The sequence below is a fragment of the Nesoenas mayeri genome (genome assembly GCF_963082525.1).
Source record: "Nesoenas mayeri genome assembly, chromosome: 1".
Lineage (NCBI taxonomy): Eukaryota > Metazoa > Chordata > Aves > Columbiformes > Columbidae > Nesoenas > Nesoenas mayeri.
Genome location: NC_137541.1, coordinates 88,192,915 through 88,265,003, shown reverse-complemented (window position 1 = coordinate 88,265,003; position 72,089 = coordinate 88,192,915). Strand labels below are relative to the sequence as shown.

Sequence of the window (72,089 nt, the reverse complement as noted above, 5' to 3'; positions counted from 1 at the left end):
ATGTGTTTTGCATTACTGGAAATTCAATAGTAACTGTCCTCTTGATGTTAACATCTATGAATTTGCCAAATAATTGCATTCTAAGGTCATTCTTTTTTTTTTTTTTTTAATGTTTCAGATTATAACTTTTCAGGCCTAAATTTTGCATAGGATGGATTTTTTATGAAAGCAGCTTCCATTTTGTGGAGCAGGAAAGAGAGAAGGATCCAATTTTTCATAATTTCTTGCAAATTTTCATCACAGCCTAGTATTTACCTGGTCTTAGATAGCATGTGAGGAAAACAACTGACATAGCTTTCAGTGCTACAGTGAAATTCTATTTTGGCTGATCAACGGAAGCACGTTTGCTAGAAATTTGTCATAATGGCCATGCATCATATCCTGATGGCACATTATATATATATACGGCTTTTGCCCATAAGTGTTTAATTCCCAAACCCCTCCAAAGCCAGTGCAAATTGTTTTCTATATTTACTGATGAGCACTTAATCCTACAGGCTTCTTCCCTGCTGAATCCCCTCAGCTAATGGCATAGGGAAAGGCAGAGGGAAGCAAGAAGGCAGGACTCAGAGTTTGGTTCTTCCACTCATTTATAGAATCACAGAATCATAACTTGCAGCTCCTCACTCTAGCACCAAGCTGTGATGGTAGGGGAGTTACAAGCCACCTGTGTTGGACTGGCACTCCTACTGCCCCTAAAGCCCTGTGTAAATGGAGGAATCTGCTGCTATCACTGTTTTAAGCAGTATGTCAATTAGACCTGTTCCAAGCAAGGTTCAATGACGTGGTACATAAATTGGCAGTAGCAGCTGGTGACACATCTATCCCAGGTCTCCAGCTGAGCAGTGGAGCAGGACAGATGTTTGCAGAGGTACAGCAAGCAGTAGTCAAACCTAGTGTCCAGCACATTATTTCTCTCCCTGGTTCTCCTGCTGTCACATTGTCTTCAGAAAAAGACTCAAGGCAAGTGAATATAGTGCCAAACATGAGCAAGTGGTCCAGTTTGTAGGACATGTGAGGAAACGCCACCTTGAGTCCACACCCAGAAACGTGGAAGCTAAAGTATTCTGTCCAGACAGTCAATAATGAGCCATACTGTGCAGTCTGCGTGCTGCATATAAGGATTTAAATCAACAGCAGTCAGTAGAAGCGGATGTTGTGATATATCAAGTTGTCAAATCTGAGACAATACACCATGGGAGAGATGACTACACACAAAGTCTGCAGGCAATAGTTCCAAACCTGTGTTTGGCCTTCCCCTTGTGTGTGAAGAATGAAAGCTGTTGTCTGTACCCTATTCATAGGTTTTAATCTGAGTTTGCAGGACATAATTTGTTTGGGGCTTGAGCCTTTGTTCCTCCCTCAAAAGGGAATGTTCTCTTGAAGGACTTATACTCTTTTCTCAACGTAGAGCTAGGTGAGCATCCTTCCCTATTGGTCTCACAAAGTTTTACTCCTTCCAACCTCTTTCTGCTGACCCATCTGTCAGCTACTCCCGCTGTGCTGGTTGCCACCTCCCAATCGCTCTTGCTGTTCTTCAGGTCTTATCTTGGAGGAGAATCAGTGACATGAAGAGTCCTGATGGACCAGAGCCACAGGAAAGGTCATGCAAGAGGAGCTACCACAGGAGGGTATCTCCTGTGAGCTCTCTCTCTGCAGGAGTCCTCAAAGGCTAAACCCCACCACCTAGACTGTTTCCTTTCCTCTGCTCCTCAGTACTCACTTGGCTGCTCAGAGCTGCCAGCTCATTGATTAGCAGGAACAATGAATGGATGCAACAAGGTGGAAAGGATGCTGGCAAGTCTCATAATTTCTCACAGGAGGATGCTTAGTGGGATCAAGGAGGGGAAGCAAATAACTTTATTTTTACCACAACAGGGAGCTGCCTGGTAAGTTCTGGAAAAAAAGGACACTAAGGCACTTAAAAAATCATATACCTGATGCTCCCTCGTACTATCACGGCAGTCTTGCCTGTTCTGTCTTACTGTGTGCACACATTCAAAATCCTTATGTATCCCAAAGAAGCCTGAGTAAGTGCACACTGTCACTCCGGGGCTACCAGCTCCAGGACAGGCTGAATGCCTATGGAGCCTGTTGGTGGTATGGAGCTCTGACTGGTATTTGGAGTGTAGACTCCCATTGCATGGATATTTCCCATTTCAGCCAAAGTGAGAACAGCTTTAATGGACATTCTCTGACACCTGCTTTCTCCCATTTTTTCCTCTCTCTTGTCTTTGCTATAAATATGTGAATCCAAGTGAGACAGATTTCTCTATGACATCCTCAATTTATTTCATATGTTGCCAGAAATATGTTTCTTCCTATAACTGCAGAGTGATTGCAAGGCCAGTTGCTCTGCTGAAAGCTGTCTCTGTCCTCAACAGAGACACACTAGGCAGAATCAAGCCACTTTCCCCATGCTGCAGCACATCTGACACTTATGGAGCACATATCGCAGAAAAACATATTTCAGTGAGGGAACAGGAATACATAAGTGCTTCCTTCTTTGTCCTTCCTTTTGTCTAACCACCCCCCCAGATGTTTCATATTCTGTGGCTCACACATAGCCAAATAGTGCTCTTGTTTTTGCACAACAGGAAAGAAAGGGATTTTGAAAATGGATACGTAACAGTTCCTTAGGTCTGCTGCTTATCAAATATTTCCTGGCAACTCTCTCTAATCACTGATCCCCCTCTCAGATTTTGTCTCTGAAACAATTGAAGCCTGATGTTTTATACTTAGCTGTCCTTCCCGTTGCTAAAGCTCAGAAGACACTTTAGTGGAAATCATTTCACTTGGTAAAATCAGCTACGGCTGGGTATCCTGTAAATAACACCCAAACCTACTAATCAAGCACGTGATATAGATGAACCCTCTAGTTCACTCATTGTTAAATATCTTCTGCTCACCTCTGCAAGAACTGTTTTTTGCTAGACAATTTTACTCTTTTTTTTTTTTTTCCTCCAGTGGTGATTGTTAGTGTGTACTTGCTTTCTTTAATGAAAAAGTATTGGATGGAAGACAGTGTATAACTACATTCTTTATTTTTCAGATTACTACAGGATGAGATTTCTAAAGCCAGTTAGATGTCCAAATAGCATTGTATATGTAACCCGTAATCTTCTGACCCTACCTATGGTGATGAAAGATATTCTGGTTGTCTCTGCTTTTAGAATGGTTATTAAAAATCTCACCGAGCATATCTTACCTACTAGCTAGCTTAATTCCCTTTGGTTCACTTTCTTCAAATATGGCACCTTTGTACTGAGCTGAGAGCTTACCCTGATGAAATAAAGAAATTTGTGCCGGTAAGCTGCCAACTTTTCCTTGGTACCTTTTCTATTTTACAGATTGCATACCTTTTGAAATTTCCAAAATGTTTGGCAATACAACCATTAAACTACACTACATGTACTTGGTTTAAAAGCTTTAAAATATAGGAGATATGGCTCAGGGATTTTCTGTTTTCATTCTTGTCTTGCTTCCAGCCTGATAGCAAAGGTTACACTGATTTTCTCATTGGGGCATGCCTGACAAACACCATGAGTCCTTACCATCCCAGGCAAGCTTGAGACCACTGGCAGATGAGTGTGTTAGTTTTCTGCCCTAATCCAGCAATTCCAATGTCAGTTTTTGTCTTCTCAATGCATTTGACTGGCATTGCCTAAGCTTCTGGCATGTGTTTTGATTCTGAGTGATATTGTGCCAAGGTACTGCAATGTTCAGGTTTTATTCAACATGCTCACATAATGTTCAGTATTTTCATCTGGAATTAGACTGTAAATTCTTATATAAAGGGTCCCACTACAGAATTATTTATCGTCCCATCTTTTTTTTTTTTTCTTTTTTTTTGGCATGTTTATTTAGAATAAAATAAAAATCAAGGAGGATAATCTGTTTACATATTTAACATTGTGTAATATTCTCATAAATCTTATATTGGCTGACACACGGCATAATGTGGGCTTTTTAAAGGCAGCTCCTTGTAAAAATGCCTAGGCAAAGGCAAAAGCTTTCTTTTTGGTTGAGAGGGGTTGTTTTTTCACTTTTAAAATGTGTGGAATTTTGTCTATAGTTTGTGAGTGCTTTGATAAAGGTATAAATGTAATTCCTTCTTGTAGCTGAAGGGTACCACCTTGCCCTCAGATGTTGTCGTGGTGTGTGTGTTCGAACAACGTGTTTCCATCCAGCCAACCTGCCAGGCTAAATTCCTCTCACTTCTTGCTGACGAGTGCAATGGGCTTTTTTTTTTCTTCTACTCTTCTGTCTTAATTGTGTGTTTGAGGTGGGCAAGTTTCTCTGTGCTTCCAGGGGAAAAAAAAAAACCATATCCACTCTTACAACTATGAACAAAGTTTTCTCTGTATGACACCTGAGACTTTTTTCCCCAGGATGAGATTTCTCTGGGGAGAACAATTTAATCCGGTACACTTCTTGTTTGGATTATGATACCTCTGGAACACAAGTCAAAGCCTTTTTTTTTTTCCTTCCTATTACCATTTTCACTGTCTCTGGCTTTGCCCTAAGCACCAAAAATTTTCATTAGTGCCTTTCTGGGGCATTTATCTATCCTGGAATAATGTAGTGAATAATTTCTACAACTTTGAAAGAATTCTAGCAATTTTAACAGTGCCTCTGACTGGCTGTGTGATGGAGATGAGGTTTTCCTTTTCATGGATAATTGCCACAACTTTTCTGAAAGGAAACCAAAGTCTTATGTTTTTTGAGTATGCCATGCCTGCTGAAACGCTGCTTTGCTTAATCTGTGAATCTGTGATAGTCACTGTTGTAATGTCTGGCAGTCCATCTAGTTGCTAGAAGTCTATGTAGTGAAGAACAGTAGCAAAGCAGTTTGTATGGATTCCTGTAAAAAAAAAAAAAACCAATCCATTTCTGCTTTAGTGCAGTGCTCAGGACTATGTTACGTGTTTCCTTTTTTTTTCATTTTTTCTCTTTTGTTTGAACTCTTTTCTTACACCGTTTACAGCTCTTCAATGGGTCTCTGGTGCCTGTAGTTGTCTTTATCTCTACTCCTGAGTTGTGTGCTCCCAGACCTGTGTTTTCTCTGGTGTAACAGAGCACATTTCTCAGCAAAGTGGATGGGTCTACGTGGAGCACTGTACTAATGCAGAATGACCATCTCTGGAGCCCACCTTGCTGTCTCTCCATGGCCCCATCTGCTGTGCGTGTACCCTAAATTTTTATATGTTGCCATATTACAGTGACCTCTCCTGGAGATCCACTATCACTCTGCCATTTCTGCTTCACTTCTGTAAAGACTTTTCCAGCAGCAATGAAGACTGATCTTTCAGCCAGCAGAATTATAGTTCAGCACATGGAAATACTGAACTACATACAACTCTGGTTTTACCTAATCTCAGTAGATCTTAATTTAAAAAACCTAACATTAATGCTGTCTCGCTTTGTTTAGTTGCTGCAATCACTGATTTCTTGTGTAGGTAAATACCTTAATACTCTCATTTTCTTACTCTTAAGTGGATGGTAACTGTCATCAGTTGACATTCAGCAGCTATAAAGGCTACAGTTAAACCAATTGCCTCCTTAACTGTGTTTGGGGCACTTAATCTTCACCAGAGAATTTGGGGATTTTCTCAAGTTCTTCTAACACCTCTGTCTGTATATAAATGCCCATTACACACAGTCTGCTGCATCAGCCTCGTGTTGTCTCAGTTCCTTGCAAACTCCCTCCAGATGTCAGAGTAACCTCCTGCTTCATAAAACTAATCAGAATCCACAGTGCACCACATCCCCCCACCCCCGGCACATACTCCAACTGTTGCTTTTTGTGCTGGAACGCCTGATTCCCCGCCTCCCCTGCCTCTGGTGTGCTGCCTGGCACAGGTAACAAATGCTTCCTCACTGACCCGTGCGGGTGTGAAGGCCCCTGGGTTCCATTAAATGGAGCAAGAGGCAGTAAATAAACCGCATGGGCCAAGGTATTAAATCACTCAGTGCAGAGAAGAATCAGATGCCGAGGAGGTTTATTTTGGAGGTGGGCCGCCTGCACTTGCACCCACGCTGCAATTTAATACCCTTGCTGCAAGTTAATGACAATTGCAATGAAGCAGGGTGATGTCCCCTTTCTTCCTTCCACTCCTGTTTTTTTTACGTTCCCAGTGCTCTCCCCAATAAATTAAAGCCTTTCTCTCTCCTCCCCCCCGCCCCTTTTCCTATTTTGTTTTACTGCCTTCATGCTGTTCTCCTTTATTTCCAGTATTTCATTTCAAGGACTGGGTTTGAAGTGCTCTCAGCCCATCTGCTGGTTTGGTTTAGAACAAGGACTGGAATGAGACAAGGGGTTTTGGAAGTCATGAACTATTTATAGCATATTTGTTCTTTCACATTGGCACTAAACTTTGTTTATAGAATCACCTGCAGTAGAGCCTGAGCCAGGGGACCACAGCTCACTTGATCTAAAATTGGCTTGATTTCTTGAGTTTCTTAACAGAGACCACATGTGTGTGTCTGCTGCGGGCCAATGCGTGTTTAATGCTTGCACACATGTTGAAAGCACAAACACAAAATGCCCATGAGTGTGTGTGTGTGAAGTGCTCGGAGTGTGCCCTTATGAAATGTTCTTATAGATCATACATGTACATGGAATAAGAAGGGAGTTGTGTGTGTGCATTGCCACTATCTAGAAAGTAAAGGTTCCCAAGAGAAATCTTAAATTAAAATTCTTTATTACAATTTCTCCAGTTGGTTTTCATTTTCTCCAACCTGTATTTTTGTCTCGAGTTGACACAATGCTCATTTCTGTTTTTCTTCAGCATTAAGTATTTTTTCTTTTTTTTCAAAACAAAACAACAATTTGAATTGAAACTGAAGGAGATCTGTCATTTTAAATTGATATTTTGACATAAAAGCTTTTCAATTATTTTTCTAACCAAAAATTGACATTTTAATTTGATCTAAAACAAAATTTTTCATTTACTTTCAAAGTATCAAATACGAATGAAAATATTTTCATTACTTCTCCTCAGAAAGTCATACTATTCCATGCTTCCAAAATTGCAGGTATGTGGGTTTGCAGTATTTGTGTGTGCATAATTGTGGTGCCGTGACTGTATTGTGCAGGATGCGTGTTGAGTATTTGCAGGTGTTACACATATATATGTTTTGCAGAATGTACCCTCGTCCCTATAGTTTGTACATCCACATTTGCACAGTGGTGGTAAGATATGCACACTTGAGTTCATGCCAGTAATATCTACATGTATTTATGTTTTTAGGTTTTCCTTGCAAATGTGTTTTTAATGTGTATGGGCTTGTTGCAGTGTTGCCAACACTGTTAAAAGTAACGGAGCAAGACTGAGTAAGTCGTATGATCAGGGAAAATTACAGATTTTGGGTTTTTTTGTCCACTTTCTTTTTTTTTTTTTTTTTCTTCTTTCTTAGCTTGTCAGATTCATGTTCTCAGTCTGATCTTTACAGCTTTTATGACGGAAGAGCAACATTTTCAGATTTCCGATTCTGCAGTGACCATTCGACTGTAAGAGCTGAGGTTTAAGAAAAGGCATGAAGAAAGTAGCAGGACCTGCATTAAATTCTGGGAGCTGGTAAAAAGGGTTTCTGTTTCTGTTTGTGGGGTGGATATCTGGGTATGTGCTTGTATTAGCAGTCCTATATACTCATACTTTGTCCTTTCATACATCTGTGGGATAACTAAATCTTCGTGTGCTTTAACCACATGTTGGTGTGCATAATGTATCTTTTAGCCATATTAAAGTTTAGCTTCTAGTCTAAATCATCCACTTACACAGTTCGTAGTACGTAGAGAGAAACTTTCAAAGCAAGCAACTCATCCTGTCCTAAGATTCATCTCCTCTGATGGAGGGGGAACTTTGGACAAGACATCTTTTTAGACTAGCCATCTAATTTTTAGGTGTGCTGACTGTGTGTGTTCAGGATATGTGCGTTTGCTTGTGATCTATATATATGTGGGAGTCCATATGGCATTTCTGGTTTTATGTGCAATATGTAGGCAGACACTTGTGCAATGTCTGTGTACATACACATGCATGAAAAGCAGTCAGCAGTAGTTTTTGCAGAGCAAACTGTAAGTATGAAATATTCTAGTCTTTCTTCACTCAGATCAGACAATTCTGCTATGCTCCACTTACTTAAAATGTTTCAGAGCAGCTCGGTAAAGCCTTGGGCCAAATGATGTTATTTCAACTTAGCCTGTTAACCTTTCAACGGAGCTAAATGACCTGCAAGTCCCTGTTACCCGCAGTGCCAGACAAGTTTCTTGTCCTGTTTCTGCCTGGCTCCTGGAGGCAGGAGCTGGCTGGGGAGAGGGAATGTGGTCTCATCAGGGAGTTTGGCCCTTTGCAGAGGGCCAAGGGAGTTCATTAGGGTACCAACCTGCATTCCCTGCCAGACAATTTACCACGATGAAGCAATGTTGATCCACAACAGCATTGATCTGCGTGGAAGTGTTTTAATTTAGGGAGTGTTGATGTGATATATCTGCACTGAAGAATATGAAAATGCAACATTCTGCTATTTTTTTTGTAAAAATATGATTTTCTTTCTCTGAGAAATATTAAACTTTCAGCTATTGATCTGGGATAGCATAAGAAGACAAAAAGTCAACATTTTCTATCGGATAAATATCCTGAATTTTGCTTAGTTTTGCATTTACAGGTAGTCTGAATATTTCAGTAGGTATATGAATATGTTATTTTTATTGGGAGCACTTGTGGTCAATACAGTGAATAGTTTATGTGAACTGAATAAAAGACACCAAACTAGAATGTGTCTAGTTACATAGCTAGACACTTTCTAGTTTGTAAATATGCATATTAACATTTTGGGGACCAGATTCTAAGCAAACAAGGACTGGTGTAGCTCCACAGACTTCAGTTGACTCTGTTGACTCCTGCCAGGACGGTTTGTGGCCTGGAAAACATGCTTACTATGAGAGATTAGAAGGGATCTATTTGTTTCACTTGTAAAACAGCTTAAGAAACGATTCAATCATGTTCTATAATTACTTATGTGAGGAGAAGATATCTGATGTTACAGGACTCTTTGGTCTAGTAGACAAAGGTGTAACAAGATCTGGCAGCTGAACAATTCAAATCTAACATAGACAAAGTTTTTTATTAGTGGATGTTATTTAAGCTTTGGGACAGAGAAGCAACAGATAAATCCTACACAGTACTGAACCTATAAAGTAAGAATGTGTGGCTCTGTAAAAGATGTGCAGTGGATTGATTTGAGCTGTTGAGTCAGAAACCAAATGACTGGGGAAAGATTCATGGCAGGTGCCAGCCCAGAGCTGAAAGGATCAGGCCACAATTATCATATCTAAAATCCTATTAAGAGGCATACAAATGACAGGCTTAATGATTGGTTAACAATTATCAGATCAAGATCTTCTGTGTGCATCGAATGAAGAACTGATTATCTGTTTGCATCAAGCAAAAACTGCCCTCGCTCCTCACATTATTTATTTTGGGCTGTGACACGTGTTTGCTGCCAGCAGCCTCGGATAAACCTCTTGGGGTGCTTCCATGTGCAACGTGTCCTGAGCCTCCGCCGGTGGCGGGGAGTGGAGATTTATACAGTGCCTCCAGGAATCCCCAGCAGGGCCCCTCCGGTGAACTTTGGGTCCCCGGCCGGCTGCCAAGTATTAACTACAATACTCGCACTTGTTTTTGACAACAGCGCGCAGGTTGTATTTCACCAATTGCTATTTTGGTTTGGGAGTTATGACAGAAATGTCTCTGGGTACTCGGCCGGGATAAATGGAGCAGGAGATTTACTCTTATTGTGTAATGTCACCTTTCAGTCAGTGCTTGGGATTAGAATTATGGGGTGTTGTTTGCTCTTTTTATTAAATTTCAAGGGTATGCACCTCTTGTATGGGAGGAGTGTCCAGGGAGTAACTCTGGCCTGATTCTGCCTAGAGATGCTATTTGGCACCTTTTAAAATTCAAATTGTTCCTTTTTTTCTTTTCTTTTTGTCTGTGAGTTGAGATCAGAAGCAGCAGCATTTGCCATCTTCCAAACTGCTGCCTGTGATGATAGATGAGTCTGGCCCAGGAAGCACAGAGAGATACTGGACTCAGCACAACACAGATGTTGCAATGCAGCCAAATTAAGCTTTAGTGGGAATGTGCAAGTTGGGTCTTAGTCAGAGTATCTCATGCCTGCCTGCCTCGCTGAAAAGCAAGAGCGAAATATTAGCAGCTGACCTGATGGGATATACACTTGCCCAAAATATTCTGTTAGTGGCTGCAGATGAACCAGCATCTGATCTGCTGTGTGACTTTCCCGAGGAACTGAGAGCCGTGGGGTGGGGAGTCAAAGGAGTTCTCCAAAAGAAATATTGATTTCTGCAAACTTTGTATCACAATTATCTGTAAATTACAATGCAGCAGATAAGCTAGAGATATTCAAATGGCAGGTCATAATTATTCCTTAGACCTGGCTCATTATACCACAGGAAACAAACCTGAACATTAGAGACTATGAGAAATATTCCTGGGACCTTCTAGGATAAAAAAGAAACAGTTTGCTAAATTAATTATTAAGATGGAGATTTTAACAGTGGTTATGACATAAATTACTAGTCTACACAGCTAGTAAGATCAGCTGGCTAACACTATTCCTTCAAACAGCCCACCAATAAAACCTAATGAGGAGCATTTAGAGACCCCTGGATATAGATAACAAAACCTGTCTCTAGGTGAAAGTCCTGTACAACACTTTCAGCCAAACAGAGGGAAAGAGGAAAAATAGGAAAGAGGTGATGGAAAAGAGTGGAATGTAGATAAAGTGAAAACAGCATAAGGAAAATGAAAAAAGTTCTAAATAATGGTTCCGTGTTGCAGAATGGTAAACACAAAATGCAGCAAAGGTGGCAAAGAAGAAAGAGATGAAGGGATGAAAATGATTTATTTTATCAGCCTCTTTATAGTCTCGAGATTGGAGTCAATGAATTATTGATCTTAACATGATGGGTAACACAAAATTAACAAGTCAAAGGGGACAAATATGTCTTGCAGTCTGTCTATAAAATAATTTTATTTTTTCTGTAGGTGAAGATAAAGGGAAAGGAATATCACATCTTGAGATTTCTCATTGGTAGGGGAGTCCAGTCCTGGGGCTGTCAGTCAGAACCTCCTGATAAGATATAACTAAATTGCAACAGGAGGACAGAGGGGATCTAAAAATTGCCTGAAAAGCAATTCTTCCTTGTGACTAACAAGACACACAGACTATAGACAAATATAGTTTCTGGAGGATGAAAGTTAGAACTAGATCAGATTGCCAAATACAAAACTCTGTACAAGACTGTGTAAATAGAAAAATACAAATAAGAATGTGCTAGCAGATATATATTCTTTCTTTTTTTTTTGTATGACCTGTCTGTTTTGTGGCTTTGCCACTCAGCATATGTGAAAATAAAACTGAAGGAGAATCAATTCTTATATACTCCTAACTTTATTGCAGACATTCCTCTTTCTAAAAATCCTCCCTATTTTAAGAAGTACATGTGTGTGCATGAGAGGTAGATATGTTTTCTGTTTGTACAATAAAAAAATGTATCTGCTATAGGCATCAGGAAGGACAACTTCCATTTGTGCTGGAGAAAAACAGAGTAGCTTTAAATGTACCCCCCCTTTTTTTTTTTTTTGTTTTTTTTCACTGTACAAACATATGTATGGAAGAAAGCTGTTAGAAAAACATCAAAACTATTTCACACAAAAGCCCCAAATACAAAACTGTTTCTCCTTCAGGTGAATAAAGGCAGAATATTTTCCAGTTTTTGATGTTTGCCCACCTTTTTCTATTTTTCACAAATACAGTTTTATTTTTACTGTTTTTTTTTTCTTTTGATCATGGAAAGAAAATGCCACTGAGAACATGAATGCTTTTATTTCACATTTTAGTTTTTAATTTCACTTTGTATGTTTTTTTAAGACTGTATCAACTTAGAAAAACTAGTTTAAGAAGGAAAGTAATTGAGACTGAAACTGCTAACATGCAACTACATCAGCTTCGAAATAGAGCAACTGAGTTGTAGTTTTTTTCCTGTAACTTTTCCAGTGCTGTGAACAATTTGCAAAGAAACAAATACTGAAAAATTGAACAAAATAAACATAAAGAAAAATGAAAAATTGAACAAAGTAAATGTCAACAAAACTCTAAATATAATCAAGTCTCCTGTAATTCACATTGCAAGACTTGGAAACATTTTGATTGACAGAGAGCAGGAAAAAAAATAAATTATATTTTAAAAGAAAATTCTACACATTTTTAAATAAAATTCTGCTTCTAAGAAAGAGTTATTTTTATGTAATACAAATGTCTAAAAGAAATTTTTGATTGGCAAGAATTTACTGTCACGTTTAAAATAGCTAAGACAAATCAGAACAGGGCATTTAATTCCAAAATCTGTGTTTTAAAACCAGTCCCCACCTAGACTCCAGAAGGCAAATCGAATGCCTGAAAATTGGGTTTGATTACTCTGGTACAGGCATTTTCATGGGCTCATAAGACGCCTCCGACCACGCAGCGATACGAAGTGGTCTGACGTGACGGTTCTGTTGCACAGTCTCTGGTCCCGGTGAGCCCCCTCGGCTGTTTTTCTTCTCTCTCCACTTTCTTCTTTCTCATTCTCCTGCCAAGTTTCCCCTTTTGGTCTTCCTTCTTGTGAGGTGGGTATAAAAAGCTTAGTGTACAAAAACTCATATAATGATACTCTGAGGGTGAATTATGTCCTTGCTTCCATAGGCAGCTCAGAGTTGCCTGAAATACAGGAAAACAGTGCAGATTTAGTCTCTAGCAGTATTTTTCAATCACTGATATTTAGGAAATGGTTCTGGAGTCTCTTCTTGGCAGCCCTCTTTTACATCCATCAGCAATAAAGCATAACTGTACCATCAGCACTAAGTATGAATTCTCACACCCTGCTGGGGACTCAGGACAAGCCTCCCACAAATAGCTTTCCATTTCCATCCTGAATTCAGCATTAGCCAATTTAGAGGCAATATACGGCTCTAGGAATAGGCTGTCATGTATAGTATGCACAAGACAGCTCTCCCCTAATCTCATCTAATTGGCAACAGAAGTCGCTGTCATTAGGCACAGAGTGTGAGAGGCATTAGAGTCATTAGCATTTGTGCAGGCTATCAGAGGGAGGTCAGACATTTGGGGAGATTCAGACATGTCCCCTGGGAAGACGTGGCACACCTGAATTACTGCTTCCACTAAGTGAATTCCTTAGGAGGATTGCATTTTGTCATAGTGCTGTCCTCAGGAAGAAGAATGAAAAAATAAAGATTTTTAGTTCAGACTGACAAGACCTTTGAGGGATATAGAAAACTGTTTTGGTTTTGTTGTTGTTGTTGTTTTTGGGTTTTGTTTTTTTTTTTTTGTGGGAATTTAATAAATGAGGATACACTCCTCTGCCACTGAAATATAGATGCTCCTGTGAAATAATATTCTGGAAAAAATAAATTTCAAATAGATTGAAATATTTCTCTTTGACACCTTCTTTTAAAAATATTAAGTCAAAATATACACCACAAAGAAAAACACTTCAGAAAGTAATTTCAAGGTCACAGCCCAAGGCTCATTCATAGAAACCTCGGGCTTTCGATAGCGTTAGACCACCTCCTCCAGCTTTACCTCTGAAGAAAAACCTCTGTGAAATCGTCGTAGACTTGTGAAATAATTCTACTTCAATTAAGTTAATTCCCCAATGGCAAACAGTTCCGTTAGATGTCTTCAACAAGCAGCAGTGCAATTTGACCATAGTTCTGGTACCCAGACCAGAGCAAAATGCTGACTTGGCTTTTGAGAGAGGCCCCAAGACTGCAGAAAGCCATTTCCAGCAGAGAGTACGGTTTCTATGTACGTAGCTGGCGAGGTTTTGTTTTCATTCAGCTGGCAGAACTCCTGTCTACAGGTCAAGCCGGGAGGGGCGCTGAATTATCCCATGTGGTAGCACCAAGGCTGCGTTCCCTCAGGTCTGACCAGGGGTCAGGAGGCGTAACAGCCAGCTCTGCTCCAGCTTTGAGTCATGGCTCATCTCCCCATCCCCAAGACACTTCCAGCAGCTCTAGCTGTTTTCTGCTGTACCTCCTGCTTCCCCGAGCATCCCGCACAGTCTGCCTCCCAGCTCACCCCAACCTCCCCATCCTCTCCCCACAAGGCTTCTGTTCACCCATCCCGCAGAAAACTCATTGCTTTGGGTTTATTTAAGTGGAGACTATCTCACCACAAACACCTAATTTTCTTTCTCCAGATAATTTGGGATTCATGCAGGGTTGTGGTTCAAAGAAAATCCAAGTTCAAGTGGAGCGCTCGGTCAGACCGTGGCTCAGACAGGCGGTCGTCACTCAGACGTAGCATTTCATCCTCCAAGCCACGGCGCCTTTGCAGAGGCAGGGAAAAACATGTTCTTCTGTGAGCACAGCATTGTTTGCACTGAGCTCTTTCATATCTCAGGCTGTGATCAGAAATGGTTGGGTAGTTCGTTTTGCCACCAGAAAAAGGTTTACAGCTGCTCAGCCTTCCCCCTCATCCTACTGCCTGAAGTTCCTTTGAGGCTCTGTGCAGTACAGATGATACGGCAATAGGTGAAAAGCCACTGCACATACCAAGATATTACCAAACAGATATAAGCCGTAAAAACTTCCCTGTTGATGCAGTTCCCTGGAGCACAAGCAGAAGCTAGTGTTAGAGAAGATAAAGTGAGTTGGAGCTGCCATGGGAAATAGCTCTGATCTTGTCAGTGTTGCAAAACTAGTCTGCAGAGGTGGTTGTGATGATAATAATAACAGCAATTGCTGTCATGAGAGGTAACATTTTGGACAAATGCTGTTGTGCTGTGACTGTAGGATGCCATAGTACCTTATCACAGGGAGAAGCAGTGCTACATGGTAAGAAAACATAGTGAATTTACAGCGAGTATTTTTGCAATGCAAGATGTCTGACACTGGTGAGCAAATGGAGGGCTGGCATTTTTTCTCATCAGCCCTCCCAATGCCATGCCTATAACATGGAAGGAGCAGAGACAAAGTACCACTGAGCTTCCAGTTCCTAATCAGTTTGCCTCCAGAAGTCTCTTCCATGAAATCCCCAAGCATGGCAGGCAGTGATGACTAGCATATCAGCTTCTAACTCTTTTCTTTCACTTCTTTGCCTTATTTTAAATGCATTAACAAACAAACAAACAAACAAAAACAAACAACAATGACAAAAACAAAACAGAAAACCCCAAAACACCACAAAGTGCTGCTTAGTCAGCATGTCTTGGTGATTTAGCTAGAACATCAGGCACAGGTCATGAGAGTGGACAGTGCTATACTGAAGACAAAACGGATGTTTTCCCTGGTGCTGGCTAACAAAATGTTTCGCTGGTGCTCCTCATTAAAATCTCATATTAAAGATACTTAGAGACATATACAAATGGTAAGAGAAATACTGTTTGTGGGAAAGGAAGCTATCTAACTATGGGAGAGCCCATGAGGGATGGTGGTTGCCCTGGGACATGTGACAGGTGCATATGGCTCTGCTGCAAATGTCCTTCAAGTGAGCCCATGTCCCAGCTTGGGGCATGGTTTCCACACTTGCTTCACAAGCAGGCAGTGAGCCAGCCCTGCTTCATCCGTGCAGCACAGGTCCTGCCTTGTCCTTTTCCTCATACCCAGACAACTGTTTGCTCTGTTTTCATTGCCTGGCTGCTCGTGTGGGTGAACAGGTAGACAGGGTAGCACGAGGAGGGGTGCAGGATGGAGGAAGGGTTTAGCAGCTGACAATGAAGTTGATGCTTTTGCAGCAGTGGCAGCTTATGCCCATCTAAAGTATCAGCAGCAGGTTAATGATGCTGTTCCAAGTTGCAGCTAAGCCTAAGACACAGCAGTTGGGAAAGGTGTTTGTGGGACCTGCTTCCTTCTCCATACCATAAACATCTTCCCACTTCTGTGCTCCTACTGTTTCTTTTACATCTCTCTGGAGCTAGTCTAATCCTATAGTGCTATAGGGAGTTTAAACACTATAATACTGCCTTTACTGCTGGGCTAGTTGTGTGAATCAGCATCCAGTGGGACCAGTGGGATCGGATAAGCACAAGAATTGCAGCAAGTGACAAGGTTTTGGGACTGGCTCAGCCAGGAAAGGGAACTGAGACCTGAGAGATGAATGCCTTTCAGTAGCAGCTGGGTAGATCAACTTGTCCAAACATGAATTTGTCACCTAAACCTCTGATTGCCTGTGTTTTCCATGTGAAATCTTGCTTTTGAATAAGCACTTTCTCCATTTACTGGTATCCACAACTCTGAGTGTTGCCCCTCTCCAACTCTTTTGGCTTCAGAAAAAATGAAGCTGGTATTCGCTTTCACTGCTGTGTCTGTGCAGATAGAAAAATGTCTGCTGGTGATGCCATAGGTGGAGTTGCTACATTGTGATGCAGAGGAATGTAGAAAATGGTCTCTGGACATCCTTTTCAGGATCCTTTCTGGAATTCTTTGGTTGTGCAGGGTAAAATGGAAATCTGGGAATGCAAGACCTTGAGTCTATCACAGTGTTTGATGCCTATGACCTTGCAAATATTTTCCATTTGTGGGAAGTGACTTTTTGATGGTAGCGCATTGTTTAGCCTAATGTATTTGGCAGAAAGAATTCAAACAAATATCTTACTTCAAGTATTGCTTTAAACAGCCAAGAATGGTATATTCTAATCCTGAAAAATAATGAAAAGTAGCTGAAGTAACACTTAAGAGGAAAGAAGATTTATAATTAAAAAAAAATGTTGCTTTATGTATTTTTTCCTTAAAAGACACACACAGAGGTACACATTGTTGCACTGTACAGTGTAGCTTCCCTGTGTGTCACAAGGCATTTAGATATGTGGAAAAGACAGTACAATTACCTACTGTTAAGAGATTGACCAAAGGTTTCAGTGCAGAACAGTCTTGATGTCATGCAAGATGAACAAAGTTTGTTCAGCGCTCAGTTCCTAGTTGCTTGCCATGGTTATAGCATGCAGGTGGAGGGGCTGAAGGAGGTAGGAGCAGGGGAGCAGGAGTGGGATCCAGGGCCATTGTGTAACCAGAAAAATTTCCCACTAGCTATCCTGCTGATCTAAGCTGGCCCTTTGTGATAGATGTCGAGGTAGATGTGGAACTGGAGGTGAGACCTTCCTCTGAAGCTGGCAACTCCCTACTTATGGCTACAATTTCTAAGAACACATTTGAATGTACAGTTGGCACTGATTTTTTATTTCAGCAGAGTTGAGTTGATAGAGCTCTCCCCAACTGTGGACACAGCTATTCCAACAACTATGTCACACTGGTACAGCTTGTTCTTGTACAACACATACAGGTGATTAGTGGTATAAGCATTGGTGTAACTATCTGCTCTACAGGGACCATAACATGGCTGTGTTAAAATCTGTTAAAGGAGACAAGAATAGCAGGAGACAGGACATTGTACTGGATCTTATTTTTTCTGATGAAGAAGTCAGCCAGATCATGTGCACAAGGGCAGTTAAATGAGAGCATAGAAATGGGGAAACTACCAAGTAACCAAGAAATAGCTGTATTGTAGATTACTGAATCATATTCCTGTAGGTTCAGATGGTACTTGGCAGCTGGTAAATGATAAAGAGCGTCTATGCTGCTGATATAAATTAAAGCAGAAAACAGCCCCAGGACTCCACCAGAATATGCTGTGTGTTCCTATGGGAATCTGTCCCAGCATTGCTTTCATTTGAATCCTCCTCTGTTTATTTTGCAAAACAGAAAAATTATTCTGAAGGACTTTTGGCTCATCCAACTCCTGCTTTGGATATTCCAGCTTCCAACAAAAATCAGACACCCTCTGGCTCCAGACTAGTAACTCCCTACTGTTTTCCCTAACCACTAAGAGGTCTAGCATGTACAATTTTGAACTGAGTGTCTAAACACAAAGATATTTGAAATACTGTGACAGACTACGAGTTGTGTTTTTTTAATCACAGTTATAATTTTTGTATCCCATTACTCATTAGAGGTGTGGAAACTTCCATTTGAGCTTGAAGAAAAGAGTTAAAAATGATTAAATATAATGGGCCTCCACATAGTATGTAAGACATTTGAACTCAACTGGCAAGGAAAAGCAAGATGCAGTAGTTTTTAGAGTGGTAACTATTGACATTGTAGGCCAAAAAACAAGTGAGGCACTGAATTACCAATGAGAAAGAAATTGTGGATCAGCAAAACAGCTTTTCTGCTGACCTCCAAAGTCATGTAGGTTAAAATGAAACCAATAGGGAAAAGCTTTGCAGAGGCCATCTGATTTGGTTGGTGAGAAAAGAAAACAACTAGGGACTTAGAAAGAAAACTGTGGCCTCCTAGATTTCTCAAGTAAATATCTGAAAGCAACAAGAAGAGACACAAATTCGACTTTCTGATGCACCTATACCTCTGATGCATCCCTGCCTGTCTAGGTTAGGGTATGAAGCCTCTTAGCACTGCTTTTCAGGACTGACATTTAAAAAAAGAGGACAGATAACTCAGAGGAAGAGACTGCGAACAACAGAAAATATTTAGGAGAAACTTTAGCCAAGCAGTTTCCTTTTCAACAACTTTCAGAGCATTTTTGGGTGAGTCTCCTTCCACTCAAGTGAAAGAGGAGCTTTCAGAGAGGAGGAAGTGTTTTAGCCATTTTATTCTGGTGGTGGTGGCCAACCATTCTTCTGTGTTATTTTTAATACCCTAGGACAAAGATGTCCTCCAGACAACTGAATTCAGAAGTAACTTCTCTTTCCTCCGGCCAGACCCAAGTCAGAATCGAGTTTCCTAATGAGCGTGATCCTTTCTGATGTCTCTTTCAATGTAAAATCCCTTGAATTTCTAGTCAGGCACAGGCAAAAATCCATCGACTGTCTCCACTCAGACCACTCCATGTAGACAATTCACATCACTGCTAGAGAAGAAGTCCTTTCTTTTCCAAGTTAATATCTCACTTGTGTTAGCTCCGTTTCTTTGTGTTCAGCTGTTTAACAGTTTGAATTAAGGTGGTCAAAAGCTCACTTTCTCAGTTCTTGCGGACAGCATCGCCATTCTGCTAGTCACTCAGAGTCTATGTGGGCAGAGCCTATGACTCATGAATCCCATCCAGATCATATACACATTTTGCATAGTGTGATGGAGATGTGAGCTTCTGTGTCCACATCTATGTTCTCATCCAGGTTCTGTCAGCTTGTATTTTTTGTTCCTGGCCTTACACTGTGATCATGTCACTTTTCATTTGCAACCTTTCTCTGCTGCTTCTGCACCTCTTGCATTAAATGCAAGGAGCTAGTCTTTCATTTTTAGCTGTCACATCTCTTACTACCTATCATCTCTCATTCCCTTGGAAGATGCTGGATCTTTGGCGAGCATATGGTGCCATACCATAGCCCGCATGCTACATTTTCAGATCCAATAACCATGTTTTCTCCTTTTCTGCCCCTCATTCCTGGAGGAGTTCCCTGCAATCATAGACAAAAGGTGCTCCACCAGCCTCTTTCAGGCTTGGCTGGCTGGAAGAATAGTGACAGAAGTGTTTCCATGGTTGCTGGCATGCAGCAGCTTGCTGCAACTGGAAGGTTGTGCAAGTCCTGCATGGGGTCAGCCTGCCAGGAGAGCATCCCCAGGGCGGGATGGGACTCTATGTCCCCTCTCACTCAATGTTGCAACTTTTCTGGTTTTTGTTCTGGTCGGACTTCCACCAAGTGCTGAGATGTGAATTCCTTTGCAAATAAGATGTCTATCTTGACTTGTTTCTCCTTCCAATTGTTTTTCTTCCAGTGATGCCTACAGTGACAATGGTTAGGTTACAGCCCATCGGACTGACCAGTGTTGTCTCTCTGCGTCTGTGTGATCTTCTGTCTTTTGTCTTATGATCACTTTGAGAGGTGAAGCTTTGTTTTCCTTTTGTCCTGAGACCTATGGGACTTTGGTTTAGAAACAGGTGTTTTATGTCCTACAGTAACATAAGCAAAAAACCAATAAGATGTTCTCCTTCAGCAGGAAGACAAATGTTAAGTTCTTGCACAAATTCCCATTAGCTATAGTACAGCTGAATACTACTTGAGTGGAAAGATAGAAAGGAACTAAGGATTTGGTTCGAGACAAAATAATTGAAATATATGCTGTCCTCAGCCTTCTGCATATTGAAAAGTATGCTATCTGCACACTGGCATAGCAAAGAGCCTGTTCTCAGCACATTGCAAGCAACAGCTAGACATAAAGTTGATCTGCTGTGAGGAGTGAGTGGAAAAGAAGCTGCAAATTTTCAGTCGTTTGCACAAGATGTATATCAGGACTGCATGTCCTGATGCATGTCCTGCACAGCCACGTGGTGGACCAGTTTGTCATTTTTCTGTGTTCACAGGAATAGAAAATGGGAGCTATAGACTATGTCAGTCCTGAAAAATTAAATGAGCTATGAAGGAGAGTGGCATACCTACCATTTTCTGCACCATTCTTTAGACTTGTACCTTGGTTTGTCCATGAAGGTTCATTTGGCTTGGGAAAGCTGAGTCAAGGAGTGTGCTAGAAGTGTACATTACAAATTATTGTTGACTAGCTCTTGAACATGTGTTGCAACTCTGTTTATTTTATTAGTAGAGATATAGCCATATATGCCAGAAGCCCATTAATATAAAAGGTGAGGGTGCAAAAGCAAACTGCAAGTTCACAGCCAAGAAGTGTGCATAAAAAACTATAGATAAGAGTCTGGATAAATGGTATGATTAAATGACTAATTTTGAAATTCTTAGCATCCCCGTGCCTTGTCCGAGACAGGAATGTAGCTCTCCTAGGTGCTTTGTAAATCAGTAGCATTGAATGTCCCCTGTATGTGACAGCTAACAGTCTGCTACATTAAATGCTTTAAAAGGGAGATAAGAAGCAAAGACATAAATGAGCAATTTTTAAGTAAACACCATTGTGCTCAGTTTTGAGTATAAATGCATTAATGCTTATCTTTTTTGAGAAACCATGCAAAAATGAGTGGATACATCATTAGGTACATTTGTGCATTCTTTTTCGTAACAGCTAAGATTAAAAGGAATGTGGCAGTATGGGCACGAGGAAGAGATTCTGTAATTTTGGAGCTATTTATTAAAAGATGTCATGAATCAGAAATTTCTGACTTGATAAAGCAGATGATCTCGCATATTGCTTACTCCAAAAGTGCTGGTTTTATTCCATGTATTCCTGAAACAGATGATGGGTACAAATTCAGTGGTTGGCAGAGTCAACATAGGTCAGTAAATCCACCCTTAAATGCTGTTCAGTAGCACAGTTACAAAACAAAGAATTTACTTTTAGTTTTTGCAAGTAGAAAGAAACGTAACAAGGTAGATTTAATACAAGTTTACCAGAAGGTGGAGCTGGATAGTAAATCTAAACAATAGCTTGCAATTAATACATTCCAAGGATTATTCCTATACAGAAAAATGCATGTGGTTGATGCACCAGCAGTTCCTCTGCCCTGCAATTCAGGTACTACAACTGCTAAAAGCTGGCATCTGTTACCTGGTCAGAACCCTAATGATCAGAGTAGCCACAAGAATGTTCATGAATAATGTAGTGATAATACAAAGAAGACTGCAAAAGTATGGTTTGAAAATAAAGAAACTGAAACACTAACTTTAACTCCAGTCCTCCAAAGCATCGAAGTATATGCATGTCTTTGGGTTTGTAAAGAGTTAGTCTGGCATGTGCGTATTACCGTGAGTTGAAGTCTTCTTCAGGAAGATTTAACCTGCATTATATGCAAGAGATATTAAAACAAAATAAAACAAACAAAAACAAAAATCCAAACCAAAAAACAAAAAAAAGCCCAAAACACAACACCAGAAGAACCAAACATCTAAACAAAACTGCAAACAAACTGGCAATTGAAGTAACCAAAATCAAACCCAGAAGCTTTTCATCTGTTAGAAGGATACCTTTACATCAGTGTCACTCTGCTACAAGCCATTTCTTTTTTTCTAGACTACCATAAAAATATATTGAAACATTATTTTTTTCCATGCACTAAACCTCTGTGTGTACTGATATCAGTTGGAAAAGACCATAGCAGTGGTAAAAGGTAATATAGCAAAACCTATGTTATCCTCTGAAAGGATTATAGTATATATTATGTTACTCATTTCTGGGAATTCTTTGCTTTTTTGTACTGCAAATAGAACAGACTGACCAATAAATACAGGTGAAGAACACAAAGTCTTAAATTGAGGCTGCAGGGGAAAGTAACCTTCAGACAATAAAACACACATATGAAGACAAATAGCCTTATTAGACTTACGGGTTACCTCTTAAAATTTTATCACAGTGTATACCATACTTCTGTATACCCATCCCCTGCAGGTTGTCGTATTTCCATTCAAATATTTCTTTGAACAGGTGAGGAAGACATTTAACTTCATCTTTTTGTCCTGACCAATGAAAAATCTCCTTGAAATGTCATCCTTCACTTTGTAGCAGGCCAGATTGCCTTTGTTGGTCCATCCCATAGCCAGGCTTATTAAGTGTTACAAACCGCTCCTGGCCACGGGCATTTTTAGCAGAGCCTGGAACCATGGTTGTGAAAAGCCCAACTTCCTTGTGAAGCTGAATTTCTCTGGTGGAAAATTTCTTCTGCCTGGCTGACCTGCCAGTTTTTTGCTGGTCTCTTGGTATCAAACTCAGCTTTGGAAATGTTCAACTGGAGCATCTACCACAGACACTTTCGCTATCTCCATGGTAAAACAGGGTCTGAAAGCAAAGGATTACAAGTGACTCAGTAGTGATGTTGTTTATGAATCCATTCTCTCAGGGAAGACCTGGGCTTGAAACAGACTGGAGACCCTTAAAACTGTCAGCAGTGTTCATAACCCATGGTCAATCCGCCAAGCATGCAGTTGCTCTCTAGCTGATCCCCTGGCTTCTGCAGGGTCTGGTGGCACAGCACAGACCTCAGCTTTCATCTGGATCACATAATTTCTGAGAGCAGTTGGAAAGGTCAGGACCAAATGTATCAACTGTTGGGCTTGTTGGTGAAGTACTATTTGATCATGTTTGAAGGACTAGTGCGTGCTCTGAGTTCACCCTTTTGGAAAGATTTTTTTAACAATGTGTTATTTCCCAGGGCTGCTGGACATCAGAGCAGCATGATGTGCCCTTTCCTTGGCGATATTTGCAGTGATGAGTATCAATATGCCAAAGGAACCCCCAAAGATAAAGGATAAAGATCAGCATCAATTGCAGATACAGACGAAAGTGAGGATGACTGCAGGTGTCCTCACAATGGTCCTATGCTCTCTCTTCCTTTTTGACCCATCTGCAAATCTGCAGCTGGTTTTGGTCAGGAGATACCTAACAAGTAATGAAGAACTGGCACCAGGGTCAGGGCCCATAGCCACTTCATTTCAGCTACAGGGAATTTCACAATAAAGGGCTGTGAAAACCTGGCAAAGGCTGTTTGAAGAGCTTGTTCAGCAAAATTTTTTTCCACACACAGAAAGAATATGGTAAACCTTTTCAGTGGAAGAAATGATAAATACAGGGCTCTGTTGTGTTCCATCACAACTGACACAATCCTTGTATGATTAATGATTAATGCCAGTCCAGTAAACCTCTCTCAAATATACCTCCTAAAGAAGGAGCAATGCATAGGGTTTAGGTCTTGAGCTGAGGTACCTGAATTAATTTAAATATGATTGTATCTTACATGCTTGGTCTTAATTGTCTCCTCCTGAAAATTCAATACCTGCATTCATGCTCCTGGACTCCAGGGATTCCAGAGCACCACACTGTCCCCACTGAAAGGAAATGAAAAATCGGCTGATGCTAACCAGACCCCTTCAGCAACTTTACCCATTTAAGTGCTGTATCCTGCAGAGTGATTAATGATTTTTTTCCTTTTACATCTAGCAGCAAAGAAAGAAGGAAAGAAAGAATGTGTACTGTCGTTCACCTTCTAGCCAATAGACTACAAAGGCAGAATTTACCAGGATATGCACTTTCCTCCTGTGTATGATTTATTTTTTGTGTGTATCTGACGTTGCCTCCTCCTTGTATATAGTTGGAACCTGCAGCATCTTATCGGCAAAAGGTTTGGCTCACTCTTGTATGTGGCTAGAATTCTGCTTTCTTTGGGCCTTTTTAAAACTGCAACCTGAACCTGTTCACCAGCCCTTTATTAACATGTGTTTTACGGTACAGGTGTAATAATTAATCCAAATGGTTAGCAGATGTGGCTGTCTATCTTTGGGCATGTCAGTTCCTACACACCACCCCTTAATCAAGCAGTGCCCAAGCAATGCCAAAGTAAATGAAAGAAAATAAATTCCACTGAGATATTTATGAGGGCCACCTGGACAGAGAAATACCTTGGCCTTTGCCTGTCCCCTGCTCCAGGTGGCTACAAAAGACTGAAGTCCCTCACTAAATACAGGTCAAATCAATCTTGCAGGAAGCTGAAAATGAAAAGCTGTGCTTGGCTCCCTCGTTTAACAATAATGAAATTTTGTACATGTGCTCTAAGGAAGTCTGCCTACTTCACCTTATTTATTTGAAATTTCCCTTCTTTTACCAGTGCCAGCACCTGCTGGACTTCACATAGTTCAGGTTGCTGTTCCTGCCTCTGTTTCTGGCAAGCCAAAGCTAAGGATCTTCTTTGTGTTATCAGCTGGACTCCGGGTGTTGCTTTGCAAATCATGAAGGGAGAAGCCAGATTTTTACGCTCCTGCCATTTCCCCATCTCTTTTTTCAACTATTTATAATCTTCATATGGGTAATTCCTGGCAGGTTTTCAGCACTTTCAGCTTCTGCTGGGATGAAAGACTGCCTGTGAAGGGGTGGTTTTTCCAGCCTTCCTTGGGTGAAGTCCATCCCTGTTGGAAGCTGTAGCCTCAGCCTCCCTAGAGCATCATGTTAAAATGCACCTCCCACCACCTAGGAAGCTTCCATGTATCTCCTGCAACACATCCAGTTGCTGCTCCCAGGGGAACAACCACCCCAAGGACACCATGGATGGAAATCCAGCTCTTCCCTGGGCTGGGCAGGAGTTCTGTTAAGAAAGAGTTGGGAAATTAAGCTTCTGAAGAACAGGTGTCAAATGCTCTTTACTTCCATGACCATTGAATTCTCAATGAACAGAGGCTTTCACCACTGGAAGAAAGCTGTGCACAACCAAAGAAATTGTCTGACATACTTACAGCTGCAAATCCATTTTATCCACACAACAAAAAACATGGGTATCAGTGCAGGTGGTTCTGTCATGGGCATTGCTTTGTGCATAACACCATGATGCCTGGCTACATAGGTAAACAATGTGCCAAAAATAATATTAAAATAAAACAAAACTAACAATGGGTGTGTACCTTGCTATTTTAAAATGCAAGCTAATTTCTTAATCAAAGATAAGAAAACATTTCCCTTGTGTTGTCGCTTATCTATTTAGCAAGTTTTGCTTAACAAGCCTATATATTGACTGCTGCCACAGATGAAGGAGTGAAACAGATGGATCATCACAGTGAAGCTTAAGTCACTGTTTATGCTGAAACAGTTGAAATACTTATTGAAAACTGTCATGGCAACACAACAGGAATCAAAATCCTTTTCAATTTCAACTATTACTGCCTAAATTTCCCCACTATTCAGTCATGCTAGACAGAAATTACTGAACAAAACCAAGTATATGATTCATGATTAAATCCATGAGTCCTATTACCTATCAGCTTTCTACTTACCAATCTGAAACTCCATGCCAAGAAGTGTCACAGTCTGCTTAGAACAGCAGTGGGGCCCACCTCAACCAAATGGCGGCAGCTAAAAATTCCTGAACTATGCTGATTTTGTAACATTTCTCCCCATATTTTCATCCCCCCTACACAAGGTCTAAATGTTGGAATAAATTATCGTTGATAACATGGAAGTGCCTAGTAGCCCTAGGACTCCAGAGTCTCTTTTTTTTTCATATTAAAGATGCTTTGGAAGATGAATGCACACAGAAGTGTGTTAAGTGGATTGTGCTTCCATTATTTTAACTTGTTTATTTGCAACATGAGAGCAGCATGAAATAAACATCTGGGAATTTTCAACTGGTGAAATTCAGATGTTCATCCATGATGAAGGCACAAAAATTGCAACTTTAGAACAAGTGCATAAAAAACAATTCAGAAAAGCCATACATTGTGTAACTTGAAAACTGACATTTTTGTTGTGATTTCCAAAAATGTCCTCTTCTGCACCAAGACTAATGCCTGTTGCAAGTTTAGGCAAAACAGGATCAAAGCAGGTGGTTTAGGATTGAAGTCCCACATCAAATTAACTATGATATTTGATATCTGGTAAATACTCCCCAGGGCAAGTGGAATAAGAGACCTTATTATAGGCAACAGATTTGAGTAAATAGTGTGAGGCAAACAAAACATCCACTCTCTGTAATAGAGTATTCCCTCCACAGCCCAGTCTCGAGGGAAGAAAAAGAAAAGGAAGACCAACAGTCAGAAGAAATACTTTAGATGTAAAGGAAGCATGTGTCTGGCAGCTTCAGACATGCACATGAAAAGTAGACTGTTGAAACCAAAGGGTTTCTCCATATGTTGAACTCTGAGTCTCCCATTTCTTCCAGAAATGATTAGCTAAGGATATTTCCCACTTTCCATTCAATGAAAAGAGAACATACTACAGGGAGATGTTAGATGTACCACTGGGAAATGTACATCTTATCTCTCTCTACAAGTATCTCTTCCAAACTTTTCTCCCCACCTGCCACAGATGCTGGGCTGCTAAGCCAAGTTTCTAGGGGATTATAGTTTCCCCAAATCTTCTTGTTGATCATTTATGATTACTGGCATGAGACTGGCTTTTTTTTTTTTTTTTCTCCATTTCTGTGGAAAATCCTTAAGAATCTAAGATTTATTTAAAAGCTGTGTCAGTGGCTCAGAGAACTCCTTAGCCTGTTCTTTTAAAACTCTTGGCCACGATGAATGTTTGCTCTTCTCTATCTTAAGGACAAAGCTCATATGTTGGAAGTGAGAGACACAGCACAAACGCAGTGCCTGCAGCTCAAACAGGGACTGTTTGTTCTGTATATAGCATACATAAAATGCATACATGTCCTGTATGTCACACAGTCTAATCAAAACTGAGACCTTCATTCCCTTCACAAAGCTGTCAGTACAGTCTACCTTGTCCTTGTACATCTGAGAAACAGAAGATGGCTAAAGATGCAGTTGAACACTTAGTATGTTGCTCTCTGTCCATATTTCTACTCACTCATATATTTCATTTATTTTTCAGGTCCACATTTTAGCTCCCCATTCATTCATGTGCATGAAATACACTTTATAGATGCAAACAGAAATGGACATCTCTCCAGTCATTGTACTCTCTGAACATGCTGGTACTTAGATGCCAATACAAATGTCCAGATTGTTGAAGCTTTGTACTCTGCATGGAAGGTAGAAATTGTGCAAAAAGCCCTGCTTGGCCTAAGGACCACAGGAAAGTGCCTTAGAGATCTAAGGGAGAATTTTGAACTTCAAGAAGAGGCCTGTAAGATCTGACAGTCTTTAAAATGCAAAATATGTACGAATGTGTGTAAAAGCTTTCTGACAACACCAGTTCTAAAGGAAAAGCAGAGTGACTGAAATAATCAGATGCCTGTCTAAAGCTAGCATGCAAAATAGTGGAGGTGGAGACAGAGCTTCTGTAGTCAAAAATTAGTATGTTCAACATGGCTTTATGTAAAATCTGTCTTGTCCAAGTAGCTTGAGATACAGGGTAGATCAAGTTCTAAATAGAGTGCACAAAGATTAGTATATCAATAAAACAGCCTTCAGTATGGAATTTCATTTGGTGACACTATGTGTTTTAGTTCAGAAACTGGCATAATAAAACTGAATTCAATATATGTTAAATGCTTAAAAATTAATTGATAAATTGGAAAGCAATACTATAAATCTGGAATCTTTGTTAAATTGGTGTGTTTTATGAGGATCCCTGCATGGATCAGATTTCAGAATTGAACTACTTAGCATTATCACCAATGACCAGGAAAATTATGTGTTTGCCACTGACAAAGACTGGATGTGACATAAAGACTGTGGAGTGGAAAAGAAAAAAAAAAAGGCAAGAAGATAAAACAGTGATGTAGACCAGATTGCCTGGTGAAACAGATGCAAGCAACACATTAGGAAGTAAAGAGATTTGTTTGGAAAAAAGACACCAGGTCATACAGAATACACTGTCTGTGTACTCTGGACGGTGGTGGGGACCACAGTGAGCATGCACTCACATAGAAGCTCCCCAAGGACCTTCAGAAAGTGTTACAGAGGTGAATTAGAAAGGAGAAAATGAATAAAGACATGGTGTTTGGTGACCATGTGGCCATAACATTTATATTTCCTGGTGTCCACAATCCAAGCTGGATAGTTAATAGCAGGAAAAGTCTCAAAGGAGAACCAAGGGGATAATTAAAAGGCTAGGAAACTTGCGCTAGAGTAAAAGAATCAAAAAATCTCAGTGTCTTCAAGATGTTATAAAGAAGACTGTCTATATCTATCTCCACTGTTTTGATTTGGTGTGGGATTTTTGTAGTTTTGATTGGTTGGTTGGTTGGTTTGGGCTTTGTTTGTGGGTTTTTTTGTTTTGTTTTGTGGTTTTTGTTTGTTTGCTTGTTTATTTGTTTTGGGTTTTGTTTGGTTTTGATTTGGTTTGATTTTAATCTACTAAAGAATGCCATAGTAGATCCAATGACTAGAAATAAAAATATGCTAACTTCAGACCAAAAATAAGGCACACATGTTTTTACCAGAGAAGGACAGATAATCATCAAGGTTCTCTATCATTGGCAATTTGAAAATTAAGATTGACTGTTTCTCTTAAAGATGTGCCTTACTTCCAAAAGGAAGTAATTCAGGGAAGAAATAGTCTGTCCTGTACTATCGTAGAGGTCAGCATCAGTGTGCAGGCTGCTCCCCTCTGGCTTTGTACACTGTGAATCTGTTCCTTAATTCTTTCATGAGGGGGATCCTATGCTTTTGGGGGTTGTTTTTCCTTTTGAATTGAAATTAGATATTATTGCCTTCGTAGTATTAATTCTCCCAGACAACTGATAAATCAGACCCATATTTTGCCTGGGATGTTTAGTCCACTTTAGCCACAAAAAGACTAAGGAGGAACTTGGACTAGAACATGTGTATTACAAAGGGAGGGATAGCTTTATGGGCTGTGATGAGATTACCTCATCCAACATTGACTTTCTTAAACGTCAAAAACCTAATTGTTTGGGATTGCTTTTCTCTATTTCTTGTTTGCTTGTTTTCTTTTAGTTGAGGCTGAACTTAAAAACAGAGAGAAAAAGAATGATGGAGCCAAAGGGGGACTAGCAGCCATCTTTTCCCCCAGAATTATCCAAATATTTTAACTTGAAGTGGGTTTAATCTTAAAACTTCAGCCTCCCTGTAGCCACATGTTGAATCAATTGAAAAGCAACCAACAGGTAAATATCTCTAGCACGGCACTGTTAATAATGTTGCAGACCTTTAGCAGAAGAGGAAACCCTTTTGACCCCTCTTGTGAAAGCTTTTCTGTGGCCTCAGGTTTGGTTGATTTTTTTGTTAAGCTGTCATTACAAATGCAAGAAGCAGACACCTGCAAGAAGCTGATAACTTTACATACGTCATCAAGGGGAGAAAAGCAGAGGCAAATAGGTTTTATTTGGCTTTAAGAGAACACCAGGGAGAAATACAGAGAGAGATTGATTGACAAGGGCTTCAGTAGAAACCCGTCAGCTTGTAATGTGAGAAAGTGCTTGTAAACGTACAAAAAGCCTGTGGCCCTTTCTGAAACTAGGACACTTTATCTGAAATATTCTACTTTTCCCCCATTGTTTCCTATCCTCCTGTGTTGAGGTCTAACCACAGAACAAGGCACCACTGACCCACATTGCCACTCTGTATATCCATCTGGAACATGTCAAATATTGGCAGCCTGCCCCTGTGCAAAACCCTGAAATGGGAAGGAGGTAACAAGTACCTAATTTTCAAACAAATAAAATTTTCCTCTATGCTATGATCCTATCAGATTTTGCATCCTAAAAAGATACAGGCTAGGATCGCCACATAGATAGGGAACTTCCAAGAAACCTTGAAATGTTAGAACAAGAGCATCAGAAGAGAGTGTCAGAAGAAGATATCAGAAGCTGAGAAGATAATATGCTCCTTTTGAAGTGAAGAACCAATGCAATAGGGTTGCTGAAGACATCTTCTCTCAGTTTAGACCTAAACCACGCCTTCTGTCTACTTTCAGAAAAATAATATTAATGGGCCATGTCAGTTTTTTCACGGTAGATTATTAAAGAAATTATGAAAAATGTTGTTCCTATTACTTGAAATATCTAGTCCTAAAAAAGTGGGACCATTGAAGATTTTACAGGGCTATTTTCTAAAATTAAAATATTAACCCAAATTTGCAGTCTAATTTTACCTCTGAAATAATCTCATATTTTAATTTTACTCCAATTTGACTGGATATTTTTCACACTCTACCCTACACTGTGTTAAAGGGGTATGGTGTTTCATAACATACCACCTAGAGCCTTTAACCATAGCAAAGCATGTCCTTCAGAAGATGCAGGTTGCAGCTGTTTTGTCTAACATGTATATTTTAATTTTATTTGTGCATGGAATAACATTTAGGTTTTGGCTGTTGTATGTGCATTATAGTGCATATCTTCTGTAATTCTGCTTTTAAGTTGCTTTTTTTGCAGATGCTCGAAAGTTATCATATTTCAGCGATTTTAAATGCTAATATTTTATTTATGCTTCTATAATGTCTTTGCTGAAAAAAATAAGACAGAGCAGTTTGGACAAAAAAATACTGACCAATTTTAATATAAACAAATATTAAAATGGATTGGATTGCTTTCTAGAAAGGTACTGATGTGTTTATAAATGTGTTTCACAGTTTCAAGATGCTTTGGCATATTGTTGTTGATCTTAGCAGATTAAGTACTTGCTACACTTTTCTGAACCTAAATGGACAGTATACTAGGGATGAGTTTCTTCCCTATTGCAAGCATTGTGAGGAACATTTTCAGCTTCCTATAAATAAATATAGGACCAGCTTTACAATGACTTAAAATATTAAGGGACTTTTTCCCTATTCATACAACAAGATGGTGACAGGCATCTGGCTGCATGGGTTGATTCTCGGAATCTAAAATCAATAGAATAAAAGCCATACCAATTACCAATGGAAATTATATGGAATAACATACCTCAGGTCAAAATTAATATGGGAAATGACAGCTTCATTACCTTTGTAGCAGGTAAGCTCAGGACTTAGAGACAGTTTCTCCAAGAGAGCAATTTGTTACCTTTTGTGCTTCACTTCGTCTTGAGAGTGGAAAAAAAATGCTTCACATACTTTTAGATTTTTTAGTTGCTTGAATTGCATCAATTGTTTCCCAGTGCTGCTGCAATTCCCTTCCCTTGTCAGGCTCTATTATAATCTGAAAAGTGAGAGATATCTAGGAAAACAAAGAGATGGTTAAGTTGCAATAGGTATACAGAGATTTAATGTATGAATATTGAGAAGTGGGATTCTGTCCTAGCAGATTACCAGAGCTGTATAAGGATGTTTACTTGGCACAATTTAAAAATAATGTCAACAATGCACCTAGGTGTGACATTGTCTTTTTACCCCAGCTCTTGGCTTCCGTCAGTCCTGCACAGTACAGAAAATAATTAGGGAGAGATACATGTACCTGTTGGTAAGTTGGGTGGGAAATAGAAAAACCATGAAAACAGAAGAAATAAGGACATTTTCAGCTTACCAGACTTCACAGATACTCTCTGTCTGGGGGAACTTTTCAGGAAAAATATAGATTTCTTAGCATTTTTTTTATACAACTACACACAAAAGAAGAAAACTGTCTACCGTTGAAGAGGCTGAGGTAATGTTCTCATTTCATTCTGGTACCTGTTTTTAGGGAAGTTAGAAAGAAAACTCTTGAGTCTGTGAGAAAACACTGAGATTCACAGGACTGTGGTGGGCTTTGTGCCTTAAATCTTTAATCTTTTTTCAAAAGCAAAAATGTGTTGAAAAGCCTAATTTTACTATCACAGTGAAGTTATGCCAATTTAAAACAGTTGAGGTTTTGCTCCACAGTCGTTTTTATTATTTAACAACAGAACAAGTGATGTATTGTGCCAGGGTACATTTCAGTTCACTATCTTTGTCCAAATCACAGCTAGACACTTTCTTCCACTCAGCATTTGAGTGAAGAAACCCTTTTGGTTCTTTATATAACCCTACTGGGCTTCAGGAACAGGAGCGCAGAAAGAGAAAGCAGAGAGCATCTTCCATTCCTGCTCCAACACAGATGTTACCTGAGCGGCCTCTGGCAGCAAGGAGACGCAGTTGCACCAGAAACCAGCCACGGCCTCTGCAGACCCAGGTTCAGGTGTATGAGTCGGCCTATCTATGTTCAGGGAATAGCCAGCATGTTTCTAGCTGGCATAGAAGTGACAAAGAGCTCAGGCACTGAGTACAGAGCATTACACCAAAATCATCAGAGATTATGATGTTCAGAGATAATAATATTATTAATTAATAATAATAATAATAATAATAATAATAATAATAATAATAATAAAACAACAGCATTGCCTTCTGCCTGTGGAGTGAGTGTACCTCCAAGTAGTGCAGCCAGTACAGCTAAAGGAGCTAAGAATATGTCAGGTTGGACCAAGAAGGAGCAGCAAAGGCTCTCATGCTGCTTGCAAAGGTCTCCAAGGCCTTTCCTTCTCTGTGGCAGCTTTGGCATACACATCTGTGTCTATGTAAGGGAGGGAGCTATTGGTTTTGTCTTCAGAGTTTCATTCTGAAAGTGACAAAATTTTCTATTTGTTAAAGTATTTTCTTTTCTATTCTATTCTATTCTATTCTATTCTATTCTATTCTATTCTATTCTATTCCTATTTTGTTTCAAATTTTCTATTCGCTGACTGCCATGTCAAAGCTGTGAGGCAGGTCAGAGAAGGAACTTCATAAATAGCCCACATGGTGCAATTTTATGTTTGTGAAGACATCTGTTCTTTTTCACTGTTGTCATTCTCATAATTGAAAGGCAAAGCCAAAAGTCTAACAGACTGGATAATATTACAATTTCCAGATTAATTTCATTTTTATCATTTTTATGGCTTTGCACCTTATTGTTTGTCAGTTACTGGGAACATATCAACTTTCTCTCAATTCTGAAAGCTGATTATCTCCTTCCCTCTTTAAGATAAGCAAAACCAATTGCATTTTCTTGGATAACCCAGCCATGTGGTCTAGTCTTCCTGTAAGGCACTCCTGGCTTTTGCACAAATGACCAAATGCTAGATCTTCATCACAAGCATAATGTACTCAGTAAAGTTTATTATTTTAGGTCTGTCATCTTTTGCATCAGTAACAGAATTAAGGAGGGAAAGAATAGCAAAGAACAGGGGCTGCTCCTCTCTCATGTAGTCTTCTGCACCCATCTGGAGAAAAGGATGTTAGGATGCTGTTTAAAGCAAGTTTTTGTCCTCAAGCATCCATGTAAAGAAAGCTCATGCAGATCTTTTTCCTTGGCATGCCAGAGCTATACCTGCTCAGAACAGATGCCAAATCTGCAGCTAAGTTTTATCCTTCCTTCCAAGCAGCATCAGCATAGCCAGAAGAGCAGCATTTGGAGGTGGCTCCTCCAGAGGCAGCTGCCAAGTGACCTGGTTGGTGGCACCTGATCTGACCCTCAGCTGCTCCTGGGCCTGCAGGTATGTCCCTGGGGGTGTGACTGCTGTGGTCTCCCAATCACCCTGGTGCATGAGAGCATGGGCTAGTAAAGCCTAGAGTGCAGCCTTGCATGATGCTCTGGGAGGATAGTGGCTTTTCCCTGGTGCTAAGTGATGGTCTCCGACAGCATCCACAGCACTGAAATGCCTGGAGTCAACACAAAGGTGTGCATGGGTGCAGGATGGAGAAAAGGTTCCAAGTTGTCCCTGAGCATTTGTGCTCAGACTTTGGTCTCTGTCGCTCTGGAAGAGGTTTGGGGACCATGTGACACATGGCTGAGTATGCAGCACACCTCTGGGTGGGTGAAAGACCCAGAGACAAGGGGAAGCTTTGGAACCATACATTATGCTGCTTGGAGCAGCTTTGGCAGCCTGTACTTTCTCTTTTAACAATATGAATTAGTAGTTGTTATTAGCATAAAATCACCAGTTAAAACACTCTCAGCTCATTTTTTAACAGTGGGGCTAATTGCTCTTAAGTGCCTGAGCTCCAGCAAAACGAAATGGTACCTTTGTGCAGAAACCCCCAGTGTTTCCCTGGTACATCCATAACGACCTTTAAAATAAGCCGTTACAATTCTGACATGGTACCAGCCTGACACCTTGGGCTGGGATTTAATTTTGAGTTATGGTAGCGTTAGGAAAACATATGATGTGGCCGTTTGTTTGCAGAAAGAAGGGGGAAAAAATCATAAAACCCTCTTTTTTTATGAGCTGTCGCTTGATTCGTTCCTGGAGCCCCAAGTAGCAAGCGTCTAAATCAATGCACACAGCTGTTCTTGCTTCTCGCAGCCCAGCAGGTGTACTACCCAATGCGCCTGCCATCTCCCCCCACTCACATAACAAATAATAACGTCTTACACACACCAGCCATCCATCACAGTTATGGCTGGCCCCGGTGAGGCCGGTGTTCTCAGGGTAGCATGGAGAACTTTTCATTTTTTTTTTTCTCCCTGTGCCTTTTTACTGTAGAAATACCCTGCCCGTGGATTATTAGTCACACTTTCTGGAGTCTTTTAATTGAATAACCTTTGGCTTTTGTGGCAAAGAGGAAAAAAAAAAAAAAAAAGAAAAAAACGAACAACCAAAAAAAGACAAAACCGAAAAAAACACCTAAACCCCACACACCACAGTGTTTATTTGTGTTTAAAAACAATAGGCATATTGTGACTGGCGAAATCAATTAGTCTTCCTCTGCAGTAAGGGCCCACATCTGGTGTGATTTAAGTTAATGTAAGGGAAGGGCCACAGAGGCCCGAAGACCCTGAGTTCTCATTTCAACAGGTGACAAAGAAAGCATAAAAGGCTAATATATACTACAAGTGCGGAGGCAATGCTATAAATACTGGAAGGTTTACTTAGGAGGTAAAACAAAGCTAACTAATAATGCAAAAATAAATACCTTCCTGAGACAGGCTGTCACCTGGCATGAGTGAAGACAGAAGGAGGTGAGGAAGGGGGATGGGGATGGCTTGAGAGGCATGAGGCGCTGGGCAGCATGGAGGAGCTGGATTTGCTGTTTGGCTTTGGGTGCCTTCCTTTGATGAGGAAGGAAGATACGAGGAGTTTGTTCAGCTCCTACATTATTTCCCTTGGCTGTGGTCTGACGGCTGTTGCAAGAGCCTGGCTTCTCCTAGACCTTCCCCTGTTCCCTCCATCTGACCTTAATATTCCCATCTCCTTCTTTTGCCTTTCCATTACTGAAACATATCAAAACCATTCAGCTTTCCCTCAAATTTGATTGCAATTGTCCTGTAAATTCAGCAGGTCTTGGGAAGGGACTAACACACTCAAGAGGACAAATGCTGCAATTACAAAGCCTTTTTACCTTGTCTACTGACTGAAAGGTGTTCTTTAAACACTACGTGTGGATTTTCAGATACATGTTTCTGCAAAGTTCATATGAGGCCAGAACACTCAGATTGATGGTTTAGGTGCTTCTATATAATGTATTTTTGTAATGCATGCACCATTAGCTAGTGTCACTGTCTGTGCATCCTGAGGTCCTGCTGCCAGCCACCCTGGTAATCCTGGCACAGGTGGAAACTGAGACTTTGAACAGGGGAGCCACCCCCAGGTGACAGTCCTGGAGAGGCACCAGGGTGGTTGCACATAAAGATGGAACAGGCTACAGATCCACTTGAGGAGTGTCGAATGCTTCATGCTTGCCTGGCAAGAGAAGAAGGCAGAGTGTTTCTGGAGCCATCCCTGAGGCCAAGCACCACCCACCTCTTTCCACCACTGCTGCATCTGCACAATGTACAACAGCACAATAGATCAACTGGATCAGATGTATGAGGCGAGATTGGCTTTCAGCAAAAAGATGCTATTTCTATAACTATTGATCTTGAGTTTTTGATATCCTGTTATTAACAACCACCTAGGAGAGGGAAATATGTATATTGTATCATTCCTCAGTATAAACCCATTTGGAAAAACAGATCCTCGGTCTGAATCACTGTTGCTTTGTGGTAGGGATGTGTTTTGGTTCACTAATTCCAGTGCCTTGACCAAGTGGAAAATTTGATGATTTCATTTTAGTTTCTTCACACCAGTGACAAAGCCTGCAGCCACTGTCTCCATTGCCCTCCTTACAGAGACTATAGACAGGTATTGGGACTTGAGATGTTATTATGACAATAATAAAGGTTTTTGCAGTGTGTTGTGAGGTTCTTTTTATTTTTTTTCTTTTTCAAATCAGTTTCCAACAGCTGGTTGCCAGTTGCCCTCTGACACAGACACATAAAAGGGAAGTAGTGAGTCCTGTACCAGCAGGGATCTCTGGAAGAAATGCAGCCCTCATAAATCAAGCCAGCACTGTTACATAGCTTTAGTACAATGAAGTGCACATGTGCAAAGGTGACTGAAGAGGGACCCCACTCACTGGCTGGGAGCAAACAGGCCTAGCTCTCAGAGAAACAGTTCTCTTCAGAGTTCTCTTCAGAGAAGCACCACCATGGCAAGTGGTGGGGAGGAACTGAAGCATGCTTCTTCTGAGATCCTTAATGAGAAGCAGGCAAGACTTTGGATGGATCAATAGTCTTCACTGCAGTACTCTGAGGGGCAGGTTCTTAGGTAGTTTCCAGTCTTTCGCCAGTTAACAAGCTCACAGCGTAGAGTTCATATTCTCCCCATAGAAGATCAGATCACTTCCTGACACACCTTCATGGTAAGATGGAAAACATCTTTCATAGAACCATAGAACTGTTTGGTTGGAAAAGACCTTTAAGATCATTGAGTCCAGCTGTTAACATTGCCAAGTCCATGTCTAAACCATGTCCCTAAGAACCTCATCTACATGTCTTTTAAACATCTCCAGGGATGGTGACCACCACTTCCCTGGGCAGCCTGTTCCAATACCTGACAACCCTTTCCATGAAGAAATTTTTCCTGATATCCAATCTAAACCTCCCTTGGTGCAACTTGAGGCCATTTCCTCTTGTTCTATCACTTCCTACTTGGGAGAAGAGATCAATACCCTCCATACTACAATCTCCTTTCAGATAGTTGTAGAGAGCGATAAGGTCTCCCCTCAGCCTCCTTTTCTCCAGGCTAAACAGCCCCAGTTCCCTCAGCTTCTCCTCAAGAACTTGTTATCTAGACCCTTCACCAGCTTTGTTGCTCTTCTCTGAACTCTCTCCAGCACCTCAATGTCCTTCTTGTAGTGAAACTAAACATGGGATTAGAGGTGCAGACTCACAAGCGCTGAATACAGGAGGATGATCACTTCCCTGGTCCTGCTGGTCACACTATTTCTGATACAATCCAGGACGCTGTTGGCCTTTTTGGCCACCTGGGCACGCTGCTGGCTCATCTGGTGGCTCATATCCATCAGCCCACTCCACTTTAACGCCTGCCTCATCTGCAGAAGGTTTCCCAGCACCACCACCTTCACCGTGGAGTTCCATCAAATTGCCCAGTTCAAACTCGGGCTTCTTCAGCATCTTAACCTTGTGGACATAAACATTGTAGAGAGGGTAAATGGACAGAGACACCTTCTCTATGTCTTTAACAATGCTGTCTGAGATCAGTTTATTGACAACTTTTGTCAGGTCACTAGTTTAGACCTCTTGGGTCATGCTTTCCATCATCTTCTTGTGAATTTGTAGAACCTGCTGATGTTGGAAACATGAGGTCTTGTGGATTCAGTTATTACACTTCTTCGTAAAACCCATGAAGAAGAGGTGCAGTAGGTCACCATTGGTAGTTTTAACATCTACATGGACTTCGATCATTATCTGCCATTTTTTGACCACGGAGCACATTTTATCCCAGGTGTGGTGCATTCCATGGAAGTTGGTCAGAAAATATTTGCCCTGAACTTCCTCAGTTATCAGTTTAAATTCTTTCATCATTCTGAAGATCAGCCAGACTCCCTTCAAACACACAACCCGTCAGTCCATCAGAGGTAACCTTAGTTCTTTGACTCCTGGTGACACGTGTCTTCCCAATGTTTCGGATATTAAACATTTCTGGTGCTGTGACATCATACCTGTCCTTTTTGGAGAAAAGATCAACTGGTTTTTTTCTTGGCACCTTTCTTGCTACCCTTCGTAAGGCACTTGTTCTTGTCAACTGCCATGGTTCTACCCTACCAACAAAAAAATTGGATGTTCCCCCCAGCTTAAATTCAAGTTGCAATCACTGGATTTAATTTCCTTTGCTGGATTAATCTTCTCCCAGATATACACTGTTTGAAGGCCTTGAGTGATTAATTTGTCCCTGTCATCTTTATGATAAAGGTGGTTAAACACTGGGAACAGTTCACCCAGAGAGCTGGTAGATGCCCCATCCCTGAAGACATTCCAGGCCAGGCTGGACAGGGCTCTGAGCAACCTGATCTAGTTGAAGATGTGCTCATTGCAAGGGGGGCTAGATGAGCTTTTAAGGTCCCTTCCAACCCAAACTATTCTGTGATTCTATGATAGTAAAGAAAGTAATTACAAATTACCAGGAACAATGTTGGGAGTCTGTGTCGTCCTGTTTTCAGACATGTCTGTTAATGAGCAAAACATAGAATTGAACTTGAAGGTCTTGTGATAAGCACAAGTTGCAATTAGATGTCCAGATGCTCCTTAGCTCTCCAAGGTGATAAATCAAGTCAGCTCTTAACTTTATTTTAGATAAACCACATTGGTTATGGCTTTTAGAGTAAGACATATTGGTATAGACATATTCTGAGTTATTGGAATATCTTACCTGGGAATTTCTGTTGCTATTACTTTCTTGAGTTTTGTAACATTAGTGAGTTCAGACATACGCATTATATCAGTACAGACACCATGTAGATTCTTTTAGATTTTCCAGCAGTCATTTGAAGTGGAAGCACCAGAAACTGCATGGTCCCCTGTGTAACGCAATGATTTATCATTCTTCATAAAGTCTTGCAGACCACCTCCTTTTGTGCACTAGATGCTTCCTGTAGATATATTAGTTGCTGATTTAACATGCTCATTAGCTTTCATTTTCTGTCCAGTTATGCAGGCTCACCAGGTTTTTGGACTTGTGCTCCCACTTGCATGTCACTGAAAATCTTTCCTAATGAAACAGATAACTTTTATTGAAAATCAGATTGTCATTCACTGTGAAGCTGTCAAAAATCTGAACTGAGTGGGCCATAAGTTTTCTCATCATAACAGAGTTCCTAAAGGTTTTCTCTTATCTGTTTCCTGCTCAGGTACATTCATGGATATTTTTTCCCAGAAAGTTACCAATAGTAGATTACTGTAAATTTTATTTTCCATGTCTGCATTGTCTCCTTTTCATGATGGCATGAACTGCGAGTAATTTGTGCAGGCATGTGAAGTTTAAATAGGTGCTAACTGCTTTGAAACAAAAGCTTTAACAAATGCCTGAGCATCTGGATGGTTAAGCATTTAAAGAAAGGAAAAGTTGGCTGGCTACTAGATGCTGGAAACTGACCAGAAAGGTTGGACAGGCTATGGGACTGGGTTGTAGGAGGGGGGTTTGCTGGCATATTTGCAGATCCTTTTTTTCCAATTCAAAGAGCTGTAACATATAAACTGCTGAAATGCATTTCATGCTGTTTCATAAAAACGTGCTTTGATTCATTTGTCTTAGAACAATACTTGTGGACAAATAAGAAGTAGTTTTATAAATACTTTTAAATAACAATGGAAATAAAAGCACAAATACAAAATAATCATCTTACCTAGTCAGTAAATAGAAAATTCTACTCAAGTCAAATCTGAAAAACAACTCTCTCTACAAAAATGCAGTTAATAAAATACATCAATAAGCTATCCCTGAACTCTTTATCTTTTGGCTGGCCATAAAGTAGCATTAGCTTAAAAATTAATTCCAGGTAAAGGAATGAGCAGTTATCCCATACTTTGTTTTGTCAGCCTGTATGACAGAGATGAATGTAAAGCCGTGCCTAGTTCAAGAATAATCACACCCTTCTCAGAGGACAGCATGTGACTGCAAAACATAATATGAGCCTGCATGAGAATGTAGAACTAGTAGAAGTATTTTTTAAAATTTTTATATTGGATTAACTTTGGCTATAGACTTCCTTTTATAATTATTATTTCCAAAAAGTTGCTGACAGCTGTGGGTTGGAAGCTCCCAAAGTAAAACTGCCTGCGTCGGGAGTCCTGAGCAATAGGTGTGGTTGGTCATGCTGTGACTCTGCTTGGTGTACCTAGCAGTCTGCAAGGCTGGAGACTGTAGTTTTTTAATTCTTCTTACATAACTTCTCCAGCAAGGGATAGATGCAGAGTAGTTTGGGCGGAACAGTGTGTGCTCCTGCGTGGCATTATTGTCAGCTCTGCAGAGCCACTGGGTGCGATGCTGAGCAAGATCCTCACCTGCTCTTGCTGCTGGTGGCAGCACAGTAGACTATTCTCTACTCCATAATGGCCCAAAACACATGAGCAGTGTTTCAGCAGTGATGCACTAAGCATGAGCCACTCCAAGTGGTTTGCAGACATTAATCAACTGACTATGATTTGTAGTGTTTGAGATGGAATATGATAGTAAGAAATGCCTTCATTTACTTATCTATAAATTACCTACAGTTATCCCCTGTCTTTCCACATCACGGTGACAGTGTGCAGTTAATTGATTCACAGAGGTAAAGAGCTTTAAGATAGTCTGATGAAAGATGTTACAGAAGTAAGTGGCGGTAAGCACAAGTGGTGTTTTGGCAGGACGGCCATGTGTGTTTCACACCGTGGGGATGGTGTAAATGAGGTATTTGCTTCGCATTCTTGGGCTCCCTCCGTGTGTGGTGCAGGAAAAGCAGTCGCCCTCCGTGAAAGCAGGTTTTATGTTGTGTGACATAAACGCTAGAGACCACTCTGTGTGCTGGGACATATGATACAGCTGACTTGTGGGCAAAATAATATAACCCACACGTCTCTGCCACGTTGGGATAAATCCCAGAGTGCACCTCTCAGAACAAGCATATCCTGTCATGAAATGTCAAGCAATGAACATCAATAAATAATGAGTTGAAAACGGCAAGGTGGCGTAAAACTGCACAGCCCTGCTTGGGAAGGTAGGGAAGCTGATTAAGTGTTATTTCCTGATCTGTAAATCATCAATTCCAAACCTCTTTGTGTGTTGTCTATAAAACATTGGCTGTGGGCCTTTTGTTATAAAAAAGTAACTAATTTTTATAGCAACCCCGTAAATAGTAATTAACATGCCACAAACTGAAAAACTTCCTGCTGTAAAAATTGGGGAAAAGCTGTGCCTATTTTCAAGAGACCTGTGTTTGTGCCTGGGTAGGGATGAATACTTGTTTGCCCCTGTTTGGGTGGGTAGATGCACAAGGACTGCTGTGTTGGAAAGCACTAGTCCCTTGCTTTTGTCCTGCTTTAGGAACATCCCTGGCATGAACTTGGAAGGACCAGCAATCTGAAGTCCACCATCTCTTTTCGGCACCTGCTCTATCAGAGGAGGCAGAAAGGAATGATGAAGTAGACGATTACTGAATACAGCATTTTTCTTTCCAGCCTCTATCACTTAATGTTTGGCTTATGCCCTGAAACATGAGAAGGGCTTAGATCTTGTCTCAAAACATTTTTTCCGCGTCTGTCTAATAAAACTGTATACACTCTCATTATCCATATAAATCCTTCATTCCTTTCTGAACAGCAACAAATTGTTGACCTCAGTCATACAGTGATCCCACAAGTTCAACATTCATGCTTAAAAATAAGAAAACCAACTGACCCTGACCTTTCCCCTTTAACTCAGTTTAAAACTAATAATCTTACGGGTGTGGTTAGTGCCCCTTGTTCCCTAAGGAGAGGGTAGACAGGCATGTCAAATTTATTGTACATGTAACATACCATGTGCATGGACCATGGGAGAGACTGGAGCTGGGAGGAGAGGGAGGACTGTTCAGCCGGGCCAGAGCAGTGTTACCAGAACTGGAGTATGTGCACAGATCTGGGAGGTGTTAATGGCCTGCAGCAAAAACAGCCCTGATCCTTTTGCCCCCTGTTGCCTTCCTTTAGAAAATTTGCACCTGGCCACATAAATGCTGAGAACAGAGACCTTCAGATGCTCCTGCTGGCAGCTACATCTTCGTGTCACAGTGATGGGAGCTGTGCACATAGCACCACCCACTCCCAGATTTTTCTGCTTCATGCCTACTCTGCTTCCAGAGGGAAAGGAGGTAATTGGACTGTTAAGCCATTACCATGGCTTCTTGATGTCCTTGCAGCTAGTGGATAACTACTCAGTGCTTCACATTAGATTTATTACCGAATCCAATGCATCTGTTTGGTAATTCCAGCATTGGAAGTGCCCTATGAATTAGGGGATGTTACAAGCTTGCAGTCTGGTACATTGCCTTATCTGTTGTATTTTACTTAGTGGGAAAAAAAAAATAATAATAAAAAAAAATCTTCAAACATCATTAAGACATTTTTGCCATTCTGGGTTGTATTCCTGTGGATAAAGAAGGTTCAGGGCAAGGTAGAGCTGTATCACACCACGGTTGCTCTACAACTGCGATGGCCTTGATGCAGCCAGCTCTCTGTCCAGTGCCCTCCACTCCTTTGTGTTACCTGTAGTCTTTCTTGGTCTCACAGAGCATCTCAGTGCCTTCACTTGCTTTGCAATAAGCAGTGTTTCACTCCTACTCTGCCCTGTCTTTTGATGCCCATGACAGGCACACTATCATTCAAGTTTCATGCACACTGGTGCAGTATTTCCTCTATAAATCTTTTATATCTACACTAACAAGTAGTGTGGCACAGAGGTAGCAAACAATAGATCAAAAAAGCTTGTGCTGAGGTCACTATAACAACACTGAACATGTTTCAGAGGGGGTGGAGGTTGGCTTTGTACTAGAGCTACTGCAGCCCGACAGACCCTGCTACTCATGTAGCTTGAAGCTGTCAGAAGAGAAGACATCCTATAAACCTTTGCTTTCTGGCAGTCTCACACAGATGATGATAGCACATCCTTGTTCCTGCCACCATTAACCACAGAACCTGAGACAGGTGAGCAAGCCTTGCTTCTGTTCCTGCTTGCGTTGCTCTCAGGTTACAGTTCCCGTCTTATTTCTGTTCTTTTGTGAGTGACACACAGGGGTTTACTGCTCAGACCTGCTGGTGAGGGATGCACTAGTACCTGCCGTACTGAATGTACTTTTGTGGGAGGAGGAAGCCAGGGACAATGATTTTCTGGGAGTCCTTGCTGATGCAACTGCTTCACCTGGTTTGATTGAATGTTGTGGTCCCAGAAGGGCTCTGGTGGGAGGGGGCAGCACTTTTCTTAGGACACAAGCAGACAGCAGAAAATGCAAAACTCTCAGATGTGGTGAGTGAGTATGACGGAGCGCTAAAAAAAAAAAAAAAAAGGACTAATAGAAGAAATAAAGGTTTTGGTGAGGTAGTGGGGGGAAAAACAACAGAAAGTAAGTCAGAGAGAGAAGTGGAAGGATGGTGAGAAATGAGAGGCAAGGTAATGATGCTCCTATGAAGAGCAGCATTTGACACTTCAGTCCCCCTCCGTGCCATACTGTGCCCCTTGTGTTCAGTGTTACTCACACAAACGTTGTCTTCACTGTGGATTAGGGTGAGATTGTGCTATAGACACCCAGACAATGAGCATGGTGCAGTCTGATTCCACTCTGCCAAGGATGCTGCAGCTGCTCAGGAGCTTTGACCTGAGATACTTACAATTTTCCTTCTATTGTGGTAACTGGTGTTTAGAGGTCCACAAGGCAACAGTAAAAAGATATGCATTTTCATATGAAAAATCTTTTTTTTGCAAGAGTTCACATTTCAGTATAGGATTTCAGATTTTGTTGGACTTTTTGTAGGAGCCAAACTGTGGTAACTCAAATCACTTCTCTTTAAAATAATATTTTAAAGCAGGAAACTGAATAATGTACTCAATTAAAAATATATTGATAAAGACATGTAGTGATTTCACAAGAAATATTGATGATTAAAAATAGTTTCCTGCCCCCTAAGGCAGAATAACAGACAGTATAAAAATTCAACAGTAAAATTCTAATATGCAGAAAAATCTACTTTGGCCACTAAGGCCCAGAGACCCAAAGAGCTTACTACCTCTCTGCTATTGATCGCAGTGGGAGTGAGAGTCAGGTTCTCAAGTACCTACCAGAAACTTAGCCCAAGTGACAAGATAATGCCTCTTTGTAACTCTCCAGCCTGATTTATCCTCTTCCGACAGAGTTCCGTGAACAGTGTCTGATTAAGAAATATGAACTTGTTAAACCTTGCTGAAAGGTTTGGAGAAAGGCTGCAATCTCCAGTGAGCAAAGTGCATATCTCCTGGAGCAGGCTGCATGCTGGGGCCATTCATCACGAGCCACGGGGAGGAGTCTGGCAGGGAACAATTGATATGGTTTTGCCATTGAAGAGACAGTTTCCCTTTACAACATATGGAAGACAGATTACACTGGCTCATCCTAATGTGAGTGGAGCTCAGATGGGAAGAATACATGGGTGAGAAAAGGACATTTAGGAATCAAAATAATCTGACACCCCTTTTCTGTTTTCAGCTTGCAGGCCTGCACCTTGTTGCCTCTAGAAGCGTCTTCCCCTGCTTGAATTTCATTTCCTGCAGATGCACCCCTCCATGTCCTACTCCCCAGGGTCTTCTGTCTTGCATGGCTGGTGGCAGAAACTAATGGAAGAGGCTGGCTCCCTCCAAAACACCTCCAACTCTCTGTCTTCCTCTGCCAGTCTTACTATGTTTTCAAAGTGACAACTTTGGACAGGATGAGTATTGGCAGGATGTCACAGGAAAGTGGTTGCATATTCAACAGTGAGGACGGGAAGAAGTGCTTCTCCAAACACCATTTCTTCTTCCACTACAGATCTGGTTCTTTGCCTTTATTTTTCCCCTTCCTGACCAACCATAACCAACCAGAACCAACTTTAACAAAGCACCGACAGTTTGTTTTTTCATGAGGAACATATGTACCATAATCAAGAAAGCTAAAGAAAGGGAAATAATAATTTAGGTTAAAATATAGATTCAGCCTTGGAGAAGCAAAGCAATGTTACAAGACTAATATGCAAGTTGCATTTAGACAGTAGAGAAATGAAACAGAAAGGAAAAAAAAAAAAAAGGTAAAAATGCAACCCAAGTCAATGAGTTCCTTAAAGAGAGGACAAAATGTACAATAAGTGTATCTTAAGAACACTGGCTTCCTTGGGGAAAACTTCATCAGGTGTTAAAAAGATAGAAAGTTGAACTGATGAAGACTTTATGAAACAAACAAAAAATATATACCAAAGGTATGTGTCAGAACAAACAAACAGGGAGAGATACTAAGGAAATAAATGTTTTTTAGTATTTCTGTTCCAAAAAGTGATGTAAGCATGCAGTGTTACCTGCCTGCCCTGTGTGGGGCAGGAGTTTGCCTGCAGCTCCATTGGTGTGATGTTCAGATGAAAGACTTGTGTCTTCTTTCAGACTAAGGGTAAAAAGGTTCCCACATGATTAGTAATGCAGGCTAAGGGATGTGTGAGTCCACAGAAAGGTTCATCCATGGCAGGAGTGGGCGTAAGTCAGTGTTAGAAGAGCAGGGGCATAAGAATCTCTTGCTTTTCAACATTGCAGAGAAGAATAAAGCTAGTGAAAGGGTCAGGGAAATTTCTTAGAGAAGTCAGTGAGAGAGAAAATGAAAGGAATAACATTCCTCTTAATGTAGACAATTCCTTATTTGGTGGAAGAAAGGGCTGGTTCTTTGAAGTCCATGTGTTTTACAGTGGTTATATGTCAAAGTTTAGATGCTGTGCTAGAGCTGTGTAGAACACCAAACTTGAGATGCAGAAGACCACTAGTTAACATACCTGCAAAGCATCAGGTGCATTAAAGCCTTAGAAAATGGAAGTAAAGTGACAGATCTGCTTGCAGTGAAAGGAATATTTCAGCTTGGAGATACAGTAAGAATCTTAAAAAACAACAAAACAAAGCAAACAAACAAAAACCATACAAAACAACAACAACAACAAAAACCCACAAAAATTCTACTGAAAAGTTTTCTTTGTCCATCTTTGTGGTGTTCCAGCATAGCACACAATCATCCCTCTCACTCTACTAGCAGTATCCTTGGCTTCCTCGCTCTCTGCTGAGGAGTCCCAAGCTGTGACTGCCTCTTTCAGTCCACCACACAAGAGACTATACATCATCATTGTTATTATTACTGTGGTGGTGTGCTGGGCCTCCAGTAAGTCATTGATGCTCTGTGTGGGAGGTACAAAAACTGTAACCTGTGGGCTAGAGCTCACCGTTGGGGAGTTCCTCCAGAGACTTCATTTTAAAAGTTATTCACTTTACCCTAAGTTACCAAGATATATCTGTACGGGCCATTAATGCACGAACAGGCCTTAATGGCCCTGAACAGCAAGGTCACTCCACCCACCCACACTGCCCAGGGGCCCTCAGCTCTACTTCAGCTCAGGAACCTACAGACCTATGTTGTAGTCACATGTCCAGTCCTGTCTCTGGCCCCCTTCTCCAGCTGTTCCCCACTGGGTTCCCCAAATGGACACTGAACATGATTCATCACTTTGCCTTGGTTGAGGCTGTCAACAGAAATGGCTATCAGCCTGTCGATGCTTCCCTCCCTCTGCAGATCCTCTCCAGGTCCTTGACTGGGCTGGGATCACCTATGGCTCCCCACTTGTCCTCCCTTGTGTGGCAGTCCCACTCTTACTGCTTTCTGACCATCTTGCTACTTTGCATGACCTTGATTTGCATTATTGCAGGGGAAAATACCTGTCCCCTCTCTTGTCAATACACAGTGAACACAGGAAAAGATAAGGGAGAGAAAGGAAAGGTTTACAGCGGATGGAGATGTGCTGTTTGAGACAATTTCCTTGTAAAATTGCTGAAGGGCCTATTGATATTGCTCTTGGGTTTTCTCTACCTACTTGCTGAGACCACAGGCCATCCGCTGAAGAAAGTTCATTTGAGAGGTAAATTTCACTGACTTTTTTTGGCTTTGTGTTTCAAGGAAAGCTTTTGCCCCGGGGAGCAGGCAGGTTATAATTCTTTGAGTCTTGATCTGACAGACCTTCCTATGGGGTAATAAACTCTGATGAATCTAGGAAGACATGCTAAGGCCAGTTATTTTAAGATTAGCTGAAAAAATGACAATGTCAGGGAAGGAAAGTCTGAGTGCACTGAAGAAGACATCTTGCATTTTAGGGACTAGCAGACATTGGGGAAATGTGGGAACCTACTGAAGAACAAGAGGAGTGGGGCCTCCTGTCTCTGGTGGCCACAGCTTTATAGCAAAATGAAGCTGTTACTTCTTGTAACAGGTTTCTTGTATTTGAGGTTTTTGTTTGTTTGTTTGAGGGTTTTGCGGTGTTTGTTTTTGTGTGTGGTTTTTTTGGGGGGGGGAGGGTGGTTGTTTTGTTTTGGGTTTTTTTTGAGTTTCGGTTTGTTTTTTGTATTTTATTTTGTAAATTGAGCAAACAGACCTTTAAGCAGTTCCACTGGCTACGTTAATGTCAGTACAGGCGTGTTAGAGAAACACCGGTGCTGACTTCTGTTACAGATGAGAAATAGATGCTGGGGATGGGAGATTTACAGTGTTTGTGAGAGTCATGAGGGACTAAAAATGAGTTGCTTGATGGGTTGAGGCTCACGATTTGGGATTAGACGATACGTCACGTATTCCTGGCTGAAATGGAGAACATTTGTCAGGAGTGGGAGGGCCTCTTCATAAAACTTGGGCAGCATGTCACTGGTTAGGGGCCAAAACCATGGACCTGAAACTTATGTTTAGTGACATTGTTTTTAGTAGGAAGAGGTTTATGGGAGACTAAGTCAGAAAAAAAGAAGACTGCTGTGGTTGCGATTCAAGATGAGATAGTTTTGTGGTATAGAAAAAGAACGACAGGAGCTTTTTCCTTTCCCCAGACTATTTAGACAGCTGCACTAACAAAGGACAGAAGGCCTGAGAAGAAGCAAAAAGAGGCTATGGATGAAAAAAATATGAGGACAGAGCTTGATGATGCTTGTTTTTTCTCCTTCTTGGAATAGCATCCCTAATCTCCCTCCTCAGACATTTTGATGCTTGCAGTGAAAAAATGGTCACTGAACAACTGTGGAGATCAGAAATGGTTTTGTTTCCACCAAACACTTAACAAAAGCATTGCTTACTGTTACAACTCAATGATCTTACTTGTTGCATGCTATCCTTTTCTGGGAGCATCTTCACCTTGATGCTTCTAAGTGAAGATGCTATCTATCCCATTCATGCTAGATGAGGAGACAATCCATGTTAAGCAACTCAACGTTGCTGAAGTTCTCATAATCATGTCTCATTTTTTCTTTTTCTTTTTTTTTTTTTTCAATTCTTCTTCATTCAGAATGCTGCTTTATACATGGTAACATGCGATTCCACAAGTTGGTATTGAACTGATTTTTCAGATTTGACTTTTGCAGCAATCATATCTGATAAACATCTGTAGTGATGCTTAAAACTTTTGATACATCAGTATCAATTCAGATATTAACTACACTCCTGCTCTGCGCACACATCTTAACCTTCAGCTGGCCCTTGAAGTTAGACAACTTCATCACTGTATTTTTTGTTTCAGCATCTGGTAGATATATAGATATAGCTATAGTACTCTCCTTTACTCTTTGCATGTGTGTAGCTATATTACAGACCTTACATCAATGAGCTCATCTAAATGAATGGAAAAAAGTCACATTTATCTAAATCATCTGCTAGTTGAATCATAAGTTCATCATCCAACTTAATTCTTTAACTTTATCCCTGTTAGTATGCATTTTATATTCAGTCATTTCAGTTTTGTTATCGTAGGCTTAAGATAATGGCTTGGCATAGGAGCTGCTTGTTCCTCATGTGAAATTGCCATCAGATAGCAGTTTTTGATGTGCAATGCAGCCGCCCACTTGAGAGCTTGCCAATACAGTCTTATTTGCTGTCACTGGAAACGTCTGTAGTGAAGTGCAGCACCTAGGAATGTTTGTCGCTTCAAAAAGGAAGGATCCTTTTTTTATCCACTTTCATTTGAAAGCAAGTTTTTACAATGCTTTTCAAAATAGCATTTAACAGTAAAATGTTCTAAAAAGTCTACTTGCAGAATCTGGAAGATGTAATGGCTTCCAATTTAGTTTCATCACATGATACTTGATTGTTCCCTCATGCCTGAAAGCCTCAGCCTACTGCTTTGTTATACATTTTTGCGCTTAAGCTCCAGAGCCCCAGTGTAGATATGTCAGTGATTGCTAATGCACAGAGCTTGGGTGTGTTTTTGCAACATGCTAGATCACATAATAAATATAGTAAACATTTTTGTATACATCACTAGCAGTTTTACTCTCTCAGCCTTTAAATAATGTCCCACTACATATCAAGCCTGCTTTTGAGGTTCAGCGTCCATAAAAAACAGTGTAGGTGTTGCATAGAGTGCTAAAGCCATGTTTGCAGTAACGGGGATGAGGAGCATTTTTTACATTTATTCTCAGAGCCTGCATATGATGAAACTATGCATTGTTGTTTTACAAAAGGAATAAGCCCGTGATTAAAAAACGCCACTGTAATTAATCACCACCAGTGTGAGACCAAGTCTCTGCTGGCGCCAGCATTTTGCCATCATCAGTTTAATTCTTTCCCTGCTTCATCTTCATTCCCTCTCTGGTCTGCACCTAGAAACTGATTTTCTTTTCTTCTCCACATTAGTCTTCTCACCTCCCTGTGGGCTGTGCATGCCCAAACTCCTAGTGATCCTTTCCTTCTTGCCTGGTCTCTGCCTCTTTGTCCTGCCCTCCAGCTGCTCTGTTGCCTTGTTTCAGGTCCAGCAGTGAACATTCAGTCTGCTCATTTCCATCCTCCAGCCTTTTCCTGCAACTACTTTACTCCTCCATGTAGCACAAATGCTTTGCATTTTTCCTCTCCCATAATTTGCTGTAGAGGAGAAAGGGAGAGAGGTTTATGGAGGGAGCATGGGGGCCATCCATGTTCTTGGTCTATCTCTCTCTGGGGGCTGCCTGGGGAGAAGAAGTGTCTCCAGGGAAGTGCACCCTTTTGAGCACCAGAGCAGCCCCTCCAGCTTGAGGCAGTAGCTGAGCTGTTCATCTCTGGGTCCATCTATCTACTCTCTTGTAACTAGTCTAAGCACAGCATATCCAGACTGTCCAACTTTCAGCTAATGTGCTTGGCTGCTTTTAGACAAGGCAGCTGTAGAGGCAATGAGTAAGCCATAAAACCCCTAGTCTGGATTTTGCACCTGATATTAAGCATATGTTGCCACAGCCAGATTGACTTGTATCTGTGTTAAGCAGCCTGAAGCTAGCTTGGATGTGTTCTCAACACATGGCAAAATGCAGATACCTTGTTAAGGGACAAGAAGGGAAAAAGATATTTAAGTGCTGCTGCTTGAAACCAAGAGACTCAAACTGATCCTTGACAGTCCTCATTATTTGTGAATCCCTTTGCAGGGTAGCAACAGAGCCAAAACCATGTGGAAAAGACATGAAGGTGAGGAGGCAGGAAAGGAGAGCGACTGGAAAACTATATCCTCCCACTTCTTCCCTGTTGTGCAGAGGTTCATATATGATGCAAAGTGTTTCTGGGCTTTCCTGGGTTCCTTGAATTTAATATATCCCAGAGGGGCCCAAGGCTTTGTTGAATTTGTTTCATTACTGAGAAACATAAGGAGGAAGATCAGGCATCGTGTCTCCTATGTCTGTCCATATGTGGCAATGTAGTGATACACCATAAACAAGTGATGGAGATCTGTGATGAGGAATGAAAAAGGTTAATTGTAGTGACATTTAAGCTGTTACGTCCAGGCACTGGAGGGCTTATGTGCACCCAAACTGGAACCAAAATAGGAATTCAGGTTTGAATCTGAACTTACCAGTGAATCTTGATGTGACAATGCTGTGCTTTTACATTCAGTGTGGCCTTTTCCTGTTAAGCACAGGGACTGTTTCCACCAGATTTGCACAGAAGACACTGGAGCTGATATAGCGATTTGTCTATCCCCCATTCTGGCAGTGATTTAACCAAAACAGGTCGGTACATGGATGAGCCTCCAAAACATTCATGTACACACTTGAACTGTAGATATGATTTATTAGTTCTGGTCTTTTTTTAGTTCCAGCCTATGAATAGATCAACCCTGAATTAAATCCATGCTCAGATGAATGGTACGGTTCATAACTCTTAGAGCTTTTGTTCCAGTTGGCCTGAAGATAAAATAATGTCTGTTTATGAGAGAGCTTAAAAAATGTAAGTGAAAAGCAAGGGTCTTCTCTATGATAATACATGAGTACTGTTCCTTGACTTGATTTTTGAGATGATTGCTGTGAATGCATACATATGTTTAAACAGGCTATGAGAACAAACAACCAAACAAAACCCAAACAAACAACCGACAACAAAAAGTCAAGCAGAAAGGGGCTCAAATTAAAGAACACAAATATTCAAAGGCTGTTAAAAAGCAATGACAGAATGATAAACTTTGAGTAGTCCCTCTAGAAACTGAAGTATTTTGTTATTTCACACGTGGATAAAGGACTGAGAGTTGAAGGACCCAAAAACAGGCTGACCCTGTGTCTGCAGTGGTGGTAACCATATGTTCTTCAATGAATGGATTAGGCAATGACTCTCAGCTTTCTAATGAAAGATAAAGCTGATCCTGGCAATAAACTGGCATATTTTTCAAGCACCTGTGTCATGATATTGCTACCTACGAATGCCATCTTGTCACTGCCATGTCTCCCTTACTTACATCTTTAAGAGAAACTTTGTATGATCTTCCACTCTCCTCTTTATTCTGTCTTCTGATACCTGTGTATTTTTTTCCTATGACTTGCATCCCACCATACTTTGCAGTTCTAACCTGCAGTATTTACCACTTGTCTTGAGGCCAAAGCATGGAAATCCAGATGATTTTGGTGCAGATTTATTGAGTACATGCTGGGAGATAATTTGCTTGCATGAAACCTGCTTTATGGAATGGGCCTCTGATGCTCAATGAGGAGTGTTTTGAGTAAGACCAGAGACTGAAGTAGTATTGTCAGAGGTAATGTATCTGGGAAAGAGACGCTTATGAAAATTGAATTTGCGTTAAGCCTACAGCAAAACACCTCGGATGAAGGAAGAAACTATGCTTTTATTGGTCATTAGCTCTTGGAGAATAATTTCTGGTGTTACTTGGCCTCACTCTGATTTGCCCTTTCAGGTATACAGCGATGATGTGAAACTTCCTTTGCTGTTCAGTTTTCTCAGTCCAAGGAGAAGGGAACTGCACTCTATTAAAGGATTTTTTTTCCCCTCTTTTACAAGGTTGTTTGTTATCTCGGAATGCAGGCCTGCACTGGAGCGTGTAATTACAACACCATGTCCTGGGTTAGAAAGAACTCAGACACTAAATTGTCCATGTCATCACCTGAATTTGACCATGAAATATAGCACAGAGGGACCGGGAAGGCAGCCTGTAAAGAGGTAAGGGCTGAATGGGCATTTTGGTGCACTGGGCAAATCCAATCTGCTCAATCCATTGCTGCAGTCCCACCGTGGCCATTTAATATTATTACCTGCTTCTTGCCCTTGAAATTGTGCTTCCACCTCTCTTTCCATGAGGTGTGTCTGAGTGGAGGAGGTCAGGGTTAGAGAAGAGTGTAATAAAACACGACTCATTTTACATGGGTGATCAGAGTCCTATTAAGTTGCAAAGGAGTTGATTTTTCAAAGAATATCTTTTTTTTTTCTCATTCATTTTTTTTTCGCTGTGCTGACACTAGAAAATAGAGGTCAGCTCTACTGTGCAGGGTGTTCAGATATACCCCCAGAGCTGGAATAAAACTGCTTGCACTGTATTTTGCAGAAATTCTTCATTCTATTCACTTGAGCATCTTACTGTTATCACAAATTTTGAGGCTAAGGCTTTTTCTGTGCTTCCACTATGTGATAGAGCAGAAAAAACTGCCAAGTCACCTATCTCCAGGACTAGGAAACATCTCTTGCAGGCACTTTCTTTGAGCTCAGAAGACAAAGGTTTGCATGAGGCAGCTGTGTCAAGCTGCTGACTGGTATGTGACTGGAAAGAGAAGACAACCGTACCCCATATTCCTCTTCTCTACCTACAGATACCACTTGCCACAGTGCAAATGGGAAGAAAGGTGTGCTGAAGGGTGTGTATGAGAAATACAAGACTTGTAGGGAAGTGTTTGTGCTTCTTCAGGTTTAGGAACCAAAAGAGATCTAGGATTAAAAAAATGATGGAGTAAAAAGAAGAACAGGACAATGACAGAAAGCAGTAGTTATTCTCAAGAACTTCAGAAACAAAAGTTTTGGTATGAGCTTGTGTATTTGTACAGGCGTGAAGTAAAATCCTGTGAGTTTTACCAAAACATTTTTTTGTAAATTTGCTCTTCAACAAGATGGTTGTATTTTTGACTTGCAACATCTTCTGCAACAGCATTCTTGCACATGGTTCCCAGACATCCTCTTCCCTCTGGATTACACCCATTATGCACCACACTTGCTTTAGAGTACATTGATATTAATAAGTGAATGTATTTTATAACATTGAAAAGGCTGTGTTACATATTTATTTCCCTTATATACTTTCATGATCATCTGTCAGCTTTGGAATAAAAAAAATTAAAACCACCAACAACAAAAGAAAACTCAGAATTACCTGGTCAATGGATCATTGGCAATTGTGTCAACAACACTCTCTGAAGAGACAATTTAGGTCGTGTGATTAAATGTCATTAATTAAACATAATTGTTTGATGTGGTTCTGCAATGTCTTGGATCCACCACATATGCTGCACTTTGCATTTCTGATGTGCAACCACTATGGTCCTCTGAAGTTAGGAACAGACCTGGTGAACTAAGTTACCTTGCTGAAAACCATCATAACCTGTGAAAAATGCTGGCCAGGCTGGTAAAACATTAGCTTGGTGGTAGTATCCGTATCCGTGGAACTTCTGAAGAAGAAAAATAGATGAAAAGACAGTTGGGAATTGCCTTCTGCAATCTATGTTTTGAATGCATACAACATTGTAAAGATGTGCTTTCCAGCAGCCAAATGTTTTGCAGAAACTTTTGTTTTTAAAGTCAGATTCTGGCTTGTTCTTATCCATGATGCAAAAATTTGTGCTTTATCCTGATATACATGAGGATCATTTTCACTGAAGCACTGCAGTAAAGAACAGAGTGGTGAAAAGGTCATGCCGATATGCTCTCATCTCAGAGGAATGCTGCAAAAGAAATGTCCTGCTTGTTGGATCCCATCTTCCGTAAGCAAAATAAATGAAGGAGGACTGCTCCATATGTGTTGTGATACAGACTAGTCTATCTACTCTTAGGGAGAAAGTCTGTCTTTCTTTAGCACAGAGGTAGGTCAGGTCATCTCCAATTGCCTAGCCCTTTCTTGGCCCCTTTCAAAAGCTGAACAAGGTAACATGCAAGAGGCTTTCTAGTCTTCAGAAGCAGTTGCTATATTTCTGCATAAACTCCACATCCTTATCAATATCTGTGTGATTTTATATTTTCTTTCCTTCTAAACCCTTTGACAGAGCCATCATCTTGCAGTGATTTAAGTCGCTTAAGCTCTTCAGATTGCTTTGAAAATTTCATCTTGCAGATTACATTTCTTAAGTTTACACTTGTTTCCCATGAAAGGAAATTTGAAATTGTTTTCAATGATAAAAATGTGCAGAGAACTCTATTTAAAGTTCTTTGCTGCTCCTCTGCTTCCTGGAAATTGCTCCTACACAATCATCTTCCCCAGTTACCTAGAGCCTTCTTGTTTCTAATGCACACAGTGTATTTTTTAGTTTGGCTTATTATCTCCGGATATCTGCTCTTCCTATCAGTTTTCCCCCTTTTTATTTCCACTTTATTTCCAGCTCTACAGTATGATTTGTGCTATGTTAAGGATGATTTTTTTTTTAATAAGTTTGTGAGTCTTCATGACAGAAGCATTTTTTCTTGCACAGTTTAGTACATACTTTCCCCTACTCAGTTGTCCTTCTCCTGGGTCTTATACTCTCACTAGCACCTAGAGAAGCATGCTGTACATATTCCATAATGGATTAGGTCCCACTTACAAAAGTAAATCTGCCAATATCTACATCAGCTGAGGTCAAGCATCTAGCTGACTGAACACATTAGAGATCTGGGAATCCTGCTGACTTTCAGTGAGACTTGGATCAATCAGATTTTCAGATGCAAAAAGCTATCTACCAGCATTTTAAAAGGTTAGGTACCCTGTGCCTTTTGTGTTCAGGGGAATCTATGTGCTTAATGTGACAGACTGTTGTTGACCTTCTCAATACATGTCTTTCTGTATGCGCAAGCTTCTCAAAACCTCAGAAAGGCAATCTGGAAGTACTCTTGAAAATGGAACATAAGCTGCTAAGGCTGAGGCGCTTTTGAAAATGCCAGTGAAAGCTTTTATTCCCCCTCAGCCTGCATGAGCTCGATTTCTTCCATAGCTCTACAGCTTACCCTTCCAAAGTTTAGTATTGCTCCTCCTTCATCCCACTGGAAAATACCAGGATCACCCTGGGGCTTTTCCAGGACCCAGTCTCCTATCCTTCTTCTCTCATCAGCTTTGTTGAATAGAGGCAAATTTTGCTGCTTGAGGTGACATTTGCTCTGCATGTGATTCTTGCATGTGATTCAGTTGAGCAGGTCATGTAGCCAGGTCATTGCACCATTGCAGTCTTTCTTGAATAAATTGGAAATAAACATTATGTTTACAAGGGGATTATATACAGTCTGTTCTAAGAAAGGTAGGTAGACCTGTTCTTTCAAGATGTGTTGGAAAACACTCTCTTGGGCATTTTCAGAGTGTCCCAGTAGTTACTGCTGATCAGTGTGTCAGCACCACTCCTACATCTGTGAAGCAATGTGGACTGTGGAAGAGATTAATTCAGACAAAACTCTATTAGCTTCAGTGGTAGAGATCAACGAAACTTCAGTGGTACAGGTAAAAGGGTTTATCAAAAGCTTTAAAGTTGCAGATTAGTGAAACAATGATTCAAAAATGCACATACGAAAGCTTTCTTACTCACTTCTTATTTTATTAGGATCTGTGCGAGTTTCCTAATTGTAGGGAGAAAGAGGTTTCTCTGAGTCTTGATCAATGAAATAGAAAAAGTAAGGAAAGGATGCCAGCACACCTGCTCTGCTGGAAGTCTTCAGATCCCTCCTTGGATGTTGAGTGCAAGACTGAAAGGATACTACTGTTCTCCAGACATCCTGCATTTCATGCTGAAACACAGCCCCTAATTGTGGATTTCTAGTTAACAAGGTGGGAAGTATTATAAGAAAAGGACCATACACCCTTATTTTGCGAAGTCTACCTGGAGGAGTTGTAATACTCTGGCTGCCCCCAAAGCAATTTCTCTTGATGTAGCAGTCCAATATAACAGTGACAGAAGTCCCAGCAGCACAGGCAAAGAGAAGATATTCACAGTTTTAGTCACCTGCCAGCAATAGCCAAATCTGAAACACTGCTTCCCTGTAGGGAGGAGTGGCTGGCAGAAGACCACGCGCCAAAACGTTTGGCCACCTTTGGACCACTGGTCTGGTAGAGCAACCCAGCGGCACAGCACTATGGTGAATGGCCAGCAGGTGAGGAGGACTGGGATGACAGTTGGCAGGCTGCCAGCAAAACGTCTGGAAAAATGCAGGTGGTGGAATGTGAAGTGTAAGATTTGGCTGGTACACCCTCACCCTTGCCCACATTAGATGGCTTTGTTAAAGTTCTGGGGCCTTCAGGGCTACATAAACCCAAGCTTCTTGGCAAACTTAATGCTTTTAGCTAGTGGTCACTTTACAGACTGTAGTCAGAGATGTCAGTTCAGAAGAATTCAGATTTTTAATTTAAAAAGTAATTTTAATTTTAAGCCTCACTTGGCCTTTCTGTTTAGCATTCATAGGGATGTTATGTCCCTGAATAGGTTTTGCATTCTGGAATCTTTGTTGTGTTTGCTTGTAATTTGTAAACTGGCTGAGTCCTGAAAATTCATTTCCAATTCCTTTTAAACAAGGTTTCTTAAGAAATCAGGCTATGAAAATATCAGCCTCATTGTTGTCTCTTTTCACAGAGGATTACACGGTCTGTATACATTCCTTCACTTTCCAGTCTACATTACCAGCACCATTTTAAAACAGTCAGAACTGAAGGAGTTTTGTAAGTACTGAGGAAAATTTAAACATTATTTTAATTTCATCTGTCCTTTACAGTGGATAATTATTTGGTTTAAAGAATGGTTACCTAAGCATTAATTGTGTTTGCAATTCTTTCATTTGCTCATTTTCCACATAAAAAAGGTTTCAAAACTTGTTTTTTTTTCCCCTCTAAAAATATCCCAACGTGTGGCCATACTGATTAATCAGTATTGTCAGCACAAAACCTCTTGTTGTGCCCACACAAAAGTGAAATAGAAACTGACCTCAAAAAAGGAGAAAATTGCAATAAATGAGGAAAGAAGACAGTCATGGATGTGGAAAGGATGTTACATCAACTGAGATTCAAAACTATTTTAGGAAAAATGAGTGCAGTAATGAGAAGCAAAACAAGGACTTACCTATGTACAGAAATCACTACACGTATGCTAGGGATCAGATCTTCCAAGCACTTGCCATGGTGTATCTTTCAAGCAGGGACAATGTGTTCAGGGTCCTTGAGGTCCAAGACTTCTGTCAATCTTGTAAGTACAAGGATGATACTCAAATGCAGGATGAAGAAGAGAACAAAATCTGAGCAAAAAACAAGAAAAATCACGTGATGCTTACTGCAGACTTACGAAAAAACATGATGTTGACTACAGATCAAACCAAAAATATCAGGCATGAGAAAAGGCAAAAAAGTTTACAAAAGACAAATTTACATCAAAATCAAAATCAAAAAGCAAAAGCTGGTTATGTCTTTTAGTGTATACTCAACAATAAAATAAAAAAAAAAAAAAAAAGTGAGCAGCGAAACCAGTTCATCCATTGCTTTCCTAAATGCAGTACTGGAATGTTACATGCTTGCCAGGTTGGCCAGTCAAGCATGCCACTACACTAAAATGAACTGTAGAGTAAAAAGATAATTAAAGGAAAAACTGAACTGAAAAATAAATATTGAGTGGGAAAAAAAATTAAAATGCAAAAAAATACAATAAGGAATGTAGTGTAACCTCCTTATTTATGAAAGCATTAATCGAACTGAAAAGAAAACTTGTCTGAATTTTTCAACTTGAAAATACCTGGTTTTCCCATCACAGCACCTTTTCTTATTTGATAATTTCCATGTTGTGCTTGCTGATTGTTCTGTTTGTCATGTTTCCTGTTTGTCCTCTTGTGTTGGTCTCCACATCGCAAGCAATTTTTTATTTAGCTCGGCATAATAAGCCATTGTAGTTCAAATGGTCAGGAAAGCTGCTTAAAATATTGGTGCACTGGGCTACAGCAAAACACTGTTTGACTACCCCGGTTTTGCTGACATCAGTTTGGAGAGTTATTATGTGCTTTTTAGGATTGCTAACAACTCTACAAATGGTGCATTATTTTTTTTTACAGATTTGCTAGTATTCTGCAGGCAATAAGCACTGTAGTCCTGTCCTCCAAGCACGATGCTTTCCCTGAGATGGAAAGCTTGATTTTTACACCTTTTCTAAATGTTCCCTGAAAGAATGAAGCCTTCCCTACAGAGAATGACTGACTTTGGTAGTCTGCTGCCATGAAAGATTTGTCTTGTCTCAGCTGCTCACAGCCAGGTTGACTTCTGACTCTCCTGAATGTCAGAAGGAAACACCATTCAAAACTTTATTGCTGCTGCTGCTGCCAGAAGACAATACAGCATTTTCAAAGAACTGTAACAAATCCATGGAGTACTCTGAATTCCTCTGGTTTATAATCTAAGGAGCCATAAGGAAAAAAAGTACCTCCTCATTCTGCGTCTTCCAAGGAGGACATTAAAGTGACAGATTTAAAGGACATTTACAACTCCGTTGAGCCAGTAGGACTTGATTGCATTTTTCCACATAGGAAGGAGGTGCTGGGCATGTGTGTGTTCTGGGATGAAATGTGGCTGCTGCTGGCCTTTCCAGATGGCCTGTGATGTCATTGCTAAAGATCCTGAAATTTGCTGCATGAGGAAAATAATTTCATGGCCCTCTGGCACCTTTTAAAATGGTCTTTGCATAAATTTAAGGGACCAAGGGGATGGGAGAGTAAACAGAAGGTGACAGAAAGGAGCAGAGAGGAGGTTATTCGCATCCCTGAATAGACAAAGCAGAGGCAAAACTGCATGATTAGCACAGTTAGCTTCTCTGTATAATAATTTTGAAATTCTCCATGTACTGGCTGATTAATATCACAGAATCACAGAATGGCTGGGATTGGAAGGGACCTCTGGAGATCAGCTAGTCCAACCCATCTGCTAACACAGGACCAGTTCTACAGGAGTCCCCTCTCTTTTGAGAATAGCAGTATTTCTTCATGAAGATGAGACCAGGGCCACCGAAGATGAAATGCATGGGCTGGGACCATGTGGTTCACACCTGGAGAGTGTTGGGGGTGCACACATTCTTGCTCCTCAAGGGGAGAAGAAGGAACCTTAGCATGTTTATAGCTCACTGCTCATCATCCTGCTGAGATGAACTGTGGCTGGAAATGGCAAGTAGGGCTGGTGGAAGGCACCTGTTCCTAGAAACAGCTTGAATAGTTCAGCTGGCAAGGCAAAACAGCTGGCAAAATGCTCCTGAGCTGCTGCATGAGCCAAACGGCCAGGATTTCTTTGAGATGGTCTCCTAGGAGCAGGGTAAGGGGGATGTCTGCCAGGTCGGACAAAGTCTCATTTGCAGAGCAGCAGTAGAAACCTTGGCAGATGTTCCCGTACTGTGGATGAACAGAAACCTCCATCCTGTGGGGCTCAGACTCCAAACCCAACCCATGCAGCTGAACTTGGTGCTTTGGGAACAAGCAGTGATGCAGAAAATACACCAGGATGTGATAAATACACATCCTGCTTCCCCTTCTCTCCTCGCTCCTCACATCCACTTGGGCACTCAGGAGTCTTTGAGGAGAACCTCTGCAGCCTCCCATCGGCTGGTGACTGCATATTTACCTGTCAGAGCACAGAAATGTCAGTGGTCTTGGCCAGAGATCTGGATTAAACATTTTAACAGCAGGATCTCGCTTTTGTTCCTTAAAGCCATCTGAAAAATAAAATAATTTAAAGAGTGCAGATACAAGGGACTTTTGTTTTCCAAGTGAAATGCACCTGCCCAGTATTTGATGAGGACAACATACGCAGCACAGCTAATGAGCCCAGACAGCATGAAACTATATCCTGAATTGAGGTCTGAGTTTTGTGGAATCCTGGTACCATTTTCAAGAGGATTATTTTTTCTATATATGTTTTGAAAAATAACAGGGGCACAGAATGGTGCCAATAAATTTTTGCCTGAACATATTCTTAATTGAAAAATAATTCTTGTTTTTACTGTCGATGATGCAAATGTCCTATATGTCTTCAGTTACATCTAGATCTTACTCACAGCTGTACAGAAATTGATAGGATCATTGCACAAACTGAAACCTATTGTGTCCACCAGAAGAATGCATCTTATGAAAATTCATTTTTCTCATGAGAATCTAACAGGTGCAGGAAAGCATTAAAGAATATGCCACAGACACGCAGCTCTAGACAAGATATGTGAGTCTTTACTGAGAGTATGCAAGTTACATTTTTAAACTCCCAAAGTTCATCAGCAAAGCTATTGAATAAGCAAAACTTTTGAGAGTATTCAGTGATGAGAGGAATTAAAAAGTACCTAAAACAGTGCAACAGAATTATTCTGCAACAGAAATTAAGGAATGCAAATAAATGGAAGCACATAAAATGTCTTTTAAGAAAAGAGGTTCAGCATATGATAGAAACATCTGGGAACAAGCTAGTGAAAAGCGAACAGAAGAGGTTATTGCAGTGTTATGTATCAACAGTGGCAAAGCGAAAGACTGCCAAGGAGAAGAAAATGTCTTTTTGTTCTCAATCAAAAGAACTGAGTGCCAGTATTAGAAGGAGGGATTATCCAGTATGTGGAGATGCTGAATCAAAAAGGCCATGGCCTGTTCCTGTTGTTGCAAAATTCTTCACTGTATTTAGTTTCCATGCTGTCTGTATGCCTTTTTTAAGTACTTGAGGGTATTCCACTAGTTTCCACAGCAGCCTCCAGCCTATCAGGAAGTTCACAAAACTTATTTTTATTTTCGACAGTGAAAACCAGGACTCCAGCTTCAGGTTTCAGGGGTGGGATCTATCATCCTCTAAGCTGAGGAGAGAAGAATATAGGTTTCTTCAACTGTGATAGTTGTCTAGGTTCCCTTTGTAGTTCAAGGAAGAAAAAATTTATCTCATCCAAAATAGGTCATGAACTGCATCAGAGGGGTGCCTGTTTCTTGGCATAGACTCTAAAGGGAGCTGATGGTAACCAGCCCATGTGGAGAGAGCTGTATTATCTGAGTTAGGTGAAATGAAACCCATGCCAGAGTTCTACTCTTAAGAGACGGAAACTGAGAAGAGAGACACTTCCAAACTAAACCCAAGCTCTTTTGCTGATGCCTGTTCCTATAATAAAGAAATAAAACTTTGGAAGGGTGATCTCATTAGGCCAGTTCATTTATAGGGTTTATTAAAGAAGTTGGGGAATAGATGTACAATTCTGAACAGCTATTGGAGTATCATGTATACATCTGTGTTCCTATAACCCCACAGTTTTATCCTCTATGAGTGCCTTAAATGATGGATGGGGGTCAACCTTCTCTGAGAGGGAAATGGGGTGCAATAGGGTACAAACTGAGAGGGAAGTTCTGGAGCTGCTTTCTGATGTGGAGTTTTTCATTATTATGACTGTGTAATTTTGCTACATCTCACACTGCTCAGAAATCCTCACTGAGCACTTTCAGAAGGAAGCTGGGGAAGGCACTCCTCTGAATTTAAAGGAACCTCAAAGCATTGACAGCAAAAATGTAGATTTAATGACAGAAAGGAAGCTGGCTGACTGCAGGGCACCTTGCAAAGAGCTTTCATGACTTAGAAAATCCATGTGACATACCTGCAACACTAAGTATACAATAATGCTTTTGCCTCAAAAGTAAATTTATTTTGTACATTCTGAATAAAAAACTGTTGCACCACCTCAGACATTTGCTTTTAGCTTGAGACTACACAATATGATCCTGCCTGAGCAGATATTCAATAATTGCTTGACAAAAAAAAAAAAGAGATGCATTTAAATAAAATCTTTAATAAATTACCCTTAAAATCTTACCAGACACCTCTGATAAAATCTTTAATGTGGTGTCAGAATGTGCAATATTCTGTATCCTTTGGTTAGGGTAAAAGAGCACTGTCCAACTTACCACTGCTCAATATAAAACACATATTAAATATATCGAAATTGCACTGATAGCTAGATTTTAGGGCTTTGTTTTGGCCACATGCAAAGTGAAGGACCAGAAGAATTGACCTCTCAAGCTTCACTGCCCTGCCTCTGACACCTGACTACACTGTTCAAAGATAGTGTGAAGCCTGCTGCTGTGGATGATTGAAAATGAAGGAGAAGGCAGCACTTTTGCATAAAATCCCTTTCTGTGGTGAGTTCAGTTGGTGAGGTTCTGGTAAGGAATCGAGAATCTGTTCCAAATTAGAAAATCTTTTCGCCCCAGAAGGTCTTATGGGAGCAAAGAGGAAGGATTGCAGATGGGCTCAGTGTGGCCATCCCTCTGTAGATAATGAATGAGAAACCTGCACAGTTGTATACACGGAAAGAAAAACACTGAAGTCTGTGATGAAAGGCCAGATGAAAAAGGAAAGTGTTATAATTCAACAGAATATAAAAGACAGCAGTGGGCCATCCTTTCTTCTAAGGAGACAGGTTACTATATCACTTCCCTGAAATCACAGCAGGAATGACAGATTAGTTGGAAGCGAAAACTGGCGCCTGAGGCACTTCTGAGTTCAGTGTTTCAAGTTGTCCCTAATCCTTCGTAGCCGTCACCCAAACATGAAACCCTGTAACGAGCACAGGGAATTACCAAGGGCAAGAAGTGCTCCATCTAGTTATTTCCTGAAATCCAAGCCTAAAAGAAAGTACCATCTTTCAGGTGCATGCCAGACCCTTTGTATTCATTGCACCTTCAAAAAGGGGATGCCTCTAGGCTGGGCCTGAGCCCAGCTAAAGACATGGTCTTTATTTTGAACTACAAGCAAGCTTTGTGAAATTCCTCTCTGATGAAGGTTTATTTCATTCTGGATAATACGAAAAATGTTCCATACTTGTTTTATAGTTTACTTGGTTGAATAAACCTTGAAGGAAGCCTGAGTTAACATCTTCTAACTTGTGCATGTGAAAGAGGGGAGGCAAAACTAAAAAGATGTGGGACTATCTACGAAGTCATGGGAGGCCAGGGTGAGACATATGATTGAAACCTGCACTGGTTTTACTGCATACAGAATGGAAGGAGCCAGCCAGTAGAGACAGAAGCAAGGTTAAGGAAGGATGCTATAAGCTTTTGCATGAAGCATACTTCAGTACACTGGTAACTGTCTTGTTCTGCTCCACACAACCTCAGCTTGTACTGAAAAACAGGAAAGCAAGACTCTCCCATTTTCATAATTGCCAAGAAAAACTCAGAGGTAGGACTTGATCATGTCTGAAGGGGAGATACCCATAGGAGTCAGCAGCCAGCATGCTTGGAAAGGTAAATTACCTCCTTTAGTCCACAAAATGATACCTTACATTAAATACGATCATGATCGCCAGTGATATCATTACTCGTTTGAAAAGAAAATGGCGAGTTGCAGAACTGCATAGTTTATTGAGCCACTAATTGGTGGCCTTTGGGATGTACTGCATCTTAGGTTTCTACCACTAGTCAAAAAGGAGCCAAGGTCAAGAGCCCTTGGGCATAGTCAGTGAAAGCTGAGCTGATACGATCCCAGAGAGCACACGTCATACTCTAAATCTCTATAAAATGTGCTGTGAGCTGCTGTAGTTTAGGTGCGTGCTTAGGTGCGAACTTAGTTCAATAGGTAAAGCTTGGAAGGGTATCTCATCCTCTTCTCATCTGGTTCCTGGGACACCATTGGGAACAATCTAAGTTGCGTGGTAGCAAATGACAGCTGTAATGTAGCTACAAGCTACCAATACTGAACCTGGCTGAGAGTGGCACACATTGTGCCTCCAGGTTCATGGCTAGGGTGGATTAAACCATCATAAGAAACTGCAAGCTGGTCTGTCTCAGGTCAAGGAAGAAATTAGCAATAAGCCGTGAAAGGATATGCTTTCTGGGGCATGTAATTGAAGAACACATGGCAAGGAATTGTGCAAACTATTGTAATAACTTCTGGAATATGTCCCTGAATTTGGCTCTTTATATGTTTTACAAAGGAAAAAGTTCAATGTTTTAAGTAATAAAACATTTGCTTATGAATAAATAGTTGTAAGAAAAAGGATTAGGAGGAACTGCTAAAGCAGAAGATAGAGGAAAACATCTTTTCTTTGCAACTTTTAGCATAATCAGACTTAAATATAATGGATAATTTTCCTCTTCTTAGGATTTCTTACAGGACCTTTGTTTCTCTCTCTTCCTTTTCATCTTGGATACCAGTGCATTTTCAGCAGCAGTAAAGTGGACTGGCAGCAATTCTCAGTTCATTCTTTTATTATAAAAATTAAATTGGGTATGATGAGCTTTTGTAAAAGAAAGCGAGAACTGAAAATATCCAGAAAGTCACAAAGTACCGCCAAAAAGACATTTGGGAAGGGGTGAGGCTGTTTAAACTTACATTCTTCCCACTCTGGGCCAGCTGTGTTTCTCTTCTTCTCTCACACCCATCTTGTAAGCAGATGGAGCATTTTGAAGTGTTAATATAACAGAAAATAAGCCTAACTAGATTCCTAAAACAGCTCCTAATTTAGTGCAGTTTAGCTTAAAGCTGCCTGGCTATTCTCAGTAACTGCTGGGTAACGTAGCCAGAGTAGGTGAGGAAAAAAATAATTTGTTTTTTTTCACTTTCAGGGGATTTTGGTGGTGAATACTATGGCTAGACCTGGAAAACTAGGTAGTGAGTCTCTCCACCTGTAGCTTGCTCTTCAGATTCAAATACTTGCCTGTGAAAGTTGCATGGAATACGCGCTGGGGAAAAAGAAAGGAAAAAAAACAAAAAACAAAAAAACCCAAAAACCAACAAGACAAAAGGAAGCTACAGTTTTCCTGAGGCTAACTTGTGCACAAGTCCACTGGTGAGTTTTCTAGACTCTTTCTCCCACTCCTTACATGGATAAGGACAGAGATAATGAAAATTTACTGAGAAGAATCCTTCTCCCTTTCCCTAATGACTGGCAAAGCAGCACATGCTGGTGGTGATACTCTCTACTGTACAGGATGGGTTAGAAGGGGTTTTGCCTGGATTGATACACTTTCATGACAGGTCTTTGAGCTGGTGATAAGCAGAAACCTGCCAATGACACCGAAATGACTTAGTATACCTTATCAGCAGTGTCCCATGGCTATTCCCTGATCCAAATGTATTTGCTGCCAATGACATTGGGGGTTGCATCCAAGGCATTCAGACTGGCAGCTTATGCCAGACAAAAGCAGAGCAAGTTTTGTGCAAGAGCCTCCATTTCAGCTTTAAATGGGCACTGTGTCCTGATTTGCTGCTCATTCTTCTGTAAATGAGAAGTAACTCTGTTAAAAAAATAGTAGTAAGAAAAAATCACCAACTCTGTGAAAAGATTCGTTAGGAGTTTGTTTGTATTTGCTGTGAATTCCACCAAAAAATGCATGTCAAAGTTAAACTCTTGGTCCTTACACAGAGCTATTCCACAGCAGACAAGGAGGTACTGGGCACTCGAGATATCACTTGCAAAGTAAAGCTGTGTCTCTATTTGTGCACTAGTTGCAGCAAATTTGAAGAAAACACTGCAAAAGGTGAATATCAGTTGCCTCAAAGAGACTGAAATCTTGGATGCCCTTGTCTGGATGTACTGCTTTCTTACTCTAATTTAGGCAGTGGCTTCTGAAGAGTGGAAATATGTCCCTGAGATCTCCCTGAGTCTGTGCTTCAAGAAGGACTTTTCAGTGCACTGTGATGCCTTTAGGTCTTCATAATTTTCCATGTACCCTCCAAAAGGTTAAAGGATTTCAGTTTGGCAGATTTGCAAAGGACCACATGTTCAGTTGTCTGCATTATCTAATTGCTTTGAAGAGGGCTTCCCAGGAACATTTCAGTTCTCTAAAAGTTTTCATCTGACTGCAGGAGTTTGATTTACAACTGGAACATCCAAATGTAACATGTGAAGGCCCCAGCTGCAGTATTGAAGCCACAGGCGGATGGCCCAACATCCAGCCAAGGCAGATACTATGAGCACATGGCCAACTGCGATAGCAGGAACAGTAGTGAGAAATACCCTGTGTCTGCCTTTATTTACAGAGAGTTCATCCCTGATCTGCTTCTGCATTTGAGGTCATCTATCATTCCCCAGGAGAAAGGAAGCAGTTTGACAGGACATGAAATTTTCTGTTGTATGCAAATCCAGACTGACAACCCTACCTGTAATGCATGTATGTCATGCATGAGATGTACATGTACATGATAGTCCACACATGTAGATGGAGTTTCATGTCTGATTCTGGTACTCACAAGTCTGATATTGGCTTTTCTAGCCAGGTCAATCTTAAATTTTGGCTTCAAATGCAGGTTCAAACAAGCATGATCAGAAACGAAATACAGGGCCACCAAAACCTGTTTGCAATAGTTTATTCTAGCATCTATTCTAAAGTTACTTTTTTGTGCTGGTACTAAAAAGTGTCTATGTTGATTTACATATTGGGACTTAAAATCTAGGTCTGGCACCTTAGAGAAGATAACAGTGAGACTGGATTTCCTAAAATAAGAGTAAAGGCTCACCACACATCAGCTTGTGGCAAATATTCTGTTCTTACAAATCTTGCAGACTGCCGCTATTCCAGTTTTTATACCAGTCTGAAACAGGACATTAGGCAGATTGGATAAAACTGATAGATCCTAAGAGATTTTGTGCTCGAAAGCAGAGTAGAGCAGTGACTGCAGGATGAAAATCAGAGTTCAGAAAGCAAAGGAGTGGAGGTAGAAGAAGGTGGAGAAAGAAGGGAGAAAGGAATGCAGAGATGAGGAAATGAATCAGAGAAAGAAGAAAAAATAAATTTAGCAAGACATGAAAGGGATGTGATAAGAGAAATAAGAAAGTAAAAGGCAGGCAGAGGAGAAGTGTGAAGATGATGGGAAAGAGAGAGGAAGTGACATAAGCTAGGCATGGTAGAAGAAACAATAAAAAACAGAGGGTAGAGAGAGGAAGGCAGTGATAAATGGGAAAGAAGTAGTGGCAGCAGCAAGGTAATAGACATAACAGTATGTTCTATATGAGATTGCATAGCCAAGCTAAAGTGCTGCACATATTGCAAATGTGCAACTTACCCTGAAGTACATGCTTGTAAGTTCAAACACAAGCACATCCACACCCAGCCACATGCACGCCTCTGCACACACGTTCTCCAGCAAAATGGAACTTGAGGTTCTTAGTTCAGTCTAGGTTTTCTAAGCTGTAAACTCAAAAAGGACAGTTTTTTGTTTGTTTTTATTTTGTTTTGAGTTTTTTTGTATTTTGTTTCATTTTGTTTTTGTTTTTGTTTTGTTTTGTTTTTGTTGTTTTGTTTTGTTTTGTTTTGTTTTTGCATTGACTCAGTCTGGGTTAAAGAAGAAACCTTATTCAGTCTTCAGTGAGATCTTTTCTTCTCCTCTCTCCAAAAGTGTATTCACATACGTGTTCAAATGAGAGTTAGTATGGGTAGTCACAGACCTAGTGGAAGTTGTGCATTATGTCACAATAGACCTTGCCACTTGATGTGGAAGTGTGTGATGCAGGAGTTGATGCAGCTGGGCAGGGGATGGGAAGTTGTAGCCCCTTCAGACCTCCTGTAGAGCTCACCATCTTCCACTCTTCCATTCTTACAAGCCTAAACCTCTGAAACCTACCTTAAAGGTTTTTCTCCTCTTATGGGAACTTCAGCTTTCCTGACCTTGTTTCATGCAGAGCTCAGGCAATGGTGGCACTTGGGTTATGTGATCAAAGACTCATCTCCACAAACACAAAGACAAGCAGAGGGATGGTCAGCAGGGGAACCCCAATAGCCTGATGAGAGAAAGGAGCCCCCTGGTCTGGCTGCTGCCAGGGTTGTCACAGGAGAATGATCAGCCTTATTGTCTGGGACTGAAACCAATCAAGAGGAGTCATCATGAAGATGGTCATCTGCTGACTAGGAAGGACAGACAATAAATTCATTTGACAGATCCTGTTGAGAAGGATATTAACTCAGCATTGGATCTTATTATAATACATGGCATCTGATCTCTCCTGGAGGGCACTGCTCCTTTTTCTGCACCAGCAGAGACTCATCATGTTGTGGCAGTGGTTGAGGCAGCAGGCAGACAAATATATTACTGAAAAAATCTGAGACCAGGCCATTGCAGATCTGCTGTGTTTCTCCACCCCAGCTGAGGCCTGGGAGGCTATTGAATTTGGTTCTCCAGGACTAGATCTGAAGGTAGTGGCTCTGTTAAGCAGTGATGACTTCCCAGTTACTAAAGGAATTAAGGCTGATGAGATTCTAGTAGTCCAAATCACAAGTTTCACCTTACCTAAGAGATGGACATTTCTCCCTTCTACCCTGAAGTTCATTCCCACAGGACCTGTCTTGGACATTTAAATGGCTCTCTATGTAGAAAGAACTAGACTTCGTGAATATTTTCCAAAAATGGCGGTGTCAGTCATAGCCCTGTCCAAAGGAAGATCTATCTTCATCCAAAGATCATCAGAACAGATGACAAGCTATACCAGACCTTGCTATGAGATCTTCAAAAGGCCAAAGAATTCCCTTTAGGTCATCAGAGCAAACATAATGACAACTCAAGCTTCAAGTGCACAGATGTGCGCTCACTGAGTAGGATCCTTATTGTTGAGCATCTGCTATTTTGGGGCTCTACCTATAACTTCACTGGTCACTGTGCCACCACGTAAGTATGTAAAGCTGAGGGGCACTTTGTAGGTGATCTTCCAGATGCTGATATCCACTTGCAGGAAATTGTGAAGTTAGTCAGGTTAGAGACACTAACTGGTGAACATATATGTGAACCAATGGAAAAAAAGATATTTTTTTTTTCATATACTGTATCAGTTTTGATATCATATGGGATACGGTGTTTCATATCAGTCACTGGAGTTCTACAGGATGTAAAGTTTCCACAGACAACCTTTAGACCCCACTACTTGTCTACCTTACTGGAATCCCTGTACTGGGACCTTTAGCTGAGAGGGAGAAGGAAAAAAAATAGGAATGAGTTCCTTTGAGTGTTACTCCCCAGAGCATGAGGAAGGCCAGGGTCACACTGTCCTTTAATGATACCCAAAGAATAAGAAGTTCTTCCTCTTCAGGTAACAGCCAGAAAGTTCATGTATGTGCAGATAGCATATCTTGAAGAATGTCACTAGTATGTGAGTCCATGCTTCATTCCAGGATATGTCAGAAAAGACTTAAACAGAAAATTAAAATATTTCAAATACATTGTACAGCCAGGATACATGCAATTAGCATAGACATTTCTAAAGAAATAGATTAAGTGAGAGAGAAACATAACTGGGGAACATTTACATTCAATGTGAGAAGTACAAGTTTTGAACATGTATCTGTCTCAAGAGGTCAGTTTGGAGATATTAAACTTTCTTTTTTAGTGATTGTTTGATTTTGATTTTTTAAATTACTCTGTAATAGCAACAAGGACTCTGGAAGATGTCTCTCTTTATATCTGCAGTTAAGTCTGTTTGGGACAATGAAAAAGACTGCTCTGCTCTTTTGGCCCTGAAGAGCATTTGAAATTCTGGTACATGGACTCCCTCTACACTCAACAGTTGCATCATTTTAACTAAGTCAGGAAACAATTGAAAAGGTTGAAAAGTAAATTTTATTTGTTTTATTTGCCTTGATGCCTCACCAATTACACTAATACTATGCAAGGGCTCCATACATTTAGCTATGTAAGTTTCTAAACTGATCTGTTGAATGTGTGTGACCTCTGTGGCAATAAACAAAGAAGATGAGAGAAGAAAGGTTGCAATGTCTGTTAAGCGTAAAATAGAAGACAAGTGAGACTTTTTAAGTTTCCAGCTTTATACACCGTGCAGACAGGAAACAGTGCATTTTATTTATATGATTATATTAATTTTGTTTCAGAAGTTAATAGCATAATTCCCTTTGTGGGGCCTGTCATGCATTGAAACTAAATCATCCCCTGTGGTGTAATACGAAAGGGGGACTGTGGACTCAAGAGAGCCATTTACCTGTCATTAGCAAATTTCATCCTTATGTCTGGATATGGAGTACACTGTCCACAGCACAACTGAGTCTTTTTCCTAGCTGCAGTGAATATTGTTTCCTTTGAAGAGCACCATAATTTAGCAATTACAAATTCTGTTCTTAATCCTTGGAGAGGATTGTCTGTGAAAATTTTCATGGATATATCTTCTCTCCTTGCAAACCACTGCACCATAAAGGTACATGAAAAGGTGCCACATGAGACCCGTACACTGCCAGAGGAAACTCTTGAGCTCACCTCACTAAAAGCCATCACACTGTTGTGCCAGTCCCTCAATCCTAATTGGATTTGGCAGCTTTTACATTAAGAAGTGCGGACACAACTGTCATGCTTTAATCCGAGCTAGTTATATAACCCTGATAGCCACTCGCTCACCCTGCCTGCCCCTCCCACCAAAATAGAGAAGAGAATCGAATTGGAAGCTCATGGACTGAGATAAATACATTTTAATAAGATAACAAAATAACACTAATATACTACTAATAATAATTATATATAAAAAATAGAAATAGAACATAAAATAAAATATACTCAGTGCAATTCCTCATGAACTCCATCTGCAACAAACAGCCAGTCCCAGGCAGCAGCACCCTGATCCCGAACTGCTGATCCCAGAGAGAGAAAAGAGAAAAAGGCAGAAAGGCCCAGAGGCCTCTGCAAAATGGCAGAATGTCAAAAGGCTGAACTAAAGAAACTCCCACTGAAACAGAGCAGATCCAGAACAGGTCTTCATCCTTGGCTGTCCCGACTCCAAACCAAGCCAGAAGATCCCAGATCTCCTTAAATATGAAGCATGATGCTAATGGGACAGAATACTGATCCATCAGAATGTTGGTCAAGGTCTGCCCCATCCCAGCTGCCCCACACCTGAGAGCAGAGCTCAGAGACCCTTGCTCCCAGACAACAATTAAAATATTAATTCTATCCCAGGGTGTTACCTTCTTGTTCTCAAACTAAATTCAAACAATGACCATGCTAGTTATGAAAAAGAAAGGTTTCTAACCACACAAAGGAAATTAACTAGCCTGCAGACAAACCAGCACAACTCACACCACTCACCTGGAGTTCTCCATTCTATGCACTTTCTATGCTTAACCTGGGGTTCAGACAGAAGCGTGGAATGCAGATTCACTTCCACTTACTCCCAAGAGCAAATGGAAATTAGTATGGAACAGCCTCCCACTGAACTCATCAGGGCAAGACTCCCACTGCCTGCCAGCACCCTGGGTACCAGTGCTGCCCCTGCTGGGTACTCACAGCTAGGAGCAGTGATGAGAGAAAAGCAGAAAAGGCTTCATAGGTGTACGTGTTAG

General features: G+C 40.7%; 1 pseudogene across 1 annotated transcript; it reads right to left on the bottom strand.

The window, feature by feature from the left end:
• Positions 1–37,581: 37,581 nt before the first annotated feature.
• On the bottom strand, positions 37,582–38,414 carry LOC308043478 (small ribosomal subunit protein eS1-like; annotated as a pseudogene). Its single transcript has one exon. The product of its transcript is annotated as a small ribosomal subunit protein eS1-like (transcript).
• Between the last annotated feature and the right edge of the window lie 33,675 nt (positions 38,415–72,089).